Source organism: Tamandua tetradactyla, chromosome 3 (assembly GCF_023851605.1).
Source record: "Tamandua tetradactyla isolate mTamTet1 chromosome 3, mTamTet1.pri, whole genome shotgun sequence".
Classification (NCBI taxonomy): domain Eukaryota; kingdom Metazoa; phylum Chordata; class Mammalia; order Pilosa; family Myrmecophagidae; genus Tamandua; species Tamandua tetradactyla.
The window spans coordinates 21,088,420-21,160,508 of NC_135329.1; positions in this window are offsets into that span (position 1 = coordinate 21,088,420).

Here is a 72,089-nt window from a genome sequence, read left to right on the forward strand (position 1 = left end):
AATACTTGGTTTTTAGTAAACAAGCTCCTCATAAATGTTAGCTATTTATCATCATCATCATCACCACCACCAAATAAAGGAATGGCCACAGCAGCTATAGCAACAACCAACAAAATAAAACTAAAAGATAGATTGGTGGGGGTGGGTAGTACATGGCTAGCTTTAAAGAGTCTTATCTCTTTGAATGAACAGGATATTTGCCTCAAATATCTACTGGCCAATAAGTTAAACAGGACTGGCCTTGATATTACAAGTGTTTGTTATTGATCTTTCCATTTTACAAGCTAGTGCTAACTTCCATTTAGAAGCATATAAAAAGATGGTAGGCATCTCGCACTCAAGGAGACTACAATTAGAGAGCTCAAAGGCAGGATGAGATCAACATGCAAGAGAAATAGTTGCAGGTTTAACAGAATGGGGGTAGGGTGAGGTTAACCTGGTCCTTGGGTCAGATGGATTTAGATAGCAGAGAGAAGAGGAAACAACATTTATATGGAAAGGAGAATGTCATGAGCAAAGACACAGAACCAGTCATGTTGTGTTGGGGGATAAAGAGGATGTCCAAGTGTGTAGACTCCATTAGCAAGTGGTGGGATGTGCCTTGGAAGGTAGGTCCTTGAATATCAGGCAGAGGAATTTAGACTTCATACAATAGAAAATCAGCAGAGGGCAAATTGCTTTTCTTCTTAACCCATCTGCTTTCTCCTTGTGAAAGTAAGAAGGTCATTCAATGAAAGTGAGTCATCATTCTTTTCCGCTCACTTAGCATTCAGCATAAATCAACATTTGCCTTGGATGAACGGGCAGGTAGTTATTTGCAAGGCTGAATCAAATTGTGCAGCTGAATATGGGTGCTGCTTGTAGTTCTCCTCCCCTTATGCCAGCCAGGGTTCCCTTTGGTGAAAGTGCATTAGCCCTGGAGGATTGACGGGCTGGTGCTCTTGGAGAAGGGTGAGAATGTGAGCCCTCACATTGCAGGCCATCTCACCGAAGAGCTGGTTTCTGAAATCTTGGAGGTGGAGAAAGTGTGGGCGAGGTGGGCTGGGTGGTGCACAGAATTTTAACTTATACTACTGGACACATGATTGCATTGTAGGGCAGTGAGAAGTGCTTTCGTGTGGATTAATCAAACAAGGATAAATTGTCTTCATCTTACAGTCCTCCTAGAAATTTGGACTTTCAGTTTGGGGCATTTAAAAGCCCATTAAATATAGTCACTGTACCTCTATTGATTGCATCAGTCCTGGGCCCTCCACTGTCACCAGATCCAGCCTCCATCCTTGCTGAACCTGGTCGCCCACGTGAGCAGTTGGCTATTTAAGCAGAAACAATCTTTTGTAAAAATCTATATATTATTTAATGCCTTTGCCCTTTGCCTCAGCTCTCTCTTTCCACAAGCCTTCAGCCAAGATTTTAATCTGCTTTGGAGGCTTTGCAAGGAGAAATGCACAGCGATCTCCGCTGGGAATCGTGGCTCTCTGTGCCTGATGTCTGGAGTCTCATAATTTATTGGTACCTTCACGCTGGGGCACTGCAGTTCTTTAATGGGGCCTTGCGGTAAAGTTTGGGTAAGGAGAAATCATTCCACTTAAAAATGGTTCTGCTTTGACGGTCTCTATTTTGCCAGGAGATTTTCTTCTCCTTTGTCTTTAAAGGCAGAGCTATTTCCTAGAATAAATTCTTCTTTGGAGAGCCAAAGAAGAGGAAAACTGAATCTCCAAAAGATTCAGGCACCAGTGGTGCATCCAAGTGGCTTTGACAGCTCATTGATCAATCAACAGATATTTAGTAATCGCCACCACATGTAAGGCATACTGCTGGGGACAGTGGAGAGTATCAAATATGAGTAAGATCCTGTCACTCAAATTCTCAAAGCTCAATAGCTTCTCACTGTTTACCAAGTCCAAGCAAAACATGTCTTGCATGCAGTCAAGGCCTCTCTGCATATGCCCAAGCTCCCGCTAACCTGGATGACCCGATCTTTTTATCTGAGAGATGTTCTTTGCACCTGTGGAACCCTTTCCCTATGTCTGTCTATTAAATTTTATTCATTTTTACAGCCAATTTCAAAGACAACTTCCTCTATGAGGCATGTGCTAATTTCAGCCCACTTGGATGTGAACTTTCTTCCTTTCAACCCCAGAAGTCATTGTGATTTATTTTGTTTTCCCCATAGAACAGTGTTTGACCAGAGTAAGAGAGATCAAAAAAAAAAAAAAAAAAAATACCTTTGCCGATTGAATTAATAGGGTTGAAGGGCTCTAGAGTTTGGGGCCTTATTAGGACTGTCAGTACCAAAGCAGAGGACAGATCATGTCTTTTGAACTTGGATACTAATGTTTAAGAATAAGAACAAGAGAAATGCAGCTGGATTGCCAAAGAGATAAAACAATAAGGCTTTAAAGATGTATATGTTCATTTCCACATGTAAGAGTGACATTAATACAAACAGCCCAGACTGTATCATACTGAGATGAGTACTGTTCTTTAAAATTGTCGTCTGCAGAGACTTACATTTATTTCAGTGAGGCTGCCACTGAGCAAGACACCAGTATTGAGAAGATCCCAATCCTTGGTTTTCCCACTGCAGCCCCCTCCTCTTCATTTCCTGCTGATGTAATTAAGCCAGTCTGCACAATGTCTACACAGTGGAGGCGATGGGAATGCCAGTAAAGTCCGCAAGACTGTGTTAGGCATGGAGGGGATGGCAAGATGTTAATTCTGTTCTCCATGCATGTACAACCATACTGGGGAGAAATATATGAAAAAACTAAATTACAATGCAGAATAACTTACATGATTAAATGATGAAATGAATCACCCAGGCAAGACCTACCTGAATTTAGGAAAGACCAGATCTGGAAACTGAGAAGAATCCCAAAAGATGGGGATGGAGTTGGGGGATGGGCATTCTAAATGTCTAAAATTATAACTCATGATGTTGCCAGCCACATCTCAAACCCTCTAAGCCCCAAAACGTCCTCTAAATGAACTCTGCCTCCCAACTCTTTATTTTGTTACATATCACCAAATGTACTCAGTCTCCCAAGCAAAAAAGTACAGTCAATTTTGCCTTCTTGCTTTCACTAGGCACCTACATCTAATCAGTCACCTAACATTGCATTTCACATAGATTGCTTTTGTCTCTAAGTTCAGCCTGTAAATAGAACCCCAGGTCCTCAGAGCTTTTATGTTTTCAATAATGCTCCAGTTATCTATTGCTGTGTAACAAACTTCCCCCACACTTAGCGGCTTAAAACAACAACGGTTTTAATATAGCTTATGATTTTGTGGGTCAGGAATCTGGGCATGGCTCAGCCAATCAATTCTTCTGCTTCACATGGCACCAACAGAGGTCATTCACTGGTATTCATGGGAGAGTCTGCAGGGCTGGAGAGTGCCAGATGGTTTCACTTACTTGTCTGGCTCCTTGAGGGATGACTGGGAGCTGGATCAGCTAGAACCTTTAACTATGATGCCTATACCTGATCTCTCCAGACTTTTACATGGGTGCTCAGAGCTCCCAGAGCAAAAGTTCCAAAGAACAATTAAGAGGAAGTTGTTATTCTCTTAAGAACTGGGTCTGGAAATAGGCACAGTGTCACTTCTACCATATATACTGGTCTGGAAATCACAGACCCAGCCCTGAGTCATGTTGACCTACTGAAGCAGAAATCTGGTGCAAGGTCCAGCAATTAATATTTTACTAACCCCTCCTGGTGCTTCTGATGCACGTGGAGGTTAGAGAATCCAGGGTTAGGTGACCTCAAAGGTTCCTTTCTGCTGACTTTCTATGACTTTAGTACAGAAGAAGTCTCTCATCCCTCGTTAACAGAATCAATAGTTAATCTACTAGCTGGAAAAAAGAGAATCAATTAAAATCGAGAAATGTTGCATATATATTTTAAACTTTTAATTTTTATGAAAGAAAGCCAAACTTTTGATGTAGGGTCAAGGCCTTTCTTTGAGTATGAGTCTCCTGGTTGGATTGCTATGACAGCTTTTATGCATAAATCATATCTTTATTGCATGATCTAAGATTTCCAGGTTTCTTAAAAGCAGAGTGAAAAGTAAAGATTTTTCAAAGGAATCTGAACAATCCATTTTAGAGACTTGTCTTTATTGACTATTTCCAAGCATCTGACTTGTTGGTTTATATAATAAAACAAGAATATTTGTAATGTTTGATTAAATTATATGGTTTCAATAACAAGAATAACTGAAATAAGCACATTTGGGAATAGACTTATTGGTGGGAGCAGAGGGCCCTGTGCACTGGACAGTCATCTGTTGGCCACAGCCATTAGTTTTGCTATGGGCATCAAGCCTTTTGTTTTACAAACAAGATGAAGAGTATTGGTTTATCTGGAGAGTTGGTTGGGTATAAATTGTGTAAATGTCTATACTTAATAGCACAACTATAAAAAATGTTCTTTCATCAATTATAACAAATGTACCACTCTAATATAAGGTGTTAATAATAGAGTGGTATATGAGAACTCTGCATTTTACGTATGATTTTTCTGTAAACTTACAACTTCTCTAGTTAAAAAAAAAAAAGAAAGAAAGAAACTGAGTAAGACAGCATCTTCTGTATGGTTGATTCCTCCTTACTAGAACTCATTCTCTTTCATTGCACTCTTGACATGGTTTGGTTAATAATGCCTTTCTACCTGACACTGAACTATGACAAAAGCACCCTCATGTGTCTCCCTGCCTTAATCCTTACCTTGTTCTGTCTTCAAAATGCATGATTAAAAAATTACATCACTCCCATCTTCAGCAGGGCAGAGTGGATAGTGTACTGGATTAAGAAGCTAATGATCTGGGTTGAGTCTCAAATCCATTCCTTCTAGTTGGGTATCATTGGACAAGTCATTTAACTCCTCAAAGCCTTTCTCAAACAAAGGTAAGCATCACACACATCACCCAGGGTTGTTGTGAGGATCAAGTGGCCTTACGTAGGTGAAAGCATTTTGAAACCTGAAAAGAGCTCTACAAATATGACTCTTTTTTCATTACTTTGGGATAAAGCCTGGTTCTTTTAACTAGGCTGGTCCTAGCTTACCTTTTCAGCTTTTTTCCTCAAAGCTCCTAGAAGTATCTTTTTCACTCTAGTGAGACCCACCTACCCAATGTGCCATGTACAAACCTAAATATCACTCTACTTCTGTACTTTTGGCCATTGCTGCCTCAAATTGCTCTTTCCTCTTTTCAACCACCTGAGCCCTTCCCCTCAAAATGAGTTGAACTAAGGGCCAATGCTCTAGTTTCAGAGATGTTTCCTTAGGTAGGTTCATTTACTTCCAACTAAGTAGGCTGTTACACAGAGGCATAGACTTGCAAAGAAAGGTCAGAATACAAGCAAGCTAAAGCAAGGAATTCCTTCCTCCTAAACCCTAGCAGAGAAGAAAACAGGAGATTTGCAGCCTAAGAGGAAAGTTAAGTTTTATAATTTCTTACCACTTTAGGCAGGGTTTGGTACACCCTGAAAGTGGAGAAGAGTAGTTTGTTCCTACAGCCTGCAGGTCACCAGTGAAATGATGTCTTTCTTTGTCTTGTTGGGCCAGGATTATACACGTGTTAATGGCATTTAGAAAGTACAACAGTAACAACATAGATTAGGTGTAGGTTTTTTCTTGTTGAGTCATCAATTCTGTAGTCATCTAGGTGTTGGTATGATTCTGATTGACACAAGCCAGGCATGAGGGACTGAGCTGCTCAGTGTGAGTCAGCCTCAAATCCTTTTACAGTGTACAGATTAAAAATCAATCATACTATTACATCTTAAATATGGCACTAGTGCCTATATTAGTTAAGATTTCATTTAGGGATAAGCAACAGACAACCTGAGTAGGAGAGGCTTAGATTAATTTTTGTTTAATCTAATGCAACATGGATTCTGATAATAGGCAGTCTTCAGGTGCAGCTGTGCAAGTATATCATTGAAGACTCAGCCTTCTTCTTTCTTCCCACGCTGTCATCTTTAGCATGTGCATTTGTGTTCATGGTTGTAAGATGGCTGCTGTGCTCCCAGGTATTTGGTCATGTTCAAGGCAGAGAGAAGGTTAAGGGTGAAGTGGCAAAGCATATGACATTAAGCCCATTCCTTTTAAAGAACTTTCCTGGAAGTGGGGCTTTATTTGCCAGCAGCTTACTTTATGGTTGATGGTTTTTCATTTTGAGTATTGGTTGCTTTTCTATTTTGAGTATTAGCTCTGCCTAACTCTGTCCAGTGACTTCTGCTTATCTCATTAGCCAAAACTAGATCACATGGACACCCTCACCTAGAATGGAGCCTGGAAAATCGAAGGTCTTTACCTGGGCACATTGCCATCCCCAACCAGGATTGGGATTCTGTTAGGAAGAAGGCAGGGAGGGATACTGTGCAGGAGATTAGTAGGGTCTGTTGTAATGGTCAAGTTTAAACTTCTGTATTATCACTAAATTGCACCACTTAACTTTATATTTAAAGCCTACAAGCTTCAACTATTTTAGGTACAATTAAGTGACCAAAGAAAGGAAATGTCATTTTAAGATGACATTTTCTCAGGAAGTCTCAGGTCACATATCCTTCCAGATGCAGCTAAATTCCTACAACTATCAAGAAAGCTCCATTTGATCCATTCCTCTTCCAACACTTACTGTTTGTCTGATCACCTGTCATTTATAAAGAGTTAAAGTCATTCCCTATTCCAGCCAAATTACAAGTTTGTTGGGGCAAGGGCCATATTTCTGCCTTCTTTTTAGTCCTTATGGGCCCCCAAACAGTGCCAAACAAAATGTATGTACATATTAGATATTTCAGATACCTAAAATAAAGTCATGAAGATAGTAGATTTGAGCAAGATATGAACATAAGACAGAAGATAGTGTTTGTGGATAAAGGGTCAGGGTGAAGGGGCGTTGGGAGATGAAATTAAGAATGTGCTGTGAAATCATTGATTCATTTAATTCTATAATATATTCATTAAGTGCTTACTTTATGCCAGGTTAAATACAGATGTGAACAAGATAGATAAAGTCCCTGCCTTCTTGGACTGTATATTCTATTGGCTTTACAACATGGAAAGAATCAAATACCAATGAGATAATTTTGCAAAACATCACAGTTAGAGCTCTTTCACAGATGTAAATGGAATACCTTTAATCTGACTGATCTGTGGATAGAGGATACCCACTCTGAGTGATCCCTGTGTCATGCCAGCCATCGTGCCTCATATTCACTATCAAACACGCAATCTCATTTAATTCACAGAGCAACTCTCTGCCTTCTCTTTGCATTTAGGGAAACTGAGTCCCGGGGGGAGGGTTGTGGGTTGCTCAAACTCGCATGGCTGTTTAGTGGCAGAGCTGGCTGTCTAACTAGTATTTCAGGATGTCAGAGATTGGCATCACTCCTGCTTTCTAGCCCTCGTGCTCCCTCGCAGGGTACGCTTTAATTGTCTAGGAGAGTGATGAGGCTGTCTCCTGAGAAGTAAACAGAAGTCAGAGTGCACATCCTGGGGGCTCACAGACTCTTACTGTTACAGTTCTTTTCTTTTCTTTTTGTTAGTGAAGCAAGGAGGAGGAGTAGGCAGAGAAGACTGTGGGCAAACTCATGCTACTTTCAAGCCTTCTCTCTCGTTGGGCACAGCTTGGCTGTCACCATAGCCGGTTCAGCTAAGTGCATGGACAGGTGATTGCAAAGGTGAAACAGCAGCTGTCTTTGTTGGGGTTGGTGGATCCCCTTTCACAGCACATCCCTGACTGTCTGCCCGATCTCGGCACTGACTACTCTACTTATCCTTTCCGTTTTTGACAAACAAACCGTCTGAGTTGCTCTCAGCAATCTAATGACATGGGTAAGACATTCAGTGATTCAAGCATTCATTGGTGCCTATATGATGTCAAGAACTGTTCCAGGTTCCAGGGAAATAGCAGTGAATACATCTGAAAAAAAATCCCTGGCCTCAAGAAAGCTACACTATAATAAATAGATTTATTCAATCAGTTAGCAAAGCTTTGCAGTCCAGGAAATTAGAGATTTTGGTGCCTGGGACAGGAGGGGATTAGGAATATGCAAGACTTGCTGCATGGGGAGAGGCCTGGGGGGCAATTGCTGGTGATGGGGGGGGGGTGGGGGCAGCCTAAGAACCCCAGAACACCCAGAAAGTGAAGGCTGGGTGATGTGTATGACAACTTGTTTCCAAAGTCACATTTTTATCTGGGACCATCCAGTCTGGCCAGAAACAGTTCAGTGTCTTCTTTTAACTCTGAGGAAGAAAAATATCCCTTTATTGAATTTTGTGAGAATGTAAGTACCCTGAGGGCAGGACCTATGTCTGCTTGAATCATAGCCTAACACAGAATAAGGGTGTAGTAAACATTTGCTGAATAAACTGTTGAATAACAAAGACTCAAGAACTGGACCTTCATAGATATTTCCATTTTCTTAATCAAGTCTAAATGGCATCTATATTAGGAAAGCCTAACAATTCCTATTTTTCTATAAGAAACCTAGGACACAGAGCTTTTAAGATCGTAAATAGCAGAATTAGAATTTGAAGTCAGGATTGTGCCTTTCCAAAGTCAGTACTCCCACTTGTCCCCATTCTTCATTTAGCTTTACCCTGTCTTTTCATCAAAGAGTACTATCATAAGAAAGTATCTTGACTCTGAAAACTCTGTAATCCTGAGCTGTCAGATTTCCTTATTGGCTCCCTAGGGAAACTTATTTTTATGGCCTTGTATTTGGTTTTGACAGATGTCCATACACAGTGTGTATAGGATTGTGTGACTAAGTGTTTGTTGGGGTGGGGAGAACTTCAGTGGATAGTCCTTCAGCTATTCTGCAATAAAGAATAAAAAGTTAAGAATAAAAGTTGTTCCAGGATAGAAGGGGGAGGAAAAATGCTAACCTATATGGGAAGTATCCAGTTTCAGAGGCTAGCATGCCTTAGTTTATATATATCAAGTCAGATAGGCCAGGAGCATGATATAAGAGAATACTGCATCCTTGGGCAGGAATGGGGTATACTACAACTGACCATCTTCCATGGGGTCAATGCTGAGCCCATCTTGGTGGCGTAGTCTAAGGTTTACTCCTTTGCTCCCTGGATGCTCTTATTTACTCTCATGACTTCACTCACTATATATATATACACACACACATATTGATGATTCCCAAATATTTATTCTCTAGCCTAAACCTCTCTCCTAGAACTGCTGTCCACTATAACCAGCCTCCTAAAGCCATCTCCCCTGGGATGCCACACTGAGATCTCCACACCAACCCTTCCACGTGCTCCCTTTCTCCTTTTGAGTTGGCTCAATGAATAGCACTGCTTGGACTCAAGATCCAAGATAGAAACATAGGTTCCTCCCTCTCTCTCATGCCTTGTATCCAATATAACACTTGGGCATATTAATTCTGTCTTCTAAATATGCCCTGAATCCAGACCCACTTTTCCATCTCTGATGACACCACTCTGGTCCATGCATCACCATCTCTTGCCAGAACTTCTGCAGAGGATTCCTCACTGGCCTTGCTGCCCTGCATGTCCTACTTTAGTTTATGTTTCATGCTGTAGCCAAAATTGTCTTTCTAAAGCATAAGTCTGATGATCCCATGCTCTTCATTAAAATCCTTCAATATTTTCCCATTTGCATGAGGATTAAGTTCAAGCTCTATAAGAAGGTCACAAATCAGGCCTTGTTTGAACTTCAAGGCTCACCTCCTGCCCTCAATTTTTCTACTCTGGCCAACTTCAACTTTCAATCAGCCAGAGCAGAACAGAACAACAGAGCAGGTTCCCGAATGAGTTTCACTTTCTCTACCTCAAGACCTTGGCCCAAGTTATTCCTCTGTTGATCACTTCCCCTTTCCATTTCCTCACCCTCTTGTCATCCTCTGTGTTTTACTTTGTAAGCTGCTGGAATACAATATACCAGAAATTGAATGGCTTTTTAAAAAGGGAATTTATTAAGTTGCAAGTTTATAGTTCTAAGGTTATGAAAATGTCCAAATTAAGGTGAGCCTATAAAAATGTCCAAACTAAGGCATCCAGGTAAAAATACCTTGATTCAAGAAGGCTGATGACATTTGGGTTTTCCCTCTCAGCTGGAAAGACTCATAGTGATGTCTGCTAGCTTTCTATCCAGGTTTCTTCAACAGCTTCCCTGAGGGCATTTTCTTCATGCATCCTCAAAAGTCTCTACCTGAGTGGGCTCTGTTGGTTCTTTCCAAAAATGTTCCCTCTTAAAGGTCTCCAGAAAGCAACCCCACCTTGAAGGGTAGAGACACATCTTCATGAAAACCATCTAACCAAAAGTTACCACCCACAATTGGGTGGGTTACCTCTCCATGGAAACAATAAAAAAGATCCCACCCAGTGATATTGAACAAGGATCAAAGAACTTGGCTTTTCTGGGGTACACAACACACTCAAAATGGCACTACTCCCCAATACTTTGCAAAGATAGCTCCTATGAACTCTGTAGTTTTCCTTCAATTAACATTTGTTTGCCATTCAATTATTTATGGACGACTTATTCAATACAGTACTAGGTGCTGAGGACTTGGCAGTGAACAAAATCGACAAAAATCCCTACCCTCATGAGCTTAAAATTTAGTAGGGATAGATAAACAATAAGATAAATAGGTGAACATGGTAGGTGGTGATAAGCATGAAAGAGGGAAAAAAAAAAACAACAGGAAAGGGAACAGGGACTGGGGGCTTTACTATCTACATAGACTGACCAGGGAATGCATCCCTGGGTGATATTTGTGTAAAGAACTGGAGAAGATGAGGGAATCAGCCACTATGATGTCTTGGGAGAGTGTCCAGGCAGACAGACAGCATGTGCAGAGGCTCTGATGTTGAAAAATAGAAAAGAAGCCAGCAGGTTGGAGAAGTACGAACAAGAGGGAAAACACCACCTAGACATATTGGAGAAATTGAAGGGGGCAGAGTTCCTGGTGAATGTCCCTCTCCAGGCTGACAACAGACTGTCATCATCTGCTTGTTGTTTTCTTCTTCGGTTTCCATACAGCCATCCAGGTCATGACATTTGTGAGGGCAGAGACTGAAGTCTGTATGATTCTCTGCTCTGGGCCCAGATCCTTTCACAGTGACTGGTATAGAACAGTAGGCGCTGAACCAAGGAGCAAATCAATGAACAGATAAAGAATGAATGAATGAATCTCAATTAACCCTTATAATTACCCTGTGATACACCCAGCATACTCACCACATGCCTCTCTTTACACGGAAGCTCCTCGGCTCTCTGCTGCTCTACGAAAAGGCCTTTTCTTCCATTGAATTCATGCTTTGCCACTTTATGAGACTCTCCACCCTCTATGGATGGGAAATTATAGTGCCTCCATTATACTTGTCAAAGGTGCTTGTTCATTCTGTTGGCAAAATTGACAGACCAGTGGTTCTATGGAAACCTAGACAAATACTCACAATTTTAATCATCACAGGTGGGAACCATTGGCCTAAAAATGCAGATCTTCCAGCTAGAGTCCACAGACCCCAGTTTGTTTTCCAAAACTCAGTTTCAAGTACACAATTCATGTTCTAGGAAATAAGGTTTCCAAAATTTTCCATCTCTGGGGACTCCTGGGAGGCAGTGAACATAGGTGGTCCTTTGTGATCTTTCCAGTGGGGTGTTCCATTGTCCAGTTCATGATGACATTATGACATCTCTATGTCATTCCCAGTATGAAAGCTGCTTTGTCTTGCTGGCCCTATTCTATTCAAACCTGCCAGGTACTGATCCCATGGAGTTAGGAAGAAAATATATACCGAAGCTTAAGAGGCTCTGGGCAGGTAAATTAGTGTCACAAGCTATTCATACCCACTAGGGCTTCTCTGACATCAAGGTAACCATGAGAACAAAGCTTGAGTCATCAGATCCCTGAGACATGAACTTCACGTTCATGCTCTCCCTGCTGTGTCCTCTCATCTGCATTTTGAGTGATATTGTACAACCGCTGATGGAAAACATGGAACTAATCAACAATGAGTGTGAAAGGAAAAAATATCCTGCCACCCCAAAGTTTTGTACACTTTACTATTTTTAAATAAGTGGAGGAGGAACTCTGCATGCTTTGCTTTGCTCATTTTAATATAGAATTCTTGTTCATTGCACATACTTGAATGAAAGTGGGCTGGGAAGCAGTGAAGATTTGGCTAACTCCATGCTCCTGTATTGCTGTTCATTGACCAGAAATGGAAAAGTCTTAGGCACAAAAGAGAATTTAAAGACCCTCCAATGAGCCCCTTTCATTTTACATGCATAGGGTCTGGTAGACAGCACAGAGACAGAACCAGAGCCCACAATTTAAAACTGAATGACAAAAACAGGGAATTTTTTTTTATTTACTCTTTGCTTGACTTGATCTACCTGTCCTGGACCCACAGTTTCTTTCTCAGCCTCTTCTCCAGACACTTGGGCTGGAAGCTTATTTAGAGAAAGAAAACAGATAAAGAGAAGTACTGGGGTGAGTGAGGATTTAGCCTGTCTTGTGGGGCTGCCTGGACTCTCAAATCCTGGACCTGCCACTTGTTAGTGCTGTGAGCTGTCTCAAAATCTGCAAGCTTCAGGTAGCTCTTCTGCAAAATGGACAAAATAATGGCACCTCCAGGATAAGCTTGTTATGAAAACTGAAGGAAATATTGCATGTAAAGCACTTAGCAGTTCCTGGCACATAGTGAGTGCTCAGGAATATTACCTAAGATGGCCCCTTTGAGAGAAAAGGCTGTTGGGGGGTGATACCATTATCCAGCACTAAAATTCACTGTGAGGTTTTACTTTCATAGGTAGCAGCTTTGCTGTGCTCCCAGAGTAGCGGTGCCTCAATTTATGTGGCAGATTTTTCTTACATTCTTCCCGACTCTGTCAGTCTAATATCTTTTCAGTTTCAATTTGCATCAGGCTAGAGCCTATCCTTGCCCATCTTTATTTCATCGCCTAGGATTTAAATGCATAAGATACTAAAACTATTAATGAACCGGGGATTTTGCATAATAAGACACAAGACAACACAATAGGCTAGAATACAGAGTAGAAAGTTCCTCTGTCCCTTCAAAGGTGAATAATGAAGCCAGAGTTGCATTTTTAGAAAGAACTTCATTGCTCTCTGTGTGGGTCTTAAGCTGCTTGAAATGGATTAGAGAGTGAATGCAAAGCCCAATTTGAAAACCAAGGGAGAGAAAGGGAATGGGCTCTGGGAAGGGCAGCTTTCTAGCTTTCTCCATCACCCCTTCCAAACTTCATGCTAAAAGCAAGTTAGTGAAAGGGTCAGATCTGCTAAAGAGAGCCAAATATGAAGGCAATTTCATCTTCTGAGGAAGTCCAGGAAAGTCAATTCCCCAACCCAGATTTTAGCTTTGCATTAGGAAGCAGGGTAGAGAAGAAAGAAAGGAATCTCCGTATTTGGAGATTAAGAAAGAACATAGAACTGGGAGATAGGGGACTTGGGTTCCACTATATCAGAGGATGCTAACTGCCTGTCTGACTGTGGATACATCCCTTTCTTATAGCTGTGGCTTTGTTTGTAAAGCATATGGGAAAGCAGACTGGATTTGGGATTAAATTATTCTATTTAGCTGTGGGATGTGTTGATGCATGACATTACTTCCTAAGGTTTGCAAAGTTTAGACTAGATGATCTTTCAGTTTCTTCCTAGCATTATTGTTCTAGGATTTGGATACCCTGCTGGCCTACCTGAGGACCAGAGCCCTCGGAATAGAAGATATTCCCCCATCCCCACCCACCCAAATGCTCCTGTGGCTTCTGGTTACATATCTATCCTTTAAGGGTGTTTCTTGTCCCATGTTGCTAACACCTGATTCTGTGCCAGACCATCGCTGAGGCCCAGGGATGTCCAAGCCAGCATGCTCACTTGGCAAGACAGATCCTCTCTTTGTGTTTCAGGACTTAGCCTGCTTTAGGATGACTGGCATGGGTTGGAAAGAAAGTACTGGCACCTCAGTGGGTAGCTGAGGGAGCCAGAGGTCTGGGGCTGGAGAGATAGCAAATTGCTACATTCCAGGTGCTTTGTAGAGAGAAGGCAGAGCATGACCCCAGGACATGTTCCCCAGAACTTTGGGAAGTCTATAGGAACCATTCATCCACTGGGCCCAGAAGCTTCTGGCTAGAGTGGGGAGGAGAAGAGGTCCTCTTTTGCTTTCGGAAGAAGTATGTGTTAACACTTTCTCTGCTTAGTGAGCACTTTCACAGCCCTATTCCACTCAGAGGCTGGAGGGCTCTGGGACCCTGATATGTCCTAGGGTCAGGGAGCCCCTGCTTTGGTTGTATTTTTAAAGATGTTGACCAGGCTGCATTTGTATTAGCTGCAATAATTGTGATAAAATCTGTAAACTTAAAAGGAGGCTAATTTATACTGTGGATGCTATCCATGCTGGGTAAGCCTCTGAAGCTCCAATTATAAGACAAATTTTCTTATGAACTGACTGCTAGAAAATGTCCTCGTTGTTATTCTAACAACAGAAACTAGCTCGTTATTCTTCCCTTTTAGAATGAAGAAGGAAGAGAGAAATAAAAGCCAATCATCTCTCTCTGTTAATAACCTGAGTTGATTCTTCTTCTAAGATGGAAAACACCTAATGAGTCAGGATCTCAGCCCTGCACAGACTAATGCCATTAAATCTGACTTAAGTGACTGTTCTTGGATCCACAAAGAAAGAGCTGGAAAGAAAATGAACTGGTATTGCAGCAAGGGACACTGAGATTAGACCATAGAGAAGACTTCCCTGCCTAGTATAACCTTGAGACATTGAGGAAATTCATTCCCTGCTGAGGTTCTAGGAAGTAAACAGAGGTCTATATAGTGATGTGCCTAAGAGTTTAGGTGCCAGTCAAATAATTTAGGTTTTATGCCCACTTGGCCTCTTCCTAAACTTTAAGGTTTAGCAAATTACTTAGTCTTTCTAAGTCTCAGCCAATTAATCTATAAAATGGAGATCTAACACTACCAAGGTCATAGAAATCTTATGAAAATTAAATGGGATAATACATCTAAAATTCCTAACTCACAGTAAGCACTGAGGAGCCGTCTTGGCTGATATTGGCAGTATCTGATCAGGTAGGAAGGAAGTAGAAGAATGACTGTTCTACTGAAATGGCTTCTGACATGTAATTCAAATTCTAATCCTCCATCCTTAGAAGTTCTGCAATCTCTAGATTTTGGGGCCAGTCGAGTCATCCAATTTATTGGTCCCTGGGAAGAATCTGATCTTTGGGATCAGACTGACCTGGATTTTAATCTGGGCTATGGCACTCATGAGCTCAGATAAATGCCATAATCCTTCTGAGCATCAGTTTCCTCTTTAGCAGCTTTGGGATCAGACCTCCCTCCTAATGTTGTATCATGAGGCTAAGACGAGGGGGCTGCTTGAAGCATCTAGCACAGGGCCTGACACCCCTAGTCACCCTAAAAGTCCCAGTTCCCCTTCATCATCCTTAAATAGTTCTAAACTCCAGCTAGATGATTTTCTAGCAGTCTTGATTCCCAGAGCTGGAAATAGCAGTTTGATACAAAGAAAATGTGAAAGTACCTTATAAAGTAGAAGATTCTGAACAATTTTCAAAGATCATAGTTGTTACTTAACAAGAATAGGGCCAAGAGGGCAGAAAGAGCATGTGATAGTGGGGTTCTGCCTTGAAAATAGAGGGAAATAAGGTTTGATAATAAATTTAGGCTAAGCATTTATAAGACAGGGGAGCGCTAAGTCCCCTTTTTAGGGACGGTGTCAGTCCCTTTATGTCAATCACTTGTGTGCTATTGTATCGGGGACAAAGTACTGGACTGTGATTTTCTAGAACTGTAATTTACAAATCAAATGACTTCTTAATAAACTATAAGCCCATCGAAGGCACTGCCTGTGTTTTACAAATGTCTACTTTTTCCACAGCCTCTGGTGCAATGTATCAAAGGGATGTGAGAGATTTGCTGAATAGGTGGATATGTGGTTATAGTCTTTTATTCGTTAATTCAACAATTATTTATAGAATTATCTTCTGTTTCAGGCATAGTTAGAGATGCTAGGTATGTAGCTGTTAATAAAATATACAAAGCTTCTTGTGGCTCTCATGTTGTTCACACCCTAGTAAGGGCCAGGATACATTTAATATGCCAATTGGAAATAAATACTATACATATAGATAAAGGGTGTGTGTGTGTGTGACTGTGTTCATCTGTGTGCCATTTTGGAGAAAGAGTCTCTGATCAAGGGAGCAGAGATATGAATGAAGGTCACCTAGGTATGTGCTCAATGAGTGATCTAGACAGAGAAAACAGCTAGGGTAAATGACTTGAGGCAAGAATAAGTTTGCCAGATTTGTCAAACACTGAAGCCAGTGTAATCTCACACAGCCTTTAAAAGGATCATTCAGGTACTGGGTAGAAAATCATCTGATGGGAGGGCAGCAAATGTGGGTGCCCGGTGTGCTGGTCTGAAAGGATGTATGTACCCTAGAAAAGCCATGTTTTAATACTAATCCCACTGTGTAAAGAGAGCTGTTTCTTCTAATCCCTATTCAGTACTGTATGTTTGAAACTGTAGTTAGATCATCTCCCTGGAGATGTGACTCAATCAAGAGTGGTTGTTAAACTGGATTAGGTGGACACGTATCTCCACCCATTTGGGTGGGTCTTGATTAGTTTACTGGAATCCTATAAAAGAGGAAACATTTTGGAGAAAGCTGGAGATTTGGAGAGAGCAGAGAATGCTGCAGCACTACGAAGCAGAGAGGCCACCTGCCAGCGACCTTTGGAGATGAAGAAGGAAAATGCCTCCAGGAAGCGAGAAGAGAAAGCTAGCAAATGATATTGTGTTTACCATGTGCCCTTCCAGCCGAGAGAGAAGCCCTGACTATGTTCACCATGTGCCTTTCCACTTGAGAGAGAAACCCTGAACTTCATCAGCCTTCTTGAACCAAGGTATCTTTCTCTGGATGCCTTTGATTGGGCATTTCTATAGATTTGTTTGAATTGGGACATATTCTTGGCCTTAAAACTGTAAACCAGCAACTTATTAAATCCCCCTTTTTAAAAGCGGTTCCGTTTCTGGTAGATTGCATTCCAGCAGCTACAAACTAGAACACATGGAGAGTAGAAGGCTATTCAATAGTTCAGACCAGAGATAATGGAGGTTGGGTCTGGAATGGTAGCAGTAGAGTGGTGGGAACAGTTTAGATTCTGAGTATACGGATATTTCAAAGGTAGAGCTGACAGGATTTGCTAGTAGAATGGAACGAATGGAGTCAAGGGTGACAAAAGTTTTTGGCTTGAGCAACTGGAAAAATTGAGTTATTATGTACAGAGATGGGATAGACTGCAGGAGGAGGAAAGATCTGGTGTTCAGTTTTGCAATGCTTATTCAATGTCAAATAGGCAGCTGAATATAGCTTGGGTTCAAAGAAGAGGGCTGAACCGGAGATAAAAAATGGGCACAATCAACGATATGGGAGGTATTTAAAGCTATAGATAGGATTAGAAGAGGTCATCAAGGGAGTGAGTGTAGATGGAGAAGAGAAGATGTTGGAGACTGAGTCCTGGGGCACTCAAAGTTTATAGGAGATGAGGGGGGTGAGCAAAGGAAACAGAGCAGCAGTAGGAGGAAACCATGATAGACCAGTGTTCTGGAGGCAAAGAAGAAAGCATTTCAAGGAAGAGTGTCAAATGCTGTTGAGAGTTTCTGTAGGAAGTATTAGACATTGGATATATCAATATGGAAATCATTGGTGAGCTTGATAAGAGCAATTTAATGAGGGCAGTGAGCCTTATTTGAAGGGAAGAGTCAAAGTAAAGACCAAGAGTCTTGCCAACTTTTCTGTAAAGGGGAGCAAAGAAATGGGGTAGTAGCTGAAGCAGGACATGGTGTGAAGGGAGGTGTGTAGGTGTGTGTTTTAAGATGAATGATACACAAGGTATTTATTTGTTTGCTAATGAAAATGATCCAGGAGGGGGAGGAAAATTGATGCAGGGGAGAGAAATTTGCAGGAGTTGAGTTTTCGGGTAGTAAGAGGAGATTTAGTGCACAAGGGAAGAACTAGTTATATCAAGGCTAACAAATTAATTCATCTGACATTTTGTAATTAATGCAGAGGGGGACCTCAGCAATGGAAATAAGACATGAGGGGAAAAGGAGTTCAGTTTTAAACACTTTGTGCTTGAGATGCCTATGGAAACATCATCGGAGATGATTTAGAAATAAGGGTCTGAAGGTCAGAGGAGAGAGAGAGAGTAGTGTTGACCTTGAATTAGGGAGTTACCAGTGGTGAAGTGGTACTCAAAGCCCTGGGAATGAGCCAGACCACACAGAGAAAGAGTGCTAAAAGAGAAGAGGACCATCAACAGAATACTGGGGGAACGCAGCTCTTAAGGGGTGAAAAGACATTGAAAGGAGCCAGGACACTGAGAAAGTGACCAGTGAGTTAGGAGATGACTTGTCAAAGCTACTTGTGAATACCTTCTGGAACCCCTCATCAATTGTCATCATAAGCCTGGTTGGACTACTATGTCCCATCATTATTGACAACAGTGGTTTTGTTGGTGAATGCTATACTTTTTTTTGGCAGTGGGTGAGGGTGTTTCATGGTCTGTGAATTGAGGCCAGGTTTCCTGCATGGAAGGCGAGCATTCTACCACTGACCCACCTGTGCACCCGGACACTATGCTTTTGAGAACTCTTGTGGTCCCAAACCCAGGACCCATTAGACCCTTCTCTTTTAGCAATTTCATTCCACTTTAGTTTGATTTGGCTGATGCATCATTCCAGAATGTTGAATCTAAGAACTCTGCCCTTCTGTGGTCACCTGGGCCCATTCATGCACTTGAAAGGCAGTGATGGGCAAGATAAAAGTGTTTTCTGCTAAACAGATAGGATAGATCTGTTAGCCCAGAGGGGAAAAGATTGGTGCTTTGTAGTTTCCTTGATTCAGTAAAACACATTTAATCACTTAAATGTTTTTTGATGATGAGTTAGGGGTGTTTTTTTTTTTTTTTTTGCATGTAAGTCAACTCCCATCAGTCTGTTTTTTATCTTATTATGAATAAGAGAATTGAGAAGAAAGCAGAGGCTGAGGATAGTTGTTTTCCCTTCATATATCTGTCTGAATGGTGTATTTTTTGTTCTTAAAGTGACTCAGATTCACCAGGCCACTGCAAACACTCCGTGTGCATGCAGGGGCCGTGGTTTTGGTACAGGGTGAGTGTGCCCCCTGCAGAGGACCAGTGACGACCATGGGGAACGAGGCTGGCTTTGCTGTGCTCTTCCCCAGAGCATGCAGAGAGCTAGAGGCCAAACCCAGTGAGTTAGAGAGCCTGGCAGAAGATGAGCAGGGAAGAGAAATGTGGGTGTGAGTTCTTGTGTGTGTGTGTTATTTGTCAGATTTATGACCGCTAGTAGTGCTTATCAAAAGTGACGTTTATTGGGTGTGAAATGTTCTCATTTGTTAGATAACACAAGCTGTTTAGTATTAAAGCAACTTTCACACAGCACAGTCTCTTCTGTCATTAGAGACCTCCTAGGATTAATTACTGAAATCTATGCCCTGACGTTCTGATGCCTCCCAGAACCATAAACTTATAAATTACACAGGAGCTGATTGCCAAGAAATTTTCCTTAAAGCCATGATCTCTCTGTGAATCGGACAAGGACAAGTCAAGTGAACATTCAATAGCTCACAAAGGAGCACTCCCTCGAGACCTGAGTTCTTGGTCTGAAATGCTAAGACTGTCCATGCTTCCTACATGCTTGAGGTTGCTACAACACCTTGTATTTACACATGGATTTTTGGCCTTTCAAAGGATTTTATCCACAAAGGGGTTTCTTTGTTACTCATTGCACTGTTAGTGCCTGGGAAGTATATGGCACATAGTCCTCAATAAATGTTGTTGGATGAATGAAGGTGCGGGGAAAAACAGGGATTTGCCAGGCTCTAAGAGATAGATGAACTGCTTGTCTGAGACCTTACAAGCACTTAGAAGTTGAGTTTTCTCCATGAGCCTAGTCTCTTGGAATCCCATCTGTCCTTCCTCTGGACTTGTTCTTTAAAGCAACATTATCCAGGCTTCTGGCTCTCCAGGTCCCCAGAGCATGACTGTTTCTGTCCATTTAAACATAACCCCTTTAGGGGTCATGATAAAACCAATAAAGCTTCAATTATAAATAAGTGTAGTGGGCATTCCCAAATTACTTAGAACAAAGCCAGAATTGACACAAAGGGGGAAATGTACCTACTAATTGGAAAATTGCTAATGATTCTATGGAATGAGAAAATGAATATACGAAGCTACAAGATGGATTAGGGTGGACATGTGGAAGAATTGCTATGGGCATTTACAAATATTGACAGGCATTGGCAAGGTTGCGGAATCTTCTATATTGTGTATCCACTTTGTGCAAAACTGTGGTAGCAATACCACACCCAAGAGGGTCCTGAGACGTGTGGATTCGCTTTCCAAAATGTATCTTTTTACCAACTCCATTCATCACGCTGGTCCTTCTATCGGAGCCCACTGGGCTTCCTCATTTCTACCTTTACCCAGAAGTACCCAATAGTCACTGCTTAAAACTTCTCAACAGCATCCCATTGCACTTAGGATAAAACTCAAAGTCTTTATCCTGATCTAGATGGTGCTGCCTGATCTGCCTTCCCAATCTCATGTCTTCCCATTCTCTCTCTCACTATCTTCAACCAAACAGGTCAACTTCTGGACCCACTGATGCATCAAGCTCTTCCTGCTAAAAGCCTTTCTTATGCTGTTTCCTTGGCCTGCAGAACTTTTCCTCTCAATTTTTAATATGAGTAGCTCCTTCTCATCCTTTTAATCTCCATTTAATCATCTGTCTAATCTCATCCTAAATGTAATTTCCTTGGAGAAGTTATTTTCCCATTATTCTTTCTTAAAACACCCCATTCTTTCCTTTCATGACACCTGTTGTGAGATTTTATTTGTGTACATGTGTGTGTTTATCTCTGCTTCCATTTTTAGTATTTATTGCTTCCATTATATTATAAGGTTCATATGGGCAGGGACTAGGTATATTTGTTATGCCAAACTCCACCTTAGCATAGTGCCCAACCCCAGAGCAGGCATGCAAGAAATAAGTATTTATGAATGGAGGAAGGAAAAATTAATGAATGCCAAGAAATATAATGCACTTTTAATGTTCCCAAGGAGCTTACAGTCTGCACACGTGCATGTGTAACATTTCTGTATGATAAATTCAGGGTTTTTCTGTCTCTTTACTTCACCTACAATAATGCTTGAAAAATAGTAGATGCTCAATAAGTGTTGTTGAGCGATGAGCAGAAATATAAAGAACTCTAAGAGCCTTGAGCAGGGAGACCTAACCTAGTGTACAAGGTGGAAAAGAGATCTAGGAGCGAGAGATTTTCAAACTGAGACCTGGCATTAGCCAGACAGAGGGAAAGCATGAAGGGGGGAGGGGAGAGTAGTTCAGATATTGTGAATAATTCAATAAAGGCCCAAGGAAAGAGGCCAAGGTGAGCTTGGCGTGTCACAGGTTCTAGAAACGATTCAGTGTGGGAGAGGGCTGCTGCAGGAATGGAGGGCCACCAGGCTCTCCAGGGAAGGAGTCCTCTGGGTGGAAAGTGTGTTTCTTACCGGAAAGAAATAAATGGGCATTCTGCTTTATTTATGGATCTTCCTAGTCAGCTTGGTTGGGGTAAGTCAGTCACTCTGAATCTGACCAATCCTGTTCATTGGCAGCAAATAAATTCTTTTCTCTGCAGAGTTGAGGACCAGACTGGGATCTCATCCAAAAGAGGGCAACCTTTGCAGACTCTGCTGATGGCCAGTCAGCCTCCCCTTGGCAGCAGGACAAGGTCCAGGACTTGAGATGTCCTGTGTCCTATGCTGGGGTGACTTCCAATGCCTAATCACTGGGGCCCTGGCTCCCTTCCTATTAATCAATTAGTCAATTGATGAATTTAACTAAAAAAGGCAGTGCAGAGATGAGAAAAGCCCAAGATCAGGATTACTGTGACCTGACTACCCATTTGTATATTGTTTCAGGCCTCCTCTTTCTACATCTCCTGTCTTGCTCTTACCCAGAAGAGTCTTCCATTATCTCTCCCAAATCTGCCCCTCCCTCTACTCCAACCATGGGAACCCCCCTATAGATCTGTTTAGTAGTAATCTAAGGTACTTTTTCTTTGGCAGACTATGATGTGGACTGCTGGGGATATAATGAATAATGAATAGGCATACTTTGTGCCCTCAAGGAGTTTATGATTTAGCAGGAGAGTCAGATATTAAATTTAAATACACAAAATAAATCTACAACAGATTGCGATACATAGGAAAACACAGAGTGCTATGGGTAAGAACAGAATTGGCTGATGTTTGGCTGGGGAGTCAGGGAAGGCCCCTCAAAGTGGCATTTGCATTCAAGTTAATATATAGAGGCAGGAAACCATGCAGCAAGTTGAGGAGCACTTTTTAGCAAAGGTATAGGTGAAAGACCCAGGAGTGGCTCAAAGCTGGGTGTGGCAGAGGAGCAGACAGAAGCCCCGGGTGTAGGCTGAAAACATCAACCCAGCTACTGAATGTCTTCTAGTCCAGGGTAAGGGTTCTGGATTTTATCTTCAGTTCAGTGGGAAGCCACTGACAAGTTTTAAGCAGGAAGGACATAAGCTGATTTACCTTTTTACAAGTTCATTCCAGCCACTGTGTGGAGAGTGAATTTACTAGGTGTCAAGTAGGAAGCTGTTGCAGTCATCTCGGTGGAAAATCCTGTCGGCTTGTACCTGCGTGCTGGAGATGGAGAAGAGAAGGAGTAGTGGTCGGTTTTGGAAGTAGAAATGACAGGACTGGTGATTCTGGGGATGGAGGGAAGGGAACGGGTAGAACAACTCCCGAGTTTCTGGTTTGAATGGAAGGCAGCTCCTTCACATGCGTCACATCCCCTGTTCTAGTTCATTCTTGCGAGCACTCCGGGGAGAAGAGAGCCAGGCGTCTTAGCTTTGGTTAACACGGTTGAAGATAAGCAACCGGGAGAGTTTTGTGGCTGGTTAGCTAAAACTGGGAGTAGATGGGGCCCCTCCAGATCCCGGGTCCAGCCATCTCCGGCTGAGCCCTGAAGAAGCCGGTGGGGTCAGGGGCATCGCTGTGACCTTTAGGTGCCACGGACGTACGTGCTGTCTCGGGCCCGTTTCCGGCCTTTCTCTTACAGCTCCACACGCCACTCATCCTGCTTTCCCACGCCCCGGTCTTACTTTTACTTAATGACTCTCATCTCGGAGGAAGTTCCGCTCCAGAATCCACAATGGGCGCCATTACAAACTCCTCATGTCTGGTGATAACTTTTTATGAGGTTTTTATTCTTTTACAATATATTAAAGCCATATTTTTGCCAGGTTTTTACTTCAGTTTATTTCTTGTCCTTGAATCACTCCTCTCTTCCCACCTCTCCCAGCCCCTTTTATCCCCCAGCCCCCCTCTACCTGAGCAGGCTTTTCACTGGAGATGTTTAATTCTCCTTCAATCCCAATTCCCTGAGGTACATGAAAGCAGCTTTATGAGCCCATAAATCCAAGAAGATAAAGTGCATTTTTATTAGTTATGTTGGCATCAAAGGGAAAAAAAAAAAGGAATCTAATGTGAAATAGTCAATAATGAATTTGCTTAATAGCTCTCCTCATCCCCTTAACGGGTCTTGCCCGAGGGTGGTGGCCTCAGGTAAGGCCTGAGGACTGGCAGCCTTTCTCAGGCCTCCCTGGCTGGTGTGTGTGTGTCGTGTGTTTTCTGGTTATAATTTTTATTTTTCCAGCAGGGAGACGTTTCTTCCAAACACAGCTAGGAGGCTTGAAGGCAGGGGGTGGGGGAGAGAAGAGAATGGAGCAGAGGGGATGGGGCAAAGAGATGGGCTGCCTAGAGTTGAAACCTACCCTTGTCCTGGGCTGCTAGGGGGCCTGTCCTGCTCTCAGCCCAGGTGGCTCTTTTTGCCACTGTCTTGGTGACAGAAAGGTGGAGGAACGGAGCCAGGGAGACTCAAGGAAGAAGAAGGTGTGGTCCCCCAGAGCGCAGAGAGAAGAGCATGCAGGGACAGTCAACTGTGGTGGAGCCCCAGTCTCCGGCAGGCTCTTCTCCATTCATTACTTTTGCATTTGGGCCTTCCATCTTGAAGTCTTTCCAGCCAGCTACAGACCCAGGGTCTCTGTTTCCTGATGCCTCCTTGCCCTTCCCTCTCCTCACCCCCTCTTCTTCTTTGTCTCCCTTTCGTCTCCCCATTCTCTTCCCCCTTCTCTCCTTACTTTCCAGTTTCCAGTCTGCTTAGAGAAAGCCTTGATTCCTAGGCTATTACCCAGATGGTGCCCTGCTCCCACAGATTGGCAGGTGTTCAACTCATTTCCCAAGAACCCTGAAGCTTCTTGGAGGTCTTTCCCTCCAGCATGGAGGATCCTTTGGAGGTGGAAAAGGAGAGCTCTCTCTTTCCCACCCTATCCCCTTCACCCTTTAAAAAAAGGGGCAGCAGAGGAGGGGTGCATTTACGAGTTGGGGGGCGAGTTGATTAGGACACACAGCCACTAGATGGCAATAGTCAAACACACAAAAACTGAAGCAGCCGAAATCCTGACGGCCTCCCGCTCTCTCAGCACTTCTCATTATGGAGGAACAGGCTGGTGATCCGGGTATCGAGAGGCAGGCGAGCTAGAGAAGCAACACACGCGTAGGGCTTCAGGCAGGCTCTATCTTGGAAAATGGAGAGGGTCTGCAGCAGCTGCAAGGTGGCCTGAAAAGACCGAGACCCCCTGCACGGACCAGTGGCGGGGGCAGTTCCCGATGGGGGCTTCCTGGCCTGAGTGAGGGCCCGGCCATGGGGTCTTCTGTGCCCCTGCTGAGGCCCCAGAGCTTGGCATTGCCAAACCTGGCTACTTCTGTGTTCAGTCACAACCCTCAGGATTCTTGGCCCTGAAACAGGGGAGGGGAATAAACAGTTTCCTATTTTCTCAAGGTGGTTTGAGGAGGGGGTGCAGTTCCGTCACATTTCACAGGTACCCCGCGGTGATTAAGGGAAGGGTACATTGTGAGATCTGCATGAGGTTATAGCTTCAACTTTCTGTCTTGAAAACTGCCCTCTGTCTGGAAGAGCCTGGAACCTGGACCATGTCAGCCAGCCCATCAACAAACATAGGCAGGGAATCATGGTAAGTGCTCAATAAATGTTGAATTGAGTTTAATTGCATAGCCTCTGCCCTTGAGGACCCTTTAAACCTGGTGAGTGAATGAGAGACACACAGACCATGTGTAAGCAATTAGAGAATAATTTAGTGCAAGACTGTGGTGGAATTGGACCTCAGGAAAGAAAGAGATCAGTTTGGAGTGGTGGAATTTGAGCCCCATCTTGAAGGTTTAGGTAAAAAGAAGTTACAGCATGAATGCTGAAGACAGGAAGGACTTGACCGATTAGGGCATTCTACCCGCAGGGATGGAGGGTTCATTCCCCAAGGTGGGGCCAGCTTGGGTGTGAGTGCTTGAAAGCCAGGCAGAGGAGTTTGTTCTTGATACTAAAGCAGTAGGGAGCTATTGCATGCTCTAGAGCTGGAGAGTGGGCTGCTAGGAGAGAGAACGCTCAAACATGACTCATGACTGGGAAGTTATGAATTCTCATGACTGGGAGTCACTCATCATGCTCAAGCCCTGGTGAGTGTTTAATAAATGTTGAACTGAAGGGACATGCAGCAGGGGTCCCAAGGACTCTGAGGCCAGTGAGGGCCCCCCTAAGGGAAGGTCGGACTCACTGAGGAGTGAGGGGAGCAGAAGCAAGGCTTCTGGCAGGTTGGCTAAGCACTGCCCACGCTGAGAACCAGTTTTCTGAGGGCTGCTTTGTGCACTGGCTCAGCAGAGCGTGTGAGATGTGATCACAAGCTTGAAATAACACAGACAGGCTCTGCTCTCTGCCACTTCCTATTTTGCTGATCCACTTATTTGACAATGCCTCAGAAACACCTACACGCTCCTTTTCTCCCAGCTTAGCCCGTCTGTGGGACTTCCTGCGGGTCTGAGGAAACGTCTGTCGGATGTGTGCTTTCAGCAGCCCCCTTAGCTGGGCAGAGGTGGAGCGATCACCTAGAATCCCTGCTAGACACACGTTGATGTGGGGCAGATGTCCAAAAGCCTTTTAGCTTTCTGCTGTGGTCAACAGGAAGGCTGACTGACTGAACAGTATACTGCTTTCATGGAACAGCTTTAACTTTTCAAGGTGCTTTCACATTCACTTCCATTTCTTTCTTGGCAACAACTCTGAGGTTGGAGTCATTTCATCCATTTTATAGCAAACAGAGGCACAATGGTGGCATGTGATTTGCCGGAGATCACGCTGTTCCTAAGCTGGGGAGTGGGGATGGATCTCCTGCCCTCTCTCTTTGCCTCCCTGGCTCTGAGCCCTGCCTTGTGCCACCAGGCCCTGCTGCCTGCTCCAGGAGGGTGGGTCCCAGCCAGCCAGGGCAACACTAAACTGTGGAGGTGGGGAGGCCAGATAGGGCAAGGGAAAGCTCTCTGAACAGTGAAATAGTAATGGCAGCACTGGGTACCCTGTTTCCTGAAAATTAAGGGCCGGACTCAGGAGAAGACTGGCTTTGGGTGTGTCTGGATATTGAGTCAGCTGAGAAATGGGATCCAAGGTTAAGTGAGAGTCAGGGGTCAGGAGTATTCAGGTATCAGGTAAAAGAATGGGCCAGCGGTCAGCCAGCAAACATTCATTGACCATCTACTCACCACAGGCAATGGATAAGACATGAATCCTGGCCTGGGTGGGGGTGGAGACTATGAAACAGACCTTGTTCCAGTGTAACGTGTTATTTATTCTAACAAGGGTGAATTGAAATGCTATGGGAGCATGAAAGAAAGAGCAGGCAATTCTCTGTGTGGTGAGTGGGGAGGGTTTGGGGAACACATGACAGAGGTCTGCCAGATCAAAGAAGAGGGTTGAGTTTGGGGCAAGCAGCTGGGCAGGCGTGGAAGGAGTCCTTGAATATGCTTTGTTATCTGCTTCCTCCCGAAGCTGCCGGTACAGGAGCTGTGTAGAAACGTATCTTCGTGTTTGGATACTGTGATCACTGGCAGCCCAGGGGATGCGGACCAGTGTTTCAAGATGCCTTCTCTTCCTCCTCATCCCCTTCATTTAGAATTCTTAAAATCCCGTGTAAGAACCAATAGTCATCCCTGTCTCTCAGGCACCCTTTCTCCCGGTCCAGGACCTCATTGTAGGTCCTATTGGGACCACCGGGGAGCTTCATCTTGAGAAATCTTTCATAACTGTTGTTTTAAATCGTCTTTACATAGTTCAGGGACCAGCTGGAGAGTAAACATTGAAAGTCTGATAGGGTCTCATGTTCGGGAGTCCCATGTGTTAATAGACTTTCTTTTTACATATAAAACAATACATTTTTGTTTCTTGGTGGTGGACAGCATGTGTTCTCCAAGGGCAGTGGAGACTTTCTGAAGGTGGTAATATCAGTGTGCTCTGCAAATAATAATTTAAATAATAATAATAATTTTAATAATACTAATAGTGGCTATCATTTATTAAATGTCCAGAGCACACAGTAAGGAAATGGGAGAGCAAATGAGAATTTATCAGTGATTGGAATTGGTGTCTGTGCCAGTTTGAAATTGTTGTGTACCCCAGACAAGTCGTGTTCTTTAATCCTCATTCAATATGGTAGGGTGGGATCTTTTTGATTAAGTTGTTTCCATGGTGATGTGACCCATCTGGTTGTGGGTGGGATCTTTTGATTAGGTGGTTTCCATGGAGCTGTCGCCATCCATTCAAGGTGGAGTCACTTTAAGAGGAAACTATTCTGGAAAAAGTTTCAGAGCCCTCATAGCCGGAGATTTTTGGAGATTCAGAAGGAAAATGCCCCCAGGGAAGACTTATAAAATGAGAAGCTGGGAGAGAAAGCTAGCAGACCTCCCATGTGCCTTCCCAGCTGACAGAGGCATTCTGGATGGCATCAGCTTTTCTTGAGTAGAAGGGAACCTCTTGTTGGTACCTTAATCTGGACATTTTCATGGCCTTAGAACTGTACACTTGTAATGCAATAAATTCCCTTTTTAAGAGCTGTTCTGTTTCTGGTATATTGCATTCCAGCAGGTTTAGTAAACTAATACAGCGTCACATTGATGCTGCTTCCAGCATCAGAGGCCCTTCCTGATGCTGCGAATGATAAACAGGGGAGGGGGAGGGATGGCCAGAGGGAGTAGCAGTGGGGCAGGTAGGAGGCCCCAGGCATGCTTCTAGTTCTAGCCTCAGAACCAACCAAGTAAAAGCAGCTGGCAGGCCCAGCCTTTGCTCTCATTCCCAGTAGGTAGCTTCTGGATCTCTCCAGGTGACTGTGACTTCCTGCATACAGCACCTGAGTCATTTCACGGACTGGGGCCCTGGCCTATGCTTTAAATTAATCCCACCTGGTTAAGCATGTGGCCGAGTCTATAAAATGACATTCAAACTTGATTCAGAGTTAAATTCAGCTATCACTCATTGGCTGCCTACCACGTTTCAGGCGTTGGGCCAAGGAACTTTATGTATATTACCACACTGAATCCTCAAACAACCTGGATTGAGGATTGTTTTACCTCACTTTTTTTAGTTGAGATGCCTAGGTGGGTTGCCTGAAGTTCCATGATGGATTAATAACAGTGGCAGTTTCCGTCCTCTGCATTAGCTGTACCTGAGGTCTCTTTCAGTTATAATATTTTATTACCTGGGACCATTGGGAGAAATATAAAAATTGATTACACCTGGGAGCAGGATGCTAGGCTACTTTCAATACAACTTCCTCTTTTCTAATATCTATGTCTCTCCCATCAGGTACCTTTAACATGGATAACTCATTGCTAATGTTTCCTTTTTTTTCTTTTTTCATAGCCTGGGGAATAAAGGTCAAGGGAAACATGAAATTAGAAACAACAGAGAAGGTAGAGTGTTAGATTGAAGGTAGAGTAAAGGCCAGGATACAGGAAAGAGAGGCGAAGATAGATTAAGTAGAAGAGACTCAAATTTCGAAATGGAAGGCCTGTATACGACCTCAACTTGCTACTTGAAAACCAGGTGAATGGAGCTCAAGTTAAATGACTTGTTTGGTGTGGCAGATACTATTTAGTTGTTCATCAGTCATGTTTCTTCTTCTTTTTGGGTCAACAGCCAGACTGCATTTCTTAGCCTCTGTGATGTTAGGGGTGGCAAAATGTCTGAGGTTGGGCCAATGGAATGTGGGTGGATGTGCTGCTACTTCCAGGCCTGGCTGATAAGAATCTCTCCCTCAAGACTTCCATGTCCCTTCCTCTTCCACAGAAACCTGAGAAACACATGCTGAAGATGGTGGAGCTGCGTGATGGAAGGCGCTTGGTGCCACCACCATAGGAAATAAACTTCTGTTATGTGAAGCCACTGGAATTTGGGGGTTTATCTGTTACCACAGCTGGCATGACCTTAGCTAACATACTTAGATTCATCCCACGGAAATCCAAAGGCCTCTTGTGCTCTAATACCATGAAAGAGGAGCACAGGCCCTGGCAGCACAGCACTGGGCTCAAATCAGAGTGTACCATGAGTACCTGCCTCCCTGTAGGCCCTGTCCTTGGGGATCTCCCAAAGCATCACCGGCCCTGATGGAGCACCAATCCCAATCACTGGTAAATTCTCATTTGCACTCCTATTTCCTTGCTAGCTCTGGTTTGTCTTTATTTTCCCATCACAGCACCTCATTCCAGATGGCCCAGTGTAGTACTGAAGATGAAACAAAGTAATGCTCCACAGAGATTTTTTTGTGCACACTAAATGCTTTGTGAGGGGTTATTATTAATTATTAATCACCTTATAGATAGGATTCAGGAAGTCAGTAAAAGATTCAGGAACTCAAGTGATCATTTACTAGTGCATTACAAGTGTAACATTTAATTTTGGTGACCCCAGCCAAGTCAAGTTCTTATCCCATGCCTCAGTTTCCCTAGGCATGCATCCAAAAGGAGCTAATAAGAATTTTTTGATAAATTAAATGGTGGAGTAATCCATTTTAAGTAAATCAACTAAGTTGAGATTGAGCCTTTCATATACAGGCAAATTAGAGAATGATTATTTTCAATCTGGGGGTCGTTATCAGCTTTTCTGATTTTATCTGCATTTATTGCTTAATATTAGAGGAAAGAAGGAGAAATTTTGAACTGAAATGTTTTCAAAGTTCAACTCAAAATAATGATGAAGTAACACTGATGGGAGGGTGGAGTCAGACAATAAATTCCAACTTAACTATAATTTTTTTAAAAACTAGCAAACAAAATAAAATATAGCTTTTTAAAATGGGTCTGCAAATTCAATTTTCTCAACACAGATGCAGTGCCTTACATGTGCTAGGAACACGGCAGAACTAGAAATGAAAAGTTTCTGCTCTAGCAGAGGATGACAAGTGAATTCAATATCAGGTAAAAATAGCCAATAACCACTGTATCCTGTCAATAACCATATTTCTTACTAAGTGTACTACAGGCATTAATTCATTTAAGCCTTATTACAGTGTTAGAGAATAAGTACTGCTACTCTGATCTCCATTTTACAGATGATAAAACTGAGGCACAGAGAGGCTAATTGCTGAAGCCAGTGAGCCTGCTCTGAACTATTAAGCTCTGCTTTTTCTTATCAAGGGCTAGAAATAAAATAGGTCAGGGAAAAAGAATGAAACATTATAGAGAGGAGGTGGCCAATTGGACAAAATGGTTAAGAAGAGATGACATTTGAGCAAAACCTAGATGAGGTTTTGCTCATCTCAAAAACTAGATTTTGAGAACACTCAAGATTGAAGTTCAAAGGGAAGGTAGGTACTGGAGGTATTAGTTTTAGAATCCCAGCTACAGGTGGATGAGATTATCTAAGAAGAGAATGGTAGACATGATAAGCTCTAGAATCTCTACATTTAGATCTTAAGAAGAGAAGGAGCCAGTAAAGGAAATTGAGAGAGAGGCCACTGAAGTGGGAAGAAAAACTAGATTTCCAAGAAACCAAGATTTGAAAGTGTTGCAAGTAGCTTGAGATAATCAACTGTATTGAATGCTGTCTATAAGTTCAATAAGGAGGGGTCTAATAGTTGATCACTGAATTTGGCAATGTGGAAGTGGTTTTGACAGTGCAAGTTTTCATTAGAGTGCTGGGGACAAAAGCCTATTTGGAAAGTCAGCTTTTGCTAGGTAAAGCTGCAGTAATAATCAACGACCAAATCTTAATGGCTGGTGGAACAGGAATGTTTATTATTTTTTTTTGCTTGCATTATCTGTTAGTGGGTATGGTTCAGCTACAATTCTGCTCCTTGTAACATCCCATTCCAGAACCCAAGCTGAAGGAATAGCTCCAATTTGGGTTTTGCCACAATTGTTGCTAAGGGGAAGAGCAAGATTGCTGGTGGAAATCCGACATGCCTCTCAAAGCTTCAACTTGAACATGGTCCATATGATGTCTACTCTGATTCTATTGGATCAAGCCAGCCACCTGGCCAGGCCTTCTGCCCAGGTGGGGAAGTGTGCTCCACCTTTAGGTCACACGGTAGCCATCAGGGACCAGCATCCTTTTACAGAGAAGGAGGAGTTGACAGTTGAAAACAGTAATAACACCTCCCACAGAGAGAGTGCGAGAGAAAACAGAAGCTGGATTAAAAACAATTGCAGGAAACTCCAGGAATTTTACTGTAAAAGGGAACAAGAAAGCATGGTAGTAGCTGGACAGGGAACTGAGGTCAAGTGAGTTTTTTGTTTTGTTTTACGATGGGTGCGATTTTAGATAGTTTATGTGCTCCTGCTGTTCTAGAAATGGAGAAATTGATGAAGGAGGAGACTGATAGAATAGCTACAGGGATAAAAGGTGAAAGGCAATAGGGTCCCCTAGAACAGACCAGTGGAAGGGTTGACCTCAGCCAGGGGCAGTGGCAGTTTGCCTTCTGTTACAGAAGAACAAGCAGAATCTTTTGGCACAGAGGCTTGGAACTTTGGTTATAGGAAGAGAAAGGACTTCTCTGACATCTCTTCTCAATGAAATAAGACCATAATCAGAGAGAAGAGGTGGAAAGTGGTGTTGGAGATTTGAGTAGTGACAAGTTGTGAAATAATCACATGCAGAGTCAGTCCATGACATGAATAGAAAAATGTCCTAGGGTTGCCGAACACCTGTAGTTTGTGGTATGGACTTAGGGTGAGACCAGTCAAGGTGTGAGGTAGGTGGAGAGTGGTTTTAAGCAAATGTTAGAGACTTCTAGGATGGGAGATGGGGCAAAGATGACTTTGATAAGGGACCATGGCATCTGTCTGACCTTGGAATGGAGGGAATGAAAGGTGTGAAGGACAGTGAGCATAGGGTCTATGATTTGGGAATTCTGGAGGGTCAAATATTGTTGAAGTGAGGGTAAGAGAGGGAGTAAACTGGAAAATTGGAGGTGATGGTCCAAGTTGGACTATTGAAATTGAGATATTAGAAATGATGCTGTTGGTAATGACAAGTCTTAGACTATGAGATTGTAAGTAAATGGCTGAAGTGTGACTGAGTAATAGATTGCTGGAAGCAGCATCAAGGAACTGAGAAGCTAGACTGTTACTATAGATTAAAAATGTGTATGTAATGATATCCAGGGGTGAAAGTCTCCCTGGCAGCCTGGGAGATAACTCCCAGGGATGAATCTGGCCCTGGCACCATGGGATCAACAATGCCATCTTGACCAAAAGGGGGAAAAGAAGTGTAATTAATTATCAGTGGCTGAGAGAATGCAAATAGAGTCGAGAGGCTACTCTGGTGGTCATTCTTATGCAAGCTTCAGTTAGACATTGCTACCTGTCATAACTTGCCAAGCCCCAACCAAAACCATTCCAGTCAACCCTAAAGAACACCTAGGGCAGTATATAAGATTCTACACAGGTTACATGCCCTAGGGTAACTTTCCATAAACCTATAACCTCCAGATGGGTCCCTGGACCAGATGAGTCCTGAAGCCTAGAGGGCCCAGCCTCTCCAGAATATCAGCTAGTTCCATCTTCATAACCCATATTATTGATAGCCCCCTTCAACAAGAAAAAATTAGAATGGGCATAGCCCAAATACCCCTAAAGAGTGGGATAGAAAGATCAAAGGTGATGGTGGAGTTATACAGAGAAGGTGGGGTTTAACAAATGAATATGATTGCTGAATCACTAAATTGATATTTCTTGTAGTTTCCAGTATCTTAGAGCAGCTAGAAGTAAAAATCTAAAATTGTGGTATTGTAACCCATTCCAGATTCTGAAATCTGTTCTATAAGTGTGCTGTGTTTTGAAATGTATTGTTTTTGTATATATGTCATTTTTCACAAAAAAGAAAAAAAAGTCAATTGTGATGATAAAAAAATAAGTATTCCTTTTAGAGTCCTATATTCTTTTTTTCAGCATCAATCAAAATGATCATGTGATTTTTCCCTTTTGATTTGATGTGCTGTATTACATTAATTGATTTTCTTGTGATGAACTATCCTTGCATTCCTGGTATAAACTCCACTTGGTTGTGGTGTATAATTCTTTTAATGTGTTGTTGGATTTGATTTGCTGGTATTTTGTTGAGAATTTTGGTCTGTGTTCATTCATTAGGGAGAATGGCCTGTAGTTTTCCTTTCTTATAGGACCTTTACATGGTTTTGGTATTAAAATGATGTTAGCTTCATAAAATGAGTTAGGTGGAGTTCCTTCTTCCTCAGCTTTTTGGAAAAGTTTGAATAGGATTGGTGTTAGTTCTTTTTGCAATGTTTGATAAAATTCCCCTGTGAAGCCATCTGGCCCTGGGTTTTACTTTGTAGGAAGACTTTGGTGACTGATTGAATCTCTTTGTTTGTAATTGGTTTGTTGCAATCTTCCACTTCTTCCTGAGTCAGTGTAGCTTGATTGTGTGTTTCCAGGAATTTGTCCATTTCATCTGAGTTGTCTAGTTTGCTGGCATATAGTTGTTCATGGTATCCTCTTATGATCTCTTTTATTTCCTCAGGATTTGTGGTTACACAGCCCTTCTCATTTCTGATTTTGTTTTTTTGCATCCTCCCTCTTTTTTCCTTTGTCAGTCTTGCTAGTGACCCATCAATTTTATTGATTTTCTCAAAGAACCAACTTTTGTTTTTATTGATTCTATTGTCTTTTTGTTCTCTCATTCATTTAACTCTGTTTTAATCTTTGTTATTTCTCTTCCTCTATTTGCTTTGGGGTTAGTTTGCTGTTCTTTCTCAAGTTCCTCCAGGTGAGCAGTTAAGTCCTCAATTTTTGCTCTTTCTTGTATTTTAATAAAAGCATTTAGGGCAATATATTTTCCTCTCAGCACAGCCTTTGCCACATTCCATAAGTTCTGATAAGTTGTATTCTCATTTTCATTTGTCTCTATATAACTGTTGATTTCTCTAGCAATTTCTTCTTTGACCAATTGGTTGTTTAAGATTGTGTTATTTAATCTCCATATATTTGTGAATGTTCCAGTTCTTTGGTGGTTATTGAGATCCAGCTTCATTCCATCATGACCAGAGAAAGTGCTTTGAATAATTTTAATGTTTTAAAATTTATAATGACCTATTTTGTGCCCCAGCATATGATCTATCCTGGAGTATATTTCTTGAGCACTAGAGAAGATTGTATATCCTTGTGTTTTGGGGTGCGATGACCTATATATGTCTCTTAGGTCTAATTCTCTTATCAAGTTGCTTAATTTCTCTGTTTCTTTGTTGATCTTCTGTCTGGCTGTTCTATCTATAGAGGGGAGTGGTGTATTGTAGTCTCCTACTATTATTGTTGAAACATATATCACTCCCTTCAGGTTTGCCAGTGTCTGTCTCATGTACTTTGGAGCTCCTTGACTGGGAACATAAACATACACGATTGTTATATTTTCTTGGTGAATTGTCCCTTTTATTAATATATAGTGTTCTTCTTTGGCTGTTATGATGTTTTTACATTTAAAGCCTATTTTGTCTGATATTATTATAGCTATTCCTGGTTTCTTTGGTTATAACTTGCATGGAAAATCTTTTTCCATCCTTTCACTTTCAATCTATTTGCATCCTTGTGTCTAAGAGGAGTCTCTTGTAAGCAGCATATAGCTGGATTATATTTCTTAATCCATTCTGCCAATCTGTGTCTTTTAATTGGTGTGTTTACTCTGTTAACATTCAAAGTTATTACAGAAAAGGTGTTTCTTGAATCCACCATCTTATCTTTTATATTTTATTTTTCAGATATATATATATTCTCTCTCCTCTTTCTCTTTTTATCCTTTAGGTTACCCTTACTGGTACTTTTCAATTCTGTGCCCTCCACCAAACCTCCCTCTCCTGTGTTTTTATTTTTTCTTTCAACTCACAGGGAGTTCCCTTTAGTATTTCTTGTAGGGCTAGTCTCTTGTTGACAAATTCTTTCAGGATTTCTTTGTCTGTGAACATTTTAATCTCCTCCTCGGTTTTGAGGGAAAATTTGGCTGGGTACAGAATTCTTGGCTGGAAGTCTTTCTCTTTCAGGATCTTGAATATATCATACCACTGCTTTCTCACCTCCATGGTGCCAGTTGAGTAGTCTGAACTCAGTCTTATGTGATTTCCCTTATATGTAGTAGATAATTTTTCTCTTGCTGCTTTCAGAATTTTCTGTTTCTCTTCAACATTTGACAGACTGATTAGTATGTGTCTTGGAGAAGACCTATTTGGCCTCCTATATTCTGGAGCAGTTAGAAAGAAAAATCAGGGAGTATGATATGATAGCCCATGACAAACTCTGGGATCTGTCCTGTAACTACTTGTTACAGAGTGCTCTGAAAACTATTGCTTTTTTCTTTCTTTGTTTTGTATATATATTATATTATAAATTAAAAAAAAGTTAAAAAAAAAAGTGTATGTAGAAGGCACCAGGAGGGGGGAGTTATGGGGGAAAGGAAGAAAGGAGGGAAAGGGATTATAAATAAATGCAAGAAAGAAGGTTGGTGGGTACATACCTCTCAGTTGCCAGAATACTGAGGTCTCTGATGGATGTCTGGCCAGCTGTGGGAACAGATGACAAGTCTATAGTAATAGAAGCTATCATAGGCTCCCGACCTGGGAAATGCAGTGACAGGAATGGTTAAGCCATACCACTACTGTGGCAGCAAATGGGTGTCCAGTGTATGTGTGTTTGGGGGAAGGAGACACAAGTAAAGGTAGAAGATTGTCGAGTCACTCCAGGAAATGATCTGTGATGGTTTCCCATTTACCTAATGGGGTTTCTCAGAAGGCTTCCCTTTTCACCTTCATAATCCCTTCCGCATGCTTAGTTAGATCATTTGATTTAATGGTATCGAGTACCCCAACCTCTTTGAGTGGGGCATTCCTAGATAGCTGGACCAGGAATATTTTTCAATGACATTGCTTTTAGTTGATTTTATCACAGAGCTCTCAGATGTGATATCCTATAATTGGACATTTGGCTCAACAAAATGACTACCATTTAAAAAACAGGCTCTCCAAAGTATAGTCTTTCCCTAAGGTTCATTACAATGTTTAGGTTCCTGAGTTTTGCTTTTCAAAGATGCTCCTTTTGAGTTTCTCTTTTTTCTTCCTTTGACTATCAGAAGGTGGCAGCTGACATGCCCCTTCAGCTATTGTTCTTTTTGTATATCATTTTGCAAAGATTGTGCTCATCACAAACTTAGCCTAGCATCATGTTCAGACAATATCTTGGATGCAGTAGAGCACAAGTTTTGGGATGTTGGAGAATCATACAGATCTGAGCTGGAACCTCAGCTGTGCCACTTACCTGCTGTTACCTAACCCTCTTTGTGCCTTGGTTTCTTCTTCCATTCAGTAGGGATGAGAGTAGGGCCTCACTCACAGGACTGTTGTGGGAATTATATGAAACAAGACATAGTAAGGTCTGCGTATAGTAGCTGACACATAATAGCATTCAATCTTATAATAGCATAAGATTATTATAGTCAACAAAATAATTACCATCAGAACCAAAGGCATTAGTTGTGAATCATCTTCAAACAGATGATTTTAACCTTGGTTCTTTGAAAATATATTGAAGTTGGGTTTCTGTATTCATAAGCCTCCAGAAATAGCTGGGTACAGAATGTCCTCTAAGATCTTTTTGAGGGGTTGGTACATTAGTCAGAAATCGTTCAGTTAGAAATGAAAAAAAAGCACTTTGTACCAGCTTAAGGAGAAAATCATAACCAATTTTCAAATAAAGAGGCTGTCCTGTATGTGAGACACAGACAGATTGACTTCTCTCTCTTTCTTTCTGTCTCATTCTAACCCCCTCTCACTTCGTCACTCTTTGCCCCCTTCTTTTATCTCTCAAGTCAGTTTCCAACTAGGTCATGGCTCCTTCTCTCTGCTTGATGGGGACATAGCCATGAGCAGTTCTGGAGTAGCACCCATACACTTGGAAATCCAAGGAGAAATAAAGAGTGATGTTTTCACCTCCAAATCATAAAAATTCCAGGAAAGGACTCGGATTGATCCATTCTGGGTCATAATCCCAATTTCCAATGAGTCTACCAGCCATATTTCTCTCCTTCTTCTCTACCCCAAATCATTTTCTTCAACCTGAGATGACTTCTCAGCTTTACAGCCCAGGGCAGCTTTGGCCTCCTGGTTGAGGGAACTCCTCTAAAGGCAGAGTAACTGGGACCAAGTTCCCTTGAAGTTTCCACCGAGGGTCCTTTAGCTACATGCTCTCTAAGGAACAAAGACACTCCCAAATGCACACTTCCCTGAGAACTGGTGAACTGTGAATATAACTTCATTACTGAACCTATGTAGAAGAAGCTGATTCTCCAATCAGACTTTTACTTCCTTTCCACAAGAAAAAGAAGAAAAAGGAGAAGAAAGAAAAAGAAGATAAGTGGGCACTTTCTTGCCTTAAGGAAGGGTTTCTCTGGATTTCTTTGTCTCTGCAGCCCTTGTGAGCACCTGGCAGCATGACAGGGCTCCTGCTCCCTCTCTGGACTCCTTGTGCCTGAATTATCTGCTGTGCTCACTCCACTGTGCCCTACTTCTCATTTGAACATCCCTGCAAGTGCTCTATATCTGTTCAAGTCTTCCCCAGTGACTTCCTTTTAGCCTTCTTCCACTACTCTGAGGAAGCCTCTCCTCAACCCCTGGGAGCTCTCTGTCTTCTTCTCTTTCCTTTAAAAACCTGCACCCCCCCCCCAAGACATTTGCATGGTGTCCTTGTCCCCAGAGTCCTGACCTCTCATGCATCACTGACCAATATCATCTCCTACTGAGTCCTCCAGAGATGCTGCTTGGCTAGGTAAATATTTCTTACCCTGATTATCTCTTCAGATCTCCATATGTTGCCTTTAGCCTCCTCCAGCAAGAGTTGGAGGGTAAGAAGATATGGCTGCATGGACTGTAGGGCAGAACAGTAGCAGAGAAAGAGTTTTTGAACCAGGAAGATGAAGATTTGGAATCTGGTCCCAGTTGTTGTATGAAGAAACAATTCACTTATTTATTCACATACCCATTCATTCATCAAACATTTGAGTGTCTACTCTATGCCAGGCACCCTGCTAGGAGCTAGGGCTACAGAGGTGGATAAAGGACAGTCTAGCTCAGAAATAGCTTATTGTCTAGGAAGAGACAAACACACGAACAAACAAAAATAAGGCGATGTAGGGGAGTGACTGAGATAGCCAGAGGAGGGAGGGAGCACTTCAGGTACTAGATTTGCATGCCAGGAAAGATTTCAGGGAAGACAGGAGACCGGAAGCTGATCTGAAGCAGGAGGAGGAGTCGGCTTCAGCAAAGGCAAAATAACTGGAAGCTATGCATGTGGGGGGAGGGGGCCCATGTTCGGTAGAGGATGGCATTCATTTGGATTTATTGCTGCTAACATTCTAGGTAGTGAGTTCTTAGAGCTGTGACTGGGAATATCATGGAGGATTCATAGGCCATGGAAGGGAGGCTGGAATTTATCCTTTAAGTGATGAAGAGACATTTAAAATTTTTAAACAGAGGAGGTACATGTTCTGATTTATATATTTTTTCTAGCATCGTTATATGAGAAGGAAAGGAGATGAGTTGAGAAGTTGTAGCAGTGGTCTCAGGGGAGGGGCGATGGAGAGAAGAGTACATATTTGACTATTGTTTAGGAAGTAAGAGTAGCAGGGCTTGTTGGTTGACTAAGGAATTAAAAGAGAGGAAGGAGTCACACACTGAGATAGAGACTCAGGCAGATGCAGTGGTGAGGGGGCCAGGAGGGAAGGACAGGGTAGAGGCAGTGGTAATTTAGTTTGGGAAGGGTTGAATCAGAGACTCAGGGAACTCCTAGGTGGAGATGACCAAGCAGGCAGTGGTATGTGGATGAGTCTGGTGGAACAGTAAGGGGAAAGTCTGGCTGGAGAAGGAGATTGGGAGCTCTTCATCTTAAAGAAGTGTTTGCAGACCTGGGAAGGCCTGAGCTCACCCAAGGAGACTGTATCAGTGAGCTGTGAAAACCAGAAGGAGGAAGAGAAGCCCACCAAGGAGTCAAAGAACAAGCAGCCACAGGGTCCTGGGAGAGCCAGGAGATAGGCTCTCTTTTAACAAGGACAGGAAAGTATCAACTGGAATAAAAAAGATCCAGTATGATAAAAACCTTTAACATGCCCATTGCTGACCATCAGGAAGTCATTATAGAGAGCTGTTTTTAAGAGAGAGTTGGGGCAGAAGTTTGATGTTCATGAACTAAGAGGGGGAGGGGAATAGAAGCTGTGGAAATAGGGACTGAGAATGTGGGCAACTCTTTAAAAAGCTTGGTTGGGAAAGAGGAAAGTTTGGCTGAGCTTTAGGGGACTAAAGAATCTACAAGGACTTTTTGAGATGTTTATCCTTCTGCAGGATTCTGGATCTAAGTTATGATTCAAATGGAAAGCCTTTGTATGAAAGACATTTCTGTATCTTCTGCTTGATCGCTTCTGAAGAGATTAATATCTTACTCAATTCCCTTTATGTAAGACTACATTAATAAATTTTGTTGAGAACTCAGTCCTGGGCACAACTACTTTTTCTAGATGAGTATCTCTCTCCTCCATCTACCAGCGAAAACTTGCAGCACACTGTTTCCTTTTTTACTCAGCCTCCTAGGAAGCCCAGAGGCAAATTTAAGGCTAGTTATAGTGAAAAGCTCATTTCTGGCTCTTGGCATAAATTATCCTCTTTTGCCTATAGAGTTTCTGACTTCCTTTATATCTTTATTTTATGTTCACATGTATTCAAGTACTTATGCTTTTTAAGTGCTCATATAAGTTTATTGAGCAAATAAAACCTGGAAATGGTGATTTTCTTCATAAATTGAAGTGCTTAAATTGTCATAACATGTTTTCTCCATGTAGTTTTTAGCCAAAATGTGGAAATGTTTCTACGGTTAAACTTCAAATGCTAGTTATTATGTAAATATGGTTTTATTTTAAGCCACTGAAAATCCTCACTGAGCACATGTAGGCTATAAATTACAAAACTGGAAGAGGCTTAACCTCTCTGGGTCTCAGTTTCCCCACCTGTGAAATGGTGATGATAGTTCCTGCTTTCCTGAATCAGGAGTTAATAGAGAAGCAATTTGAAAGGGACAAAGCATTCCACAAAGTTAAAGTAATATCCATAACATGACACGTAGTTCTTATTTGGTACTCCTCAAATGTGTAGCACAGAACCTTAGCTGCTTGCATGAAACTGGAGTTTGGGGAGAGAATGGTTTCAATGGCCTCTGTCCTTCGTGACCCTAAGGGTCCATACCTAATGACTTATGTTCAGACTCTGATTGGGCATTTGCTTGTGACACAGCAAACTGTTCATTTGTATGGCTTCCCAGGTGTTTGGGGTGGGTTGAGAGTGTGAAGGGAAGCTGGAGGTTAAGAGATTACCTGCCCTTCTTGTTACACCATAGTTTCAGGCCTTCCTTGTCTCATGAGAATTTTCCCAGCAGGTTCTGTGACAGTCATCTGTGATAGTTTGAATCAGTTATGTACCCCAGAAAAGGCTTATGTACCCCTGTGCATAAGGCTGTGCATGTTCTTTTAGTCCATTCTTATGGGGGCAGACCTACTGTGTGTGGGACATTTTGGTTAGGTTGTTTCGATTGAGATGTGACTCAGGCAATTCAAGGTGCGTCTTGATCCTTTACTGGAGTCCTTGATGAAAGGATAAAAGGCAGAAACACCAAGAGAGAGAAAGTTTGGAGAGAAACACCCCAGAGATGCTAAGAGAGGACCCACAGAGGCTTAGAGAGAAAGCCACTGGAATCAGATGCTGAAAGCTATGGAATTTGGGAGAAAAGGACAAACAGAGGCTGCCATGTGCCTTCCCATGTGATGGAGGTATCCTGGTTGCCAGCAACCTTTCCTCAGAGAAGGTATCTTCCTCTCAATGCCTTAATTTGGACATTTTCATGGCCTTAGAACTATAAATTTGTAAACTAGTAAATCCCCATGGTAAAGCTAGCCCATCTCTGGTATATTGCATTTTGGCAGCTTTAGCAAAACAGAACATCATCTGATGCTGGAAAACACCGGGCTGGTGTTGAGTGGAAGAGAAACAGCGCAAGGAATGATGAGGGCTGCCACCGGCTGGAGGCCTGGAGGGAGGAGGCAGTTCCCACCTTGCAGTGAGGCCTGAGGATTATGGCGGGAGAAGGATTGATGGGTGGGAGCTTGGCTCCTTCCCTGCCATGGTCTGCTGGTTGGACCATCACTCATGGCTCCTGATGGACTACCTCTTTCCACAAAACCATGGCTTTGGGGTGCAATATGGATGTGCTGCTATAGACAGTATTTTTTTTTTTAATTACACTTTTGAGCTTGGGACGTGGCTGTCCACAGGAGGTGAGAGGTGCCTGATTCTGGAAGAGGAGGTAGAGAAATAAAGTTAGAGGAGCGTGTGGGAGGTTTTCTTGCCATGTTCCTGACTTTATTTAAGCAGCTAAGAAAGATCTCCAGGTTTCAGGAATGGCTGTGAGTGAAACTATGACAGGGTGTTAACAATCCTTTCTGTATTTGCTCACCCATTCATTTGACAAACATGTCCCAGGTGACTACACTGCATAAGGTGCGACATGCAGGGTATTTCTAAGCAGAGCCTGTCACAGTTTTCTGTGCATATGAATCATCGGGAGACCTGGTGAAAGCAGAGTCTGACCCAGTGAGCTTGGGGTGAGGCCCGAGATTTTGTTCCTGACAAGCTCCCAAGTCCGGCACTGTGGCTGGGTCGCAGTCACCTCCACCAGCGAAGGGCCTCGGGCACAAAGTCAACTCAGGTGCGGCGATTGTCCTCAAGGAGCTTTCAGTCCAATGAGGGAAACAGACATGAAAGCCAGCATATTGCAATTAAAGGGGAAAATGAAGTGTTGCAGTTGAGATCAGAACAAGTAGGAGCAAGGGAAAAGAGGCATTAATTCTGACTTGGGGAACCAGGGAAGTCTTCATGACACGAATGTCATTGGTATTGAGCCTTGAGAGTGAGCTGGATTTTAATAAGCAAGAAAAGTAGGGAAGGCAGGGTGGGAGGGCTGCAGAGACGATGCTGCCTGGGCTGATGGCAGAGAATGGACAGCCATACTCACGGCTGGGTTAGTCCCAAGTGAGAGTAGGATTTCTGGATGCAATTTGCTAAGGAGGTTGGGCCTCGTTCTATAGCAAATGGGAAGGCATTTTGGGAAGGGAAGGGAGAAAATCTAAGGTATGTGGAATGTATTATCTTCTGGAGGCTTTAAAGAGGGTAGGCGTCCAGTGAGGCAGCTGGGAGAGCCTTTCTACTGCAAACAGGAGAGAGGTAACAGTGGACAGACAGAGATGGAGAGAGGGGCTGGCAGGCAGGCAGGAGAGCTCCTTGGCCCAGGACTCTAAACCTGCCCCCCCTTCTGTCTCCACAGCTCACCTTGTCCCATTCAGGAGCCCCTGAGCTTTATGGTCTTATGTTTTTCATATGTATGACTTGTTACTCCGACCTGAATAGAGGCTTTCTGAGAATGGGGAGCCTCTTTTGTGCTCTTTGCACCTGGCAGCTTTTGCTCAGCAGGTGCTCATTAAACATTTGTTGATGACAAGCGCATGAGGAAAGTGATAAAGATGAACTAATTCACACCATCCTGTTAGTGATTTGAGGCAATATCCTGTAGTCTCCATCTTTTATGCTTGTTCTCTCTCTGCCTTTAGCTTGAACAACTCTGAGCAGCAAAATTGAAAGTAGGTTGTCACGTAAGATGTGAACATACATTTGAGCTGGTGGTGAAATAATATGTTTTCTCCGAGGAGCAGGTGCTTTTTAGAAGAGGACCGGAGAAAGACCCTAGGGCTTACCTACCGCCCGCTGCCGGCCCCCAGTCTTAGCATATGAGTGTGAGGGCCCGAAGGGACCTCCTGAATTTAGCCCCACTCCTGTTAGGGAGGAGCTCAGGAAGAGTGCTGAGGGTTTTCCGAGGCTGCCAGAACATCAGGAAACTTCTTTGTCCTGTAACAGGCTGGCATCACGCACTTCTTCACCACTTCTGGGTGGTGTCTAATGCTCCCTTTATCCAAGTTATGGATAGCTGAGTAAAAAAATAAGGACAAAAATAAATAAATAATGGGGAGGGACAAGGAGTTAAAAAAATTGGATAGGTTACAATACTAGTGGTCAATGAGAGGGAGGGGTATGAGATATGTGGGTTTTTGCTTCTGTCTTTTTGTTCCTTTTTCTGGAATGAGGCAAATGCTTTAAAAGTGATCATGATGATAAATGCGCAACAGTGTGATGGTACTGTGAGCCATTAATTGTACATTTTGGATGGACCGTATGGTGCATGAAGATAGCTCAATAAAAATATTAAAAAAAAAATTCTGGGCTTGTAGATGCCAAATGCTGCCTGTGTATAAGGCTGGTTCTTCCTTCCAGGCTCTACAAGAAGTGAGTGACCTCATTAATGAGGATTTTTCACGTGTGCTCAAAAACTGGGTTCACCAAACCCCAGAAGAACATGGGGGCGCAGAGAGGGCGGGCAATACACCACAGGACTCATCGTGGTAGAGCTGGGAGCTGACCCTAAGTCAGCTTCACTTCCAGCATGCTTTACTCTGTCCTGGGCTGCCTGCTGGCAAACACAGACAGCTGAGGGTTGCGTGCCCTTGGGATAAGATGAGCATCGGCATTTAACCTGGAGCCTGGTAGGCTGCAAGGGAGAGTGCTTTACAAGCAGCAGTGACTTTCCAGGAAGGCAGGGAGGCTGGTCCTCAGGTGCAGTTGGAGTGGGCTTTGTTGCTGCCTGGGATGATGCAGAGAAAGGTCCAGTAATCATGGAATGAAGGGACAAATCCAGGGAATTAACATCAGGCCTCCCAGCAGTGATGGGCTAGAGAATGTGAACCTTAGAGTTGGAATAATTTGGGCTTACATTCCGGCTCTTCCTGATACTAGCTGTGGGATTTTGGGTGGGTTGCTCAACTTCTCTGATTCTCATTTACACGCTTGTGAAGCAGAGTGGAAGAGGAGCAGACAGAGAGTATCTACCTCACTGCCCTGCACGTGTTCAAGTTTTCCTTCCCGGGTTCTATCTGCTCCATCCCTTTTTGACCAGGTGCCTTTCAGCAAGTGGCATGAGCTCTGCGTAACTGTGAAGAGGGGAATGTGACATCTGCCCTGCTTCCCTCTTGGGTCTGCTTTGAGGATTGGTGGTGATGAGCTAATAATGCCAAAGACAATGGGAAGGTGGCATTACTATTGCACAGTGATCGCTGACCGTGAGCAAGGCGGTTTCACCTGTGTGATGTGAAGATTCAATGATGGAAGACATGCCAAATGCCTAGAACATAACCAGCATAGGAGGGAGTGTTCTGTAATTGCTTGCTACTGTCATTGTTTTTGCCTCAGAGGCAGTGGGAAAAATGAGGGGGGGTCGGGGGGAAGACAAGCTGAAGTCGGATAAGAAGTAAAATCCGATGGCCAAGAGTGCCCAGGCACTATGCTGCCAGGTGGGGATTGTTTTCTTCTCTGCCTTCCTCTTATTCATCCCAGGAGTTTTTCCGAGGACCTGCAAGGATCCGTTCCTTGCCCAGGATCTCATGAATAGAGGCAGCTCAGACTCCAGGTTCTGACCCCTCGAAACTGCCAGGCTGGTTTCCAAGGAGAGGGACCACAAGATACCTCTCTCTCCTGTCTCTCCTGGGTTATAGCAAACACCTCTTTAGCTAGCTTCCCAGCCTCCATTTGCCCTGCCACCTATCTTCTCTCCCACTAGTACAATCATCTAAAGGGCAACTCTGATCATGTCACTCCCTTGCTTAATAACCTTCAATGGCTCCCCATTGCTCTTCAGTTGAAGACTGAACTCCTTAATGTGGCTCGCAAGGTCTGCCTGCTCTGGCTGCCTCAGTCATTTCATCTTTTACTCATCCCTCAGAGACCCAACACTTCAGCCGCATGAATTCTAGAATGATTAAGGGGGTGTCCCTTGTCTGTGCTCCCGGAGCACACTTCCTGCCCATGCCGTGTCCCAGACACTACTTCCGATTGGCCTGTCTGTGTCCAGTGGACCTTGAGCTCCCGGAGGTCAGTGACTGCGACGTTTACTTTTGAGCTACCTTAGTGTAGTGCTCGGTGCAAACTAAGTGTGCACTGTGTTTGAGGGAATGCGTGGGCTTGTGGTCAGGGGGCTGGGACTGGGGACAGAGAGAGAGAGGACAAGGAAGTAAGCCCACGGGGTCTCTTCCCCACTTAACTTTAGGAGGGTGCAGTTGAGAATGGAATTTGTTGAACTCGGTGGGCATTTGTTTATAAATGACAAAGGCCAGCAAGGGCTTTTGACGAGCCCCTCATTCATCCTACTCCTATCACCTTCCTGTCATTTTCCAGTTATTTGGAACCAGCTGGCCAGATGGCCCTTAACCAAGAAGTATGCATGTTAATGTGGAGAGTGGGAGCTGAGATGGAAGTAGCAGCGAAAACACATTATTCAAAGGGGAAGACAAGAAGGAAAAGAGAAATGCACCGCGGGAGCCTAGGGGCAGCTGCTCCCTCCATTGAAACTCCCCATCAGCTTTGGCTTCTAAGGGCCTGGTGCCCTGCCCTGCCTCTCCAACCCCCTGCCCTGCTCTGCAGCCTCTCCCTCACAACTCGCTTCCCCCATCTAAAAATACCCTTAGTTTATTTTTAGCCCTTTCCAGAAGGCCCTTCTCAGGCTAACTTTAACTAGAATTGTATGGAAGAAAGCCAGAGCTATTGATGGGATGTTTTGTTTTCTTCTTTTTTTCATTCTGGCATTGTGTAGGGGGTGGCTGCAAATGCTTCCAGAGAAGTGGAAAATTTAGCCTTTATTTTTACTGGCCACCTGGTACCAGTCCAAGATGACACGTGAGAAAGAGCACAGGAGTGGCAAGGGAAGGTGTCTTTGGTTCTTGCCTTGTTGGCTCACAAGCTGTTGGAGCTCCAGACCTCCACCTCAGGGATGAGCCTTATTTTCTTCGTCTACAAAATGGGTTAACCATCGCTGCCTAGCCTGCCTTACTGGTTACAGTGAGGATCAAGTGAGGCAAGGAGCGAAGTTCTTGTTCTAAAATAGGGTACAAATGGAAGGGTTGTGATGAGTATAAATAAATGAAGGGTGCATTGGGGGCCCTGGGTCCAAGAATGGGGATGGACAGGCAGGGCTAGAGGGAAGTGTGGATCTTTTGGTTCTTGGGCATTGCTGCCTCTAAACTTTACTCTTAGGCAGTCAACAGATTGGCCTTTTCCACCAACTCCCCCAAGCCCTCAGGGAAGAGTGGAGGGTTTTAGGAAGGATGGAAGTGCTCAGAGGGACCTACAGCCTTCTCGGGGGCCATCAGGAGGGGCAGCAGCCCCCTTTGGGTTCCAGCTGCAGCTCTGCAGATCACGAACACCCCATTGAAGGTGCCAACAGGTGGGCTTGCTGGGGAGTCAGGGTGAGGCAGAGAGGGCACACACAGCTGGACGCTCAGCCATACGGACACATGCCCTCAGAGGTAGGCACACACAGCTACATGTATGCAACCCTGCACACACACGCACACACACACACATGCTAAAAATGTACAAAACTTTCTGAACAGGAACCATATTAATCATAGTAGGTTGAGTTATTCTGCCTGTGTTCTGTATTAGTCATCGCAGGTTAGGTCACCCTGCCATAGCAAACAACCCTCAACAATCACAGTGAACTAACACAAGCAAAGTTTATTGCTCTCCTTTTGCAAATTAATCGGTCTAGGTGGTTCTCAAGGGCATCTTCCCTCTGGGAGTCAGTTCAGTATTCTACACTTTCTAACTTCTGGTAACTTCTGGTTAATGAGTGATTGTTGTGGAAGGCTAGGAGGTCTGAGCATCAGCAATTAAATGCTTAGGCCTTAAAGTGACACATTCTCATTCCTGTGTACTCAGAAGGAGAAGAGAGCCAGGTCTCAATGAAGAGTGGTTATTTTTACTCTCTTCCAAGCTCAGTTTCCTTCTCTGGGCTTCATTTCTTCCTTCAATAGAGGGGATGATTAGGATGACTTCCTGCTCAAACATTCTGTAGTAAAACATGGCTGACATCCCACAGCTCATTTTGTCTGCTCCTTTGGTCTGTATCAAGTGCCCCTAACATCTCCAAAGTCCTTCTTCATGAGAAATACCTGCGGGGCTTCCTCGAGGGCCTGCCTAGGTGCCCCGGCTGGTGCAATTCTGAGAAGTACATCTACCTTGATTTGGTGTCTGAGGTTTTCTAATTCTAGTCCCTTGTCATTTTCCAGGACCATCTGCTCCAGTCCAAATCAGCAAGTTACTGTTGCTCAGATATGACCTCTGCCTTCATCCTGTACCACTTTTTCCCTCTGTTCTAGTCACTTTGCCTTGTTTTTTTTTTGGTTTCCCAAGCATGCTGAGTTTGTTCCTGCCTCAGGGCCTTTGTAGATGCTTTTCTTTTGGCATGCTCTTCCTTAGCCCAGCTCTCTCAATACAGTTCCCTCAGCTGAAATGTCGTCATCTCAGAAAGGCCTTAACAGCTCACTTTGCAGTCTGGAGGAGAGACACACACTGGCAGTTGCCCATCATTAGGGGGAATGAATGACAGGGATGATTCCCACCCCACCCTGACCCGTCCCATTTCTCAAGCAGGGCACTTCCCCCCTCCACCCACCAAGGCTTTTGTCACATAGTGACTGTCAGTTGTTACCTCTGCTCCGTTCTTAGGGCAGAAACTACAACGCCTAGCCTTGACTCTCTTAAGTTCTTGGAGCCCTGTTCCCTCTCCACTATAGCTAAATGAAGACCAAAACAATGCAGAAAGCAATGCTGGCTGAACAGAAAAGCACAAAGCCAGTTAGTAGAAAAGTCAATTAGCTGTTGTTGGATTGCTTTCTCCCCTAGACTGGTTTGAAAGCTTTCAGAAAGTTTTAAAATAGATTGGGAAATGAGACAACAATAGTGTTTCTCAATAACAATGACAATGACAACAACAGAAAGATAAGGCTGTGCGTGCGATTGGCTGGAGCAGATACGACCATTTGAGATTTTGGGAAGCGCTTCCAAGAAGAGTGTCCACCCTGCCCCAAGTGAATCCTCCTTGGCCTTTTGGCTTTTGCAGTGTCTTTGTGAGGGAGGGGGAGGGGAGAGGGAGTGTTGCAGCTCCAGGTGGGGAGAGGACGCTGCCGCGCCGGAAGGGAGGCTGCCTAGCCCGCCCCTTGTGGTTGTCCTGGGAGAACCCAGTAAGATCAAGAGTCTTTAAAAGGAGAAGACTCGGAGCCCTTCCGAGTAGGCTGGAAGGAGACAGCCAAGTGTTCCAACCGAGATGGAGCCCACCCTTTCCTCCCTTACTTGTCTTCCAGATACTGCCTTTCAGACCTTCCTGGTTCTGTCCCGGGGAGGCTGGGTCTCTTCTGGAGAGAAGCTCAGGAATCCAAGGGCCTCCTAGGTTAAGGGTTAGGGGGGTGTGCGTGGGAGGAGGGGGCAGTGGCCTGGACGCTCATTCTGACCTAGTGGCGAGTTCTGGAGAGACCAGTGGTGACCAGAGACCCTCCTACTTGGGCTTGCACTCAAAATTTTGATTTAATGTAAGAGTTTATCTACTGAAAAAGTCTGGGAAGCATTAAAGAGACAATCTTTAAGGCCACTTCTAGGTTGAAGGCTGCACATTTTGAAACGAGGGTGGCTGGGCTGTGAATAGGCTGAATGAAACAAGAGAGGCGCCATGGCACAAAATTAAAGGAGGCTTTGCTCTTGGCATCAGGCAGGTGCAAGGTGGGCCTTGAAGGGAGCACCTCATTTTGCACCCACAGCACTTCTCTTGCTCGGACCCAGTGTCTTCCCTGGTACGTGGGTAGATTTTCTTCCTTCTCAGTCCCTACAAGATCACTACATGACCCATGGCTGACCAGAAAAACGCCAGCCAGCCAATGAGAGGGCTTTCAATCTTTCCCTCCCCCTCACTGAGCTCAGCCACGTGGGGCTGGGGAGGGCTGAGTGGGCAAAGTGAGAAGCCCTTGTCTCTGAGCTCAGAGAACGTGGAGCCCACTAGGGCGAGAGCAGGCAGGCCTCATGGGAGCTACCAAGAGCTGCCGAGGGCGGGAGGGGTCGGGGAGGTGGAGGAGTGAGTGTGGAGCTCAGACTGGTAGGGACTTGGTTTGAACCCCAGCAGTGGGAGGCTGCGCATGTCACTTCCCCAGTTCACATCTTTACATCTATCACATGGGACTCTGAGATGCCTTTTTCAGGGTTGCAGTGCAGTGCGTTGTGGGGCAGGGAAAGAGACCTGGACGGAGTGAGAATCTTCCGTTTTTGCAACCTTCATCTCTCCTTCTCAACAACCTTGTGGGAGTGTATCATGAGCCTCAGTTACCTCATTGGTACCACAAAACAAATCTCCTTCTGCCAGGATTTCTGTGGGGCCAGTTGTGACGAAGGTGTTTGAAAGTATTCGGAGTATACTAACCCTTCACTACATGTTAATATCAGCCGTACTGGGGAGGAAGGAAATTATGTCCGCTTCTTTTTCTTAATCACCATCAATGCCTAGTACCCGCTGTGCCTTCTTTTCACCAGCAGAGCCTTCTCAAAAGTTGTGTATCAATTGAATTTTTTTCTAAATTGAATCTCATTTCCAATGCGCTGTGGGAGCTGGTGATTTGAAAGAATTCTCTGGTTTGTCTTTTTGTAAAGCTAATAACCACCCTTTGATGTCTTTGGTACAAATCAGTTTTTCATTTATTGGCTTTGTTGAAAGTGGGGTTCCCTTGTATTTATTAAGACATCCGCACATACATATTTGCTGCTGAGATTGAGGGCAAGAAACTCAGTTTATCAGAGCTGGTCCCTCCTTGCCATGGGTGATGCAGCTTAAGAGAAGCTGAAGGATGATGGAGAGCAAACAGAGCCCCAGAAAACACTTGGGAGGGCCTTGGGTTCTCAGTCCTTGTCGAGGTGTGCCTGAGTCTTGCAGAGGGGGTAAAAGGAGGAGGGGCCCTGCCATTTTAGATCTGTGGGTGTTCTTCCAAGACAGTGCCCACCCTGCCTTAGGTGGATTCCTGGTGCTGCATTTCTTTCCCTTTATTGGAACCTATTCCTTCCCACCCCCAATCCCTCCAGCCCTCTCCTCTGATCTGTTTGCTGATGGAGGAACACAGGCATTTGTCCTGAAGGCCCAGGCCTGGCTTTAGCACAGACGCAAATTCGTCTGTCTAGTGTTTAAATCTCATTTCGGTTTGTCTGTTTTCCCTAATAAGAAGAATAGAATTAGTTAGCTTGCTACTCAGTGGGGCTCCGGCATGGAATTTACCTAAATTATCTCCTTAATAAAATTACTAAATATAGCATCAACATGGTGACAAAGAAAAAAAATAAAGCTCTTGGATGGCGAATGTCTTTAAAAAACAAAGCCATGTTCCAGCACCAAGGGAAATGAAATTTAGCTTCTTTTAACCAGGAGGTACAAGGTGGGGAAAAAGGGAGAAGGAAGGGGTTAGGGAGGGAGAGAGACAAAGACTGAGAGAGAGGATGGGAGAAAGCTCTAAACCAGACACATAGATAACCATTTAATTAATTGTTCTCCAGGGATTTGCTGGGTGTTTAGAATCAGGTCAGGAATATAAACAGTTCTTGCCTCCCTGCAAAAGATATTCTGATTGCCTTCTCCTGTGTCAAAGAAATTGTTCCAGTAAAATAATTAAAGATACTAAGATGTGACAATAGGTCAGTGTGTGTATGTGTGTGCATGAGAGAGCGCCTGAATGTGAGTGCACACGGGCGAGCGCCTGCCTGCGAGTGTGCACACGCAGGCAGGAACTTGAGTGGGGGGCAGTTGGGTAGAAAGGATAATGTTGGAAACTGTGGGCAGAATTTGGAAATGTCTGGATTAGAGGCACATTTTAGAGCTACCTCCAAGAGAAATCCTGGCGAGGGACCGGGAAGTTTTGAGCCCTTCTCCCTTTTTTCTTACCTGTAAACCAACATCCTCCTCATTCCTGCCTTCTGAGTCTCTTGCCTTTCAAGCCCCTTGTTATCTTTGTTCAGATTTTTGTCTGTTTCAATACTCTGCACAATCTCTCCCGCCTTCCGTCTGTAACCTCGCATGTTCCTTCTTCATAGAGCTGCCGGAAGCATCTTAAAATATGCTTAGATCATGTTGACACACTTAGAGTAAAAAGAAAAAAAAGGCTGTGGCTTCCTAAAATTTTCACAGCAGAGTCCATGCTCCTCAGCCTGACACTCGAGGACCCCCTCCCCCCTCCTTCCTGGCCCCTCGCTTCCAGTCTAACCTTCCTCGCAAGACCCCGCTTCGCCCCCACTCTCCAAGAATACCGGAAAGACGCTGTACAAACATGTCCTCTTCGGTCTGCCAGCGACTGATGCATCACACAGCCCTCCCGCCCCAGGGCCACCTCGAGCTCAGCTGCTCCATCTCCATTAGCCCCAGGGTGTGATTAATTGGCCGCCCTGCTCTTCTCCCACTGCGCTCCCAATTTATAGTTCTACTTGTATCTGAATGAGAAGTAGCTCGGTGTAGGGATTGAATACATGGGTTCTGCGGCCAGCCAGGTCTGGGTTCACATCCCAGATCCAAAACCTCCCGGCTGCGTGCTCTTCAAATGTGTGGCATCAGCTTCCCCATCTGTAAAATGGGGATAAGAGAACGCTCTCCCACTGAGCTCTTGGGGGAGCAACGCCTATAACCCCTACAAAGCACTTGGGCCCGGGTAAGTATCCTGTGATATTAATACTTATTATTACTGCCTGGCTCCCTGATGTGGGAGTGGGAACCTTCAGAAAAGTGCCATGTCTTATGTAACTTTAGATCCAACAGTTGGCACAGCCCCTATCCCACAATGGACTTTTTACATATCTTGAATGGATGAAGGACATTGAGCAGCGACGACCCCATAAGTACCCCCTTTACTCCTGACGATCCTTTGTTCAGGAGGAGAACTGGAGCTCTAGGAAGCTAAGCAACTGGGGCTGCAGCAGGCACGTTTTGGGGTGCTCCATCCCTTCTCTGACACCTGTCCCGTGTGCCACAACTCCTGTAGCAGGCATGGCATGGGGTGGGGGTGGGGGGCAGTTTATAGCAGAAGATTTCATCCTTCTACAGCTGATGGGGCCAGGCTCAATGTGGCTCATCCATAATAAGTGAGCTCAGACAACCAGATCCTCCCAGGAGAAGGTAAGCTAAGACCCTTAGGGTCTGGGCTCCATCTGCGCTGTGCTCAGATGGGTGGGAAACCAAAGCCAGGAACAAGTCAACATGAGGGGGGAGCAGAGAATATGCCTGGTCAGTGGGAGACAGGCAGCAGGGAGAAATGGAACGTTTGTGCAGAAAGAGCAGACTCAAAGAGACTTGGCTGCTGAAGAGACAGAGAAGGGGAGAGAGAGAGAGAGAGAGAGAGAGAGAGAGAGAGAGAGAGAGAGAGAGAGAGAGAGAGAGAGAGAGAGAGAGAGAGAGAGAGAGAGAGAGATCTTGATTCCCAACTTTCTAGTACTGAGTTTGTCTCACTAGATCCAGTTCTACTTGGGTTCTTTGAGACCCCCTGAACCCCACAGAAAACCTTTTGATTTGATGTGAAGTGAATGGATTTCAGTTTCCAGCATTAGAGTGACTTTGCAGCCTATGCACAGTCATATTTACTCCCACGTTGTGACTTGGGAAGAAGCATTTTGGAAGCCTCTGGCTTTCCACAGCCACCTCCTCGAAGTAACAGGAACAAGGAACAGAACTGCGGGTTTAGGGGAAAAGCCCTGCAAACCTTTGTTTATATTGGGGTAGGTCTCCGCAAAGTCCCTCCCTCTCCTTTCCTGCCCACGCAGGATCACTTCAGTCCCTTTCCACGTTCCTCCTCCATTGACATACCCTCCCTCCTCTCTGCTTATCCTGCACTTTCCATTTGAGCCCCATTTAAGGCTTCCTCTCCAGAACCTTCCAAGACACCTGCTTGGGGTCTGTTGTCTGAGCCATACACTTGGTATTCAGCTTATGTGACCAGAAATTATTCCTGAAAAGTTTTAAGGGTGCTGAGGTCCTGCTTATCCAGAGACTGGAAATTCCTTAGGGGCGCGGATTCACCCTTGGGCTTGTTCCAGGATGCTCAGTAAAAATGGATGGAACAACAAAACATCTTCCTTAAAGACAGATAATTTCACATGGTGCTAAATTAAAGAGATAGACAAAGATATATGGCATCCGCGTTTTAAAGCTATACCAGATTGTTCTCCCTGGAGGCAACCAATGCTAACAGTTTCTTGTGTTTCCTTCCAGAGAAATTTTATGCATCTACAAGCAAGTGCATATAACTATTCTTTCTCTTCTTGTTACATGTACAGCAGCATGCCATACAAACTACTCTGTACCTTGCTCTTTTTTTTTTGCTTAGGAATATATCTTGGTGCCGTGACATGAAAGATATGCCTGCAAATATTTTGATACACCTCACCTTGACTGTGGGCTGAAGGTAGTGACTTGCTTCTAGGGATGAGAACACAACAGAAGTGATGGGATGTCACTTCCAAGATTAGGTTATATATAAAAAACTGCACCTTTCATCTTGGGTGGGCTCTTGCTGTCCTTCTGGAATCACTTATCTGGGGAAACCAGCTTCCATGTCGTGGGGCAGATCTGGAAAGGGGAACAGGTTGGCATGTCATGAGGCTATGCAGGCAGGCGGCAGAGGCCTGCATGGCGAGGACTGAGGCCTGGCAGCAGCCACGTGCGTGACCGAGGCCTGCCAGCAGCCACGTACGTCAGCGAGGAAGCAGATCCTCCACTGTCAAGCCTGGAAATGACGGCGACCTCGGTGCACAGCCTGCTGCGGCCTCCTGAAAGATCCTAAGCCAGAACCACCCAGCTAATTCCTGAATTCCTGCTGCATGGAAACTGTGATACGGTTAATGCTTGTTGCTTTAAGACAACACATTTGTTATACAGCGCTAGATAACCAACACACTTGGAGCTCTTTCCATGTGGGTACATGGTGAGCATGTCTATTCCTTTTTACAGCTATTTTGTATTGCACTGATTGCACATAGCATTCTTTAAGAACCAGACGCCTACTGATGGACATTTAGCCTATTTCCAATCATGTTCTCTTGAAGCAATGCTTCAAGGAAAAACTTTACAAATACATAATTTCACCTGTGTATAAGCGTATCTGTAAGATAAATTCCTAGAAATGGAAAAGCTATGTTAAAGAGTTTGCATTTTTGTTATTTTGACAAATCCTGCCCTGTTGCCTTGCAAAGAGGTTGCACCCAGTTACACGGCCATCAGAAATGGAAGAGAGGGCTGGTTTGCTCTTTAACCCCTCTGCTTAGAGCACATAGTAAGGACTTAATACCCTCCATGATCGGGTTATGTATTCTGTCTCTCAAAAGGAAATAATTCAAAACACCCTTGGTTTGTTTGGGGTCCCAGAGTCCCTCTGACCTCACTCAGCAGACCCTGGTCTCTGCCGTGAGTCGTCACAACAGTGAAGGCAGCACATGACAGGCAGGCAGCAGCGGCAGCAGCAGCGAAAATGACCTGGTGAAAAAAAATACGAAACCAGATCAAGCCTTGACCTTTTTTTTTTTAAAGTTCCTGCTGATAGTTAGAGGGGCAGCTCCCGGGGGCCTGAAAATCCTGTGCTGTGGAGATGAAAAAGGTGATCTGCAGTTTGCAGGTGTCTGGTGACCTTCCAGTCTCAGCAGGGAGTGCGGGAAAGTGGCTGCTGGCCGTGCTGACAGCCTCTGAACCCTGCCAGACAGCTGGGCCTTCTTCAGTCGCTTCAGCTTCTCTCTCAAAGCAGAGCTGAGCTGCTGGGGTCCTGCTCAGTAGGAGGTACTGTGTACTGTGAGGGCCTGCGAAGTGAATCAGAGCTGATTGAAGCAGCCAGGTATTGGCTCTCTACCTGCAGGCTCCAGGCTCCTGGCTTTTGGCCATTTGGTGTGGCAGCTTCTCCCAGGGGGGCACAGACTGCCCTCTTTGTACTCTAGGAGAGTGAAGAAGAGTAGGAGAGAGAAGGGGAGAGAAGTGGAGGGAAAATTCTAGTAATGGAATTTACCTCCCAAAATTCTAAGGAGGGGAGAACTTCTGGGGTGCAGAGTTTTTGTGAAAGCAGGAATTCTGTGCTCTCTTCCTGGCTGCAAGGGAAATATTTTAAATGGAAGTGAATGCCTTCATGCACGAAACTCATTCCTACACTCACTGGAGGATATTCACTGAATACCTTTGTACAGGCATTTGGCAGGTACTAATTTCTGGCTCCTTATCCCAGAATTCTGCTTCCCTTCCTAACTTCCCTTTCACCTAACGGCTAAAGGCTAACTGCTTGAAACGGGCCCTGGTTTGCATCTCCTGCCCTGTCTCCCATCGCTCCTGGAGTATCCTCCTTGTCTTCATTGCTTGCTGATCCTATGGAGCCTTGAGACTCTGCTAGGTGCCTTCTCTTCCATAGGCTTCTTCAACAGCCAAGGGGGCTCGCGCCCCACTTCCGTGCCCACTGCTAGATGCCAGGCACACTCCGTGCACTTCCCGATGAGAAAGGAACCACCTGCCGCTACCCCTCCGCTGCCCTCTGCTGCTCTTAGAAACAGTCCAAGCACCTCAACATGGCTGCAGAGTCCCAAATGCTCCGGCCTTCCTGTGGTGATGTTTTTTGTCTCAAAATCTGCAGTCTAGTCACACTGAGTCTGTCTCCATTCGTTCATTCATACCTGCACTCATTTATTCCTTTGTTCTCATCTTGTATTAAGTGCTAAGGAGCTACCTGTGAAAAGTAAGAGTAAGATCCTTGCTTGCAAGGAGTAAACTCCGGTATGGAAGGAAGATGATTAGTGAGTAAATAAGTAACCATTGCAGGTCCTGGTTACTTGATTCCCTGTCTTGAAGGGAATCAATAGGGTGATGTGATAGAGAAGGGTGGCTGAAGGCTGCTCGGGGAAACTCTTTCCCGAGAGGGGATGCTTCAGCTGAGGTCTGAGGACTGAGAAGGAGGCAGCTGTGCTAAGCTCTTGGGGACCTGCCTTCTGAGAAAAGGGGACAGCTATGATAAAGACAAGGATCCTGATCTTCTAACTCCAGACCTTCATTCATGGCTACTCTTTCTCTCTGGAAGCCTCCTCAAGTCAAACCCTGTGCAATCCACTTAGATGCCTCTTCCTTCAGGAAGCCTTCCCTGATTGCTGCGTTGCTAGGTACCTCTCCTCTTGGCTCCACCCCCAGGCCATGCTTTCTCATTCATCCTATCGTGGTGCTTGTGACACTGAACAGACCCACCCATTTACTTAGTAAACTCAGGACTGGCCAGAACTGCACCTGGCTTGTTGGCCCCAAGAAGTCCAGAGTATTGCTGGGTTGAATGGATGACCCCTCCTGGGCTGCTGCTGCCTCCTTGTGTCCAGCGTGGGGCAGGAAGGAGGTCACACTCCTGCTTCATGACTCCACATGAGAAATGCTTCTTGGCATTTCTTGGAGAAATTTATGCATTTAAAAATCCTGAATCCTGAGAAAAATCAGTTGAAATGAGGAAAATGAGGAAAAGTGTCAGTTTCCTGTGAGAGTTAAAGTTTAACAACCAATACACAAGTGAAGTGTCAGGAATCCACTGACATGGACTTGAATGCAAAAAGAGGAAACGCTGACGTGCAGGGTCTGGGGTTAGGGTGTTAAGGTGACATTTCTAGAAATGGGGACAGGAGCAGGTAGGTGGGAGAGAAACAGTCATGCCACCTGATTGGTCGGTCTTGCTTGGAGTCGTTGCCATTTTAAAGTGTCTGTTCATGGCTCTGTCTGCTGCTAAGTCATTTGTGAAAATAAAATACGTACTACTATGTTTACCTGCATAGCAAACTTTTTAAAGATCCCTTTAGTGGTGTTTAAGAAATATGTTTTGAAAACAAAATAAGTCCTTAACGCATCAGTTTTGATGCGTGGTTTTATGTGATGCCCTTAACCTTGCTAGAAGATCCGAAGGTTACATTATTTGAATATCATCCAATAATGCTCCCTGGTGTTTTCTGGTGTGTGATTCTTCACTACAGGCTGCGGTTCTTTGCAGGTATTACTAAACTGGCGATTTCTTGTTTATTGAACAACTTCCTTAAGAAATCAATTCAAGATAATAAGCACAAAATATGAAGAATGGTGGGAATATTTTAAGAATAATTTATGATTTGGAGAATTTGGATGCCTTGTTTCCAAAGCTGGAAGATTAATATCTGATGGGAATTTGAAAACACTGCAGTCCTGTCTTAAATGTAACTGCTGGGGTTCAGATAACTGATAGCTCAGTCTCAGACCCTTCACAGTCTCTCTTTTTGGGCCAATGTTGTTAGCAAGAACTTGGGCCGTAAATGAGCTTATCCAGGGAGCCAAGCCCACTGGTCTAGGTTGAGTCCAGCTCTGTCATTAGCCCTCTGCGAAATCTGGGGCAAAACATCTCACCTCTGTGGACAGTTTCCTCAGCCCCATTCCTGTGGACTGAACGTCTGGGCTAGATGACCTCGCAGGTGTCTCCTAGTCCCTGCGATTTGTGCTTCAATAGCTTTGCTGTAAACTACAGTGCTAAGAGAAAATGCTGTGCAACCTATTTCTAACTCAGTTGGCTACTGGGGAGACCTTTCTTTGTGTCCAGGTGAATGACGCTCAGTGAGGATTTCCTTGCTGCCTCACACTCTGCATGTTCCTTGTAGGCATTACTTTGCTTAATCCCCACCTCAACCCTATGAGGTAAGTATGAGTATCCTATTTTGCAAATCAGAAAGCTAAGACTCAGAGAGGCCATGCATTTTACCCAAGGTCACACAGCTAAGCCAGAGGAACGGAGGCTGGGTGTGGCCTTGTGAAATCACTTCTGAGCTTGGGTGGAAACTGGCTCCACCAAGAGCCCCCTTCTCTGCTCCATTGTGTTGTTTGCCAGATACACACAGAGGGACCCTCCTCTGGAGGGCTTTGTGAGCCGAGAGGGAAATTTACACTGTGAGGAACACACGGGCTGGTCAAACAATGGCAAAATGCTGGCTTCAGTCCTGAGGAGAAAGGAGAAATGTGGTGTAGCTTGAGATACAGATGTGGGGGTACTGGTATAGACATCTGTATCTTCTACCCACCCCCTGTAGGCAGGTGAAGAAGAGTCTCCCGTGTGCGGGGTGCCCTGACAGATGATGCGGCAAAGCCCCTCCCCTTCCTGGAGTGAAGGAGAGACAGGTGAGGAGACAGTTTCCCTGCAAGGTTGGGGCCGGCTGGAGGGATTGAGGGGAGTCACCTCTCCCGCTCCCCCTGCCTCAGTTTCCTTTCTGTAAGTTGGAGGGGGGAGCTCTGGAATGTGTGGGGAATGGCAATTCCTGCCTGCCGCATGTTTCACAGTTATATGATAAAAAAAATAAGGACTTTAAAAAATCCTTAATGCCACAAATTTTGTTATAACTCAGATGGCGAAGACATTACAAATGGATTCTCCCCTTGACCAGAAGGTCAAATACAGATATCTTTTGAGGAGGAAGCTTTCCATTTTGTCCCAATTATGCATACAATATGGTTTGAATTGCAGGTAACTTTATGGACAAGAAGAAAAGCTGTGAGCATATGCACACGCTGCGTGTGCGGGCCACTCCTTCAAAGGGAGCCTGAGATTTCTGCTTAGCTTCCTCTCCTCCCCACCCTAACTCCCACTTGAGAGCAGCTTTCTGAAACTGGGAATTTGTCCTCTCTGTGCCATAACTGTCTCTGTGTGTGTGTATGTGTGTGTGTGTGTGTGTGTACATTCTGTTGTTATAGGCAAATTGCAGAGAAAAGATACCAGCGAGAGAGGAAGAGATTCCCTGCCTTGGAGCAAGAAGCTCCCGTCTCTGTTTGTGGGGTGAGAGCTGCCTATAGGGAAGCCCTTTCTGAGACTCCCTCAGATCTCTGACCTGGGGCCCTGCATTTTGTTTTGTCCTTCCAGCCCTTTTCCCTTTGCATTTCATAGTGGGCAGGAGGCCAGTTCACCTTTCTTTTCTGTCTCCTAGCAACTGTCTTTGGAAGGTGGGAAGCGAATGGCAAGTCCTAGAGTCTGGGGCGGGCCGGTGGGCAGGGCGGGCCAGGTGGGAGGACGGGCCAGGTGGGCAGGATGGGCCAGGTAGGCAGGGCGGGCCAGCTGGGAGGACGGGCCAGGTAGGCAGGATGGGCCAGGTGGGCAGGGTGGGCCAGGTGGGCAGGGTGGGCCAACTTGGAGGACGGGCCAGGTGGGCAGGATGGGCCAGGTGGGCAGGGAGGGCCAGGTGGGCAGGGAGGGCCAGCTGGGAGGACGGGCCAGCTGGGAGGATGGGCCAGCTGGGAGGACGGGCCAGGTGGGCAGGATGGGCCAGGTGGGCAGGGAGGGCCAGGGGGGCAGGATGGGCCAGGTGGGCAGGATGGGTCAGGTAGGAGGATGGGCCAGGTGGGCAGGGCAGGCCAGGTGGGAGGACGGGCCAGGTGGGCAGGATGGGCCAGGTGGGAGGATGGGCCAGGTGGGCAGGCGGGCCAGGTGGGCAGGATGGGTCAGGTGAGCAGGGCGGGCCAGGTGGGCAGGATGCTTGGGACTCTGTTCCTGGAAGCCCTTATTCTCTGGTGGTGGTGTGGAGAGCGGGTTGTGTACATTATTTAACTGCATAATTTGTGTTGACAGAATGGACAGGAATGTTTCATCAAGCAATTACACAAAGGAGTCTGACTTGTTCCCAAATACAAAGGTGACAGTCGGCCTAAATTAATGTGCATATGTGCTTCTGCGCTAAGTGTTCCCTGCCTTGCTTCATGGGGAGGTGCGGGGTGTGTGGAAATAGACATCCCCTTCTCTTTTTCTGTGTGTGTGCTGTGTGGCAAGGTCACATTTCATTATTTTTCCATGTGAGTATCCCATTATTGCAGGACCTTTGTGGAATTTTTGTTTGTTTGTTTTGCTTGTTTGTTTTCTGGGAAGTGCATGGACAAGGAATCGAGCCCAGGTCTCTCCTCCCACATGGCAGGCGAGAATTCTACCACTGAGCCACCCTTGCACGCCCCACCCTTTCTCTTTTGAGGTGTGAGAAGAGTCGAGGAAAAAACAGGCAGAAAGAGTGACAATGATTCAAGCAAGAAGCTTCCCTTCCCTCTGCCATTCATCCCGGTAAGAATCCCTTGGGGCCCCAACCTTGTCTCTCTAGCAAATTGGGCGGCTCTTACTTTGTCCATCTCTAGTGAGAACTGGGGCTTGCACAAATCACCTGGTGCCTTCCTTCTTCCTTTGATGCTCATCTTAACTAGTTGTCACCGGGTTGAAGATCAAAGGTAGCCTTGGAGGAAAAACAGTGACACGAAAGGCTATTCGCAACTGAGACTGGGAGGAGGGCGGTGAGGCAACCAGGAGAGCTGACTTTTTTGCCTGTTTTTCCTAACCGGTAAGCGATAATTCTTTCTTCTTCTTTTGTTTCTCTTTTCTCTCCCCTATCCTTTTATTTCTTAAAGAAGGGTTTAGGGGGGTGGCTTAATGATCATACAATGGTTTATGAGTCTTAGTGACTAAAAACGGGAAAGAAAAGGAACAGATATGGTGAAAAGGAACGAGGTTGGCAATCAGCAGGGTTGCTATTTCTGGCTTTGCCACTGGTTAGCTGCGTGGCCCTGGGCAGCTGGGCCACACTTGCTTGTTTGTAAAGTGCAGGGATTGGACCAGATGGTCTTTAGAGCCCCTCGCAGCTGTACCATTGCATGATTCCACCTGGCCATTCCACGGTGTCACAGATTTGGTGCTTCCTTGGGCCTTTCCCCAAACCCTATCTGTCATTACAGACACGTGAACAGGGACAAGAGCTGCATCTCGGAAAGCCCTGGGCTGTGCAGTACTAAGGACACCAGAGAGCCCCGGGAGTTCTTGGAGAGATCCATGGCACCATGAGGGCTCTTAACTCAGTGGCAGGAAGGTTTCAGTGGGTACAGCCAAAAAGTTTACTGCATACTGAAAGTACACACTTAAAGGAAGTGAGGGCAGTTGTTCTCCAAAGGAGGAGAAGTGCTCTGAGGTTGGGGTCTGTCAGATTTGCTAGCTGCCGGAATGCGATATACCAGAAACAGAATGGCCTTTAAAAAGGAGAATTCATTAAGTTGCAAGTTTACAGTTCTAAAGCCATGAAAATATCCAAATTAAAGCAAGGCTATAGAATGTTCAATCCAGGGAAAGATACCTTGGTTCAAGAAGGCCGATGACATTCAGGGTTTCTCTCTCAATTGGAAAGGCACACGGCAAAGGTGGCAACGTCTGCTAACTTTCTCTCCAGGCTTCTTGTTTCATGAAACTCTCCCAGTGGTGTTTTCCTTCTTCATCTCCAAAGGTCTCTGGCTGCACGGACTCTGTGGCTCTGAAGCTTTTTCCAAAATGTTCGCTCTTTTAAAGGATTCCAGTAAACTAATCAAGACCCACCTGGAATGGGTGGAGTCACATCTCCCACAAATCAAAGGTTAATCTAATCAATTTTCTGACCTAGGATCAGAAACTGAATAGGAATTAAAAGAAAGGGCTGCCTCCACAAAATGGATCAGGATTAAAACATGGCTTTTCTAGGGTACATGATCCTTTCAAACTGGCACAGGATTTTGCATTATAAGGACTTGGAAGGACTCTTTCTCCTCTGACGAGGCTTATAAGAAATTAATGAGCTGCCCTCTTCATTGCTTCTTTTTGGGGTACACCCACTTAAGTGAGAGCTAAGTGTGAGGGCCAGAAGGAACTTTTTATTATGGGTCTTAGAGTCACTTCCCCCTTCCTCCTTCCCTATCTTACTGCCTCACTAAAGTATATGATTTATTCTTCCTCTGGTTCCCTCCTCCTATGTATTTTTTGCCAATGAAAATATCTTCATCATTACTATTATTGGACTATTAAAGTAACACATACATGTTGCAAAAAGAAATTCATTTAGAGACATTCCAAATTAATTTACCCCACAATCACAGTTCTCCATAATGAATATGTTCTCAGATTAAAGAAAAAAACCAAAACAACAAAACACATATAAATATGTAAATGTATGTTTAGATTGGTAGAATTTTGATTCTGTTTTGTATTTTCTGATCCATTGACTGCTGACATGCTGTCCACCTGGGCTGTTATAGCAAAAGGAGTGAAGAAAGCAACTGCTTTTGAGGTCAAGCAGAGGGGAGTTTGTACCCAGCTGTGAGCTGGGTCCTGTCCATGGAAAGCAGGAACCTCTGCCTGCTCTCCTAGAGCTGGGGGGAGGGGTGGCCTCCATACATTTCAATCAGAACCTTAAACCTGTTGATACACTTCTGCAAAACCAAGCGTGGGATGCTAATCGCTCTCACAAAGGGAGTCTGAAGCCTGTTTGCTGTCAGAACAAGGGGCAGAATCTCTAGGAACTTCATTTCTTTTTTTTTTGTGAAATGTAACCTTATGAAACATATGCTTTTATTGTGAAGAAATTAGAAAACAGATGAATCAAAAGAAAAAAATTAAGATCACCATGTTCCTTTGATTAAATATTTACTGTTTTATCAGAGAATATGTAAAGTTTTCACACACACACACATTTAAATAGCCTTTTCTGTTGTCTTGATATTCACATTCAGAGAAAGGTCAAGATGGCATGTCATCTATCCCGCATCTCCCCTGACTAGACCCCTAAGCAATTTACATCTCACTTAGCCAGGGACTTGAGACCCAGAGATGAGTATAATCTGGGCTCTTGCTCTAAAAATTCTCACGGTATGTTAGGAGAATGATCCCAGAAACATAACTATAATATGGAATGGTACAAGCTAAAATTTATGAATTTATTAAGCATCAAGAGAAGAGAAGAAATTGTTAATTGAAAAGATGAGAATCTGGTAAATTGTGAGGCCATCAAGGTAATTTAGAACATCTTCCTACTCAGACTTTAATCTCAAATACCAGTTACCATTATAAGAGAGCTCCCAGGATGCTTGTGGGTGGGTTTGTGGAGAAAGCGCTCCTTTATTTTTTCTTTCAGTGGCTTGAAACGAGGTAACATTTTATTTTCTCTCTACGGAAGCCCTGTTTTAATCGCCCTCCTTCTCCTCTACTCTCTTCCGTATGCTTGGGTGGGAACATGCATGTCTCATAGCCCTGGGGCAGCAAAACTAGCTTCATTTTTAATACATCAGTCTGCAAGCTTTGTGATTCCTGCAAGCTGGGACAGACTTGTTATACATAGACTTCTTCCCTGTAAGTTCCTAGAAATATTTGCTTGGGACTAGCACTATGTCAACTCTTATTCATGTTGTAGGGGGTATTGGGTGGGTGGGAGCATTCTCACACCTTTACAGGGGAGTACATTTGCTATAAAGTTTTAAATAGTGAGGTGATATGTACTGACAGGTTCGGTTGAGTGGAAAAAAGACCCAGGGACTGAGAATTGCATGCTGAAGGCTGCTTGTGCATGGCTTTAGGAGATAAACCTGTAAGAAGGTGAGAAAGGCTGGTTAGGCAGAGGGAGAAACTGACCTGAATGCTGTTACAACTAAGGACTCAGCTGATTCTACAAAAGGCTCTGGAGCTGCCCTGAACTGAGGCAAAGTTGCTGGGCCTTGTGTCTTGGCACCAGGCAATCACTGGCAATGGGCTACTCCTGTGAAAGAGTAATGTTGGTTGAACCAGTTCCCTGTGGCCAAGGACAATTCCCAGTAAGGAATGCAGCTGTGAGCTGTCAGCAGTGATATTCCCAGTAGCAGAGGGATGGACATGTTAACTTCAAAAAGGAGATCTAGAGAGACAACAGCAATATCCACCACAGCCCACCTCTTGTGCCACTCAGGTCCACTTGCCTCTCATATCTGGAAACAGGTCCTCAGGATTCAGGTGAGTCTCATTTTCTAGAAAATTTGCAGGAGAGGGGTTAGTGGGACAAACCACAGTCCCTACAGCTAGAGTTTATCTTCAAGTCATAACTGATACTCATCATTCCCTTCCCTCACCATCCATTCTAGATACCCCTTACCCTCGGCTGGCACTAGTCTAGGTGGTTTGCCTGGTGGGGTGAGCCGGACCCTCTTAGCCCTGAGGTGTCTGAGACCCTGTTACTATGATCTTCTCAGAACATGGCTGCTGTATCTGCCAATTTACCATTAAAGTGGTGAGTGCCAAGCATTAGTGGATCCATTTAATGCCAAAAGAAAAAAAGAAAGAAAATATTCTTTTCTGCCCCATTGTGTAGCAGACCTTCTGTCCAACCTTCTGTCAGTATGATGATTCCTTTCCATGCCTGTCAATCTTTTGGTATGAGGATCTCAAAGTGACTTGTGGGTATGGCCTAAAGTTTAATGGATTTTTATTGAGACCCTAGCTAGACATGTCCCTCTTCTGAGAATGAGAATGGGGACTTCTAGACCCTCAGAGCCTAAGGCTGTAGGCTTGGGAGCATACATCCCCCCAAATGGCCTACTGGGGGTTGGTGGTAAAGTAGGTAGGTGGTAAAGTGGAGCTCCTTGCACCCTTTCATTTCCTGACTCATGAATTCTCCCCATAAGGGACATGGAACTATACAATGATTGTCCAGAGCATGGTATGATTTCCATGTTGGCATTTCAGTTGTTGCTTTGAGAGGCCATTCTGCCTTTCAATCAGGCTGATGATTCCTGAGGATGCAGTAGGTGACAGGATGAGCAGATCTTATTGTCATGAGCTGATTGCTGGACCTTCTTTACCATAAAGTGGCCCCTCAGTCTGAAACAATATTGATTTGGGTTAGGAATTTACATCAGCTGATGAAATCTTAAGTCTTCAGGCATTTATGTTGGCCAAAGTCTTACGGACATATGGACATATGTGTTGCTACTAGTCAAATGGAATCCTTGCTCTTTTCAAGGTGAAAGGAGTCCAGATAATCAACTTGCCAGTAAGTACCTAGTTGGTCTCTTAAAGGGATGGTGCCAAAAATGAGATTTGGTCTTGGTTTCTGTTGCTTGCAGGTTGAATGTTTAGCAGTAGTAGAGGCTAGAAAAACTGGTGAATAGATACACATCCTGTTGGTCTCATGAATAGCCTCCGTCCCTTCTACCATGGCTACTCCACATGTATGCCCATGGTGTCAGCACTGGTATGGCCCAAGATAAACGCTGGGTGATGTCAAATGACTGAGCCATTCTGTCTACTTGATCATTTACTTTCTGTTCCATTATGGATGCTCTTTGGTAGCCATTCATATGCTATACAAATAAATATCTTCACACTTCATGTCCGTTCCCATTGGTCCATCTAGATGAGTCTTCCCATCACCTCTTTGTTCTCAATCATTCAGTCTGTTTTGCTTCAGGAACCTGAGCCCATTAGACAATCCATTAAAAAATGCTCAAAATCCATGAATATTTTTTACCTTGGCCACTTCTCTTTTCATGAAATGGAGGGCTAGATGCACCACCCAAAGCTCTGTCCATTGGGAAGATTTACCTTAATTTCCCTATTTGAAGGTAACTACTGAATGGGTCTGTGGTGCAAGAGCTGTCAATTTCATCTCATATTGACATATCAAGGTGACTTATTTATATCCCAAATTCAGACTTTTTCCTCCTATATCAGCTGGGCATAAAGGACCCTCCACACACACACATTGATAGGTGTAAACTGGGAGAGGCACTAGTGCTGCAGTGGCAGATGATATGAAGAGTTGTGACCAGCTGCTAATGCATCTTGCATGTGGATCCATTTAGTCCTTTGATCTTGCTCATGACCAATCCCTGAGGTACCACTTCCAGTTTACAAAGGATCAATGCTGGGTCTGCCTGACTTTATGATTCTTGGGTATGAGAGAACGCAGCTCATGAGAAGCAGCTCTGGCCACATGGACACTCAATGCCCCATGTTCAGATAGGCCATCTTTACCAAAGTCCAGTGGCAAACCAGAGTCTGCTTTTCAGATGGAATAGTCTGTGCAGCTGGGATGGCCTAATTCCAAAACCCCAAGGATCTGCATTGCGATCTCTTTTTGGAGCTTGCCATAAATTTCACATAATATTTTTCCCAAACACAAAAACTTCTAGTACCATGAGACTGCCAGTTTGTACGGCCAGATGACAGGACTGCTTGTATCACAGCCTGGACCTGCTGCAGAACCTTTTCTAGGCCTCACTATAAAACTGGAAGCTTTTCATGTCACCTGGTAAATGGGTGAGAGCAGTTTTTCCAGGTGAAATATACTGTCTCCATAATCCAGAGACCTAACAAGTGTTGCGCTCTTTTCTTGGTGGTGGGAATTATGAAATGCAATAGTCATTTATTTTGGGGAATGTCTTGGTAGGCCTCAGGCCACTGGATACAAAAACCTCAACAATTTGGGAGCCCCTGGACTTTCATAGAGATCATCCACACCCTCTGGAATACAGGTGCCTGAGCAAAGCCTCCAACATACCTGCCCCTTCTTGCCTATCTGGTCTAATTTGCATGATTTTACCAGTATTGTATACCGATGTGGTAATCTGTGGAATGTCCAGATCGTCCAGGTCTCTTTGAGCTGCATTATGACAAAATAAAGGCAAATTTACATTGTCCTCGGGCAAGACAGTAAATGTATCCTGTTATTTGTCCCATGTTAATGGGTAGTGCTTTTAATCTTCCTTTGTGAAAAAGATGGAAAAGAATGCAGATGCCAGATCAATGTCTCCATATCATGTGCTTGAGTTTCTGTTAATAGGGTCTAACAAAGATAGAACATATAGCCTACTAGCTACAATTGGGGTTGCTTTTTCATTAAGTTGGCAGTAAACCACTACCATCCACCATGATCTATCTGGTTTTGGGGATTCTGTCATTCCTAGTGCTAACAGGGATCCCAGTTCTTTAATGGCATTACCTACTGTCAGCGCCAACTAAAAGAAGACAGGCACATCCTTCTGAACATCAGAAGCATGCTTACGCCCCATCACCAGCACATTCCTTACCATTTTGGCAAATGGCGTGTTCCCTTTGCCCTCCCATGGAACATGATACATCTGATGTAATGTATCAGCTTTAGCATATTCACTTTTCTGAGCCTTTTGAACCCTATCCTACCATCTTCCAGGGAAGTTCTCTTGTATCTCTTGAGTGTGGCCATTGCTTTTCCAAGCTTCCAAGATCCGACATGGCAGAGTTTTAGAATTCTTCTCTAAGGATATTTCTAGGGTGTTAAATTTGCATCACGGAAGAATTTTAATACACTTCCATATTGCTACATCCTCCTTTTTCTAATTTTATTCTACTTTCTTGATCCATTACCATCCATTACTGGATCATGGGATCCAGTCTCATGTGCATACTCTTTTCATTCCCATCTAGACACCAGCTAATATGCTGCTACGTATTAGCCAGCTCCTGTACCACTTTGCTGTACAATTCCTCTCTTCCCTTAGCAGGACCAATACAGACCTCATTGGGCTATGTCATACTTTAACCCCTGCTGCTGGTCTCATTAACAGAAGTGGAAATAGGAGTAGGGATCCTGAGGGCCACCAGCAAGTCTTGTATGGCACCTGACTCACTTGAGGTCTCTGTGGTTTTCAGGTGATGACAGGGATTTCACTGTTTTATCAAGGATAAGCAGGTAACTTCTGCAGGTCCATCAGATTTGAAGGAAGTTGGCAGTTAAAAATCCTCAACTACATTTACCCAGATAACCCCATCTCAAGTTCCAAAGTGCCCCCCTCACTCTTATGATATTGACTTAGGCATAGGAGACCTGCAAGTGCTGAAAATTCAAACTTCTCTGAAGTTCTAGTGCTCTTACATGATTAAGTCCTGAACTTGACCTTTTTTTCCTTATCTTATTACTTTTTAAAATTAAAAACGTAAAAAAATTACCAATTTTTATTGAAATATATTATATATTCACATACCATGTAATCATCTAAAGTGTATAATGGTTCATGAGATCATCATATAACTGTGTATTTATCATCACAATCGATTTTTTTTGTGAAAAATAACATATATACAAAAAAGCAATAAATTTCAAAATACATTGCAACAATTAGTTGTAGAACAGATTTCAGCATTTGGTATAGGTTACAATTCCACAATTTTAGGTTTTTACTTCTAGATGCTCTAAGATACTGGAGACTAAAAGAAATATCAATATACTGATTTAGCACTCATACTCATTTGTTATACCTGGCCTTCTCTGTATAACTCTACTATCACCTCTGATCTTTCTCTCTCTTTCGGGGTATTTGGGTTATGCCCATTCTAACTTTTTCATGTTGGAAATATAGGGTAGGAAAATGGAACTAGTTGATGTTCTGGAGAGGCTGGGTCCTCTGTATTTAAGGACTTATCTGGTCCAGGGAATCATCTGGAGGTTGTAGGTTTCTAGAAAGTTACCCTGGTGCATGGAACCTTTGTAGAATCTTATATAATGCCCTAGCTGTTCTTCAGGATTGGCAGGAATGGTTTTGGTTGGAGTTTGGCAGACTATACCAAATAGCAATATTTAACTGAAGCTTGCATCAGAGTGACCTCCAGCGTAGCCTCTCGACTCTATTTGAACTCTCTCAGCCACTGATACTTTATTAGTTACACTTCTTTCTCCCTTTTTGGTCAGGATGGCATTGTTCACATTCCACAGTGCCAGGGCCAGGCTCATCCCTGAAAGTCCTTTCCCATGCTGCCAGGGAAGCTTTCACCTTTGGATTCATGTCCCATGTATTGGGGAGGGTGATGATTTCACTTGCAGAGTTGGGCTGAGAGAGAGAGAGAAGCCACATCTGAGCAACAAAAGAGGTCCTCTGGACTCTTAGGCATACTTATAAGTAGGCTAAGCTTTTCTTCATTACATACATAAGCTTTACAAGAGTAAGTCTCAAGGGTGGGCCACGGTGGCTCAGCAGGTAGAGCTCTTGCCTGCCATGCTGGAGACCCACATTTGATTCTTTGATTCTTGGTGCCTGCCCATGTAAAAAAAAAAGAAAAAAAAGGAGTAGTCCTCAAGATCAAGAACTTGGCCTATTAATTTGAGTCTCCCTAATATTTGGCATAGTATCAAGGGTTTCCCTGGTGGTAAAGTTTATTAGCTTCATATTTTTTCTCCAATCCTACAAGGAACTTTGCCAATATTTTTGATTATCTGCTTAATATACTCTGGGATATATCCAGGCATTACATGAGCTGTATAGGATTAGGCCCTCATTCTTATTCTGGGCAACCTGTGTTTGGGTTGTTTAAATGATCTATCCAGACAGGTTGAGTTAGATTATGTGCTACAGAAAAGTTAGGGTTCTGGACAAAATAAACCTTTCTTCCTTTATTCCTAAACCTGATCTTTACACTGACTGCTCTGCTCCTGGAGTTTAAAGTGTCCTTAAATGCTCCAAAGGAAAATCCTCTGGCTTTCACATTTTGCCTTAAATTGTTGGTTGATTACCATGATTCTGACAGCATCTCTCTTCAGCAATCGGTAGCATGTGGCAACAGCCACCAATTCCTTAACTTTTGTAGTCATTATTTTCCCCACGCCTCTTCAGCACCAGAGATATCTCTGTGCATCTCCTTCCACTGGTGTCTCAATCCATTTAACTTCAGTGACCATCTTCACTATTGCACTGCTGTAGCATACCAAAGATTTGTCATATGCTATCTACCACCAGTGATGGGGACCTCATTACCAGCTGGCCAGGGAGGAACCCATCTCCAAAATCCCAGGTTATAGTCTACTTCCCAGAATCACTCCTGGCATTAACTGGCTTTGATGGGGTTCCCTGGAAACAGCCTATGAGATGTTGAATTTGATCTATAGTTTGTTAGGGAATATTTTTGAGAGAAACATCTGTAAAAACATGAGAAAGGTAGGATTGGGGGTAGGGTGGGGGCAGAAGCTGACCTGAAATGCGGTTGCTATTGAAGATCAAGCCAGTCCTTTGGGGAGTTTTGAGCCAGGACCACTTTTCAGAGTTGTCCCTAGTTGAGGCAAGTTTGCCGAGGCTTTGGATTCCCACATCAGCCCACCATTAGGTGGTCCCCTTGGCAGGTGTAACTTTGGGCATGGCAATTCTTTGTGGTTAAAAGCAACTCCCATGAGGGGTGCAGCTGCAATTTGTCAGCAACTAGAATTCTGAGCACTCAGCTGGGGCATCTGCCCTGATGTGGGGACATCAGGGAATAACAGTGTCCTCTCCAGATATCTTGTATTAGTTTGTTAAGCTGCCAAAATGCAATATACCAGAAATGGAATGGCTTTTTAAAAGAGAATTTAATTAAGGCTGTGAAAATGTCCAAATTAAAGCACCAACAAGAGGTTACCTTCACTCAAGAAAAGCTGATGCTGTCTGACCTCTGTCAGCTGGGAAAGCTCGTGGCTGGCATCTGCTGGTCCTTGGCCCCTGTTCCGTGGCTTCCAGCCTCAGATGCAAGCATTTGTGGACATTTACTTAGCTGCTCCAAGACAAAATTTTGGATTTCATCTCTTACCCTAGCATCTGACAGGGCCGAAGATTTCTTCTCTTCAGGTTTTGGCTATTTCTGTGAGTCCCTGCTTAGCATCTGGGCTATTTCTGTTTCCATTTCCAAATGTCTACATCAACTCTTCCAAACATCTGTGTCTGTGCCTGCATCTGGGTTTTCTCCAGAATGTTTACCCTCTTACAACACTCCAGTAAACAAATTAAGTCCCACTGGGAATAGGCGGAGTTACATCTCCATCTAATCAAAAGGTCACACCCACAATGGGGTGTGTCACATCCATGGAGATATTCTAATCAGAAATTGCCACCCGGCAATATTGAATCAAGACTAAAAGAAATGATGGTCTCCACAAGATTGGATTAGGACTAGAACATGGATTTTCTGAGGTACATAGTAATTTCAAACCCACACAAACCTTGTGCTCATGGATTCCACTTAGCAGAAAGGGAAAAGCTGGATTCAGAAAAGGGGAGGAGCTGAGCATAGTATGTTGGCAGTGACAGCATCATTTCACACTTGTTTACACAATAAATTATCACAATATTCTGTTTGATCTTGAGCAAATTACTTCGCTTTTTGGTGCCCAAGTTTATTCAACTGAAGAAATGAGGTTACTAATTAGTAACGATCTTGAAATCACGCTTAGTATGTTGTAAATACCCAAAAACGTTTATCAGCATTGTTTTTCTTGTTATTTTTTTAGTCTGAATTTATTGCCCTAATATGTTCCCTTCTCATTGCCATCTGACCTCACCCTTGCCTGCCTTTCTCCTAAAATGAAACTTCTTTTATATCTTGCTGATTTCCTCACGCATTCTCCAAAGATCCCACACTCCATGCTTACGCCTTCTCCCTCCCTATTCTCTCTGCTCTCACTAGCCTCCAACAAGCTACCAATATCTAATCCACTCTTTGAAGGGGTGGACAGAGCATGTGCCGTTTCTTTTTTGGCTGTATGGCGGGGGCCACCTTTCATTCTTTTTCTAGAACGTGTGCTTTGGATCTCAGAAGTCTGAGTTTAAGTCTTAGATTCTCCACTTAACCCGTGTGACCTTGGGTAAGCCATTGAACTTTTCTGAGGATCAATTTTCTCACTTATAACCTGGAGATAATAGCAATGACTCCATGAGTTTGTCAAGAGGATTATATGTGGTGACTAGGTAAAAACTCCCAGCACCATCCCAGGCACACCCTAGGTGCTCAATAAATGCAGCTAATGGATATAGTAGTAGT